The sequence below is a fragment of the Gastrolobium bilobum genome, unplaced genomic scaffold, assembly GCF_033153095.1.
Source record: "Gastrolobium bilobum isolate Gb01-03AN ecotype WA unplaced genomic scaffold, APGP_CSIRO_Gbil_v1 utg9368, whole genome shotgun sequence".
Classification (NCBI taxonomy): domain Eukaryota; kingdom Viridiplantae; phylum Streptophyta; class Magnoliopsida; order Fabales; family Fabaceae; genus Gastrolobium; species Gastrolobium bilobum.
In genome coordinates, this window is record NW_026898673.1 from 435,864 (window position 1) to 507,952 (window position 72,089).

At 32.1% G+C, this 72,089-nt stretch overlaps 6 protein-coding genes and 1 non-coding gene across 8 annotated transcripts; 6 read left to right on the forward strand and 1 right to left on the reverse strand.

The window, feature by feature from the left end:
* Positions 1-3,094: 3,094 nt before the first annotated feature.
* LOC133318189 (FCS-Like Zinc finger 8-like) lies at positions 3,095-5,111 on the forward strand. The gene is given in 3 exon segments (XM_061520173.1): positions 3,095-3,125; positions 3,128-3,947; positions 4,603-5,111. Coding segments are annotated over 3 exon segments (951 nt in total). The 3' UTR covers positions 4,703-5,111.
* A 1,510-nt stretch (positions 5,112-6,621) lies between these two features.
* Positions 6,622-6,740, reverse strand: LOC133318230 (5S ribosomal RNA). The gene has a single exon (XR_009752443.1). It is a non-coding gene; the product is annotated as a 5S ribosomal RNA (ribosomal RNA).
* A 6,763-nt stretch (positions 6,741-13,503) lies between these two features.
* On the forward strand, positions 13,504-22,543 carry LOC133318192 (folate-biopterin transporter 1, chloroplastic). Its single transcript, XM_061520176.1, has 9 exons — positions 13,504-13,851; positions 14,256-14,491; positions 14,737-14,801; positions 14,913-15,075; positions 19,783-19,931; positions 20,023-20,277; positions 20,402-20,570; positions 20,659-20,751; positions 21,664-22,543. The coding sequence occupies exons 1-9, from the start codon at positions 13,623-13,625 to the stop codon at positions 21,961-21,963; spliced, it is 1,659 nt and encodes a 552-aa protein (XP_061376160.1). The 5' UTR covers positions 13,504-13,622; the 3' UTR covers positions 21,964-22,543.
* A 14,405-nt stretch (positions 22,544-36,948) lies between these two features.
* On the forward strand, positions 36,949-37,884 carry LOC133318225 (uncharacterized). Its single transcript, XM_061520217.1, has one exon. It carries the CDS (start codon positions 37,327-37,329, stop codon positions 37,684-37,686), a length of 360 nt encoding a protein of 119 aa, XP_061376201.1. The 5' UTR covers positions 36,949-37,326; the 3' UTR covers positions 37,687-37,884.
* A 6,115-nt stretch (positions 37,885-43,999) lies between these two features.
* On the forward strand, positions 44,000-45,330 carry LOC133318220 (uncharacterized). The gene is made up of 3 exons (XM_061520212.1): positions 44,000-44,656; positions 44,801-44,950; positions 45,040-45,330. Exons 1-3 carry the CDS (start codon positions 44,000-44,002, stop codon positions 45,328-45,330), a joined length of 1,098 nt encoding a protein of 365 aa, XP_061376196.1.
* Positions 45,331-59,754: 14,424 nt separating this feature from the next.
* LOC133318221 (uncharacterized) lies at positions 59,755-62,281 on the forward strand. Its single transcript, XM_061520213.1, has 8 exons — positions 59,755-59,904; positions 60,007-60,455; positions 60,979-61,224; positions 61,360-61,483; positions 61,579-61,704; positions 61,844-61,909; positions 61,993-62,066; positions 62,233-62,281. Exons 1-8 carry the CDS (start codon positions 59,755-59,757, stop codon positions 62,279-62,281), a joined length of 1,284 nt encoding a protein of 427 aa, XP_061376197.1.
* A 4,782-nt stretch (positions 62,282-67,063) lies between these two features.
* LOC133318200 (uncharacterized) lies at positions 67,064-69,537 on the forward strand. Of its 2 annotated transcripts, none has more exons than XM_061520192.1 (2): positions 67,064-69,002; positions 69,095-69,537. In XM_061520192.1, exon 1 carries the CDS (start codon positions 67,267-67,269, stop codon positions 67,840-67,842), a length of 576 nt encoding a protein of 191 aa, XP_061376176.1. In that variant the 5' UTR covers positions 67,064-67,266; the 3' UTR covers positions 67,843-69,002; positions 69,095-69,537. The 2 variants fall into 2 exon arrangements, with proteins under 2 accessions (XP_061376176.1, XP_061376175.1); XM_061520191.1 differs by having other exon boundaries at positions 69,106-69,537.
* The last annotated feature ends 2,552 nt before the right edge of the window (positions 69,538-72,089 follow it).

Genomic DNA, 72,089 nt, shown 5'->3' on the forward strand with positions numbered 1-72,089 from the left:
CAAAATTTAAAATAATCATATTATGCATAAAATACTTATTAGTAAAGGAAAAATCAAAGGATTACTAAAAAAGAAGAAGAAGGAAAAACCAAAGGAATTAAATAAAAAGAATGTACTTAATAATAACAATACTGAATTAAGAAAAAAAATCGCATTTCCGGACAGATGCAACATGCAAGTCCTTCTGCATAAATATTGACAGAGGTTATTTCATTTTTATTTATATAAAGATTAAATGGTTTATTTTTTTTACAATATTTTTTGGTAACAACATAATTAATTGAGTGAATTTAATTACGAATATTGTCTACTAATATAATATTTAAGCAAAAGTGAAAAGTATGTGTCGAGGCTTCTACAATATTAAAAACTTAACGGAACAATTTCATTAGGACCTCAAATGTATAAAGAGTATGTGAATATCTCGTAATATAAAAAAAAACATTAGCATTAAATTTTTAACTTTGTTAAAAAAAAATAATTCGTCGATAGTATAATTTTTTTATACTTTTGATATAACAAAATTAAATGTAAATTTATTTTTTAATAAAAAATTATAATCTAAAATTAATTACTATATATATACATGCAATAAAATAAGAGAAAAATATTTGTCATTTTAAATGACATAAAGTTATGTCATTTTAACAGAGAGATAGACACAAAATAAATTTTTTTATTTAAATTTTAAATTAAAAAAACCACTCACTTTATCTCTCCTATTATTTTTATTTTTTGTGTCTATCTCTCTTCTAAAATGACATAATTTATGTCATTTAAAATGACAAACACCAAGCTCATAAAATAATATAATATATATGAAAATATCGCACTATGTAATCATTTATATTGTTTTAGGTGTAAATAAAATATCATAAATATTCAAAAAAATAAAATTCAAATATCTTGTCTGAATAACCATAATATATTGATGAAATAAGTAGAATATTTTTATTAATATAACTCAGTTGCAAGTTTCTATAAAAAAAAAATTTAAATTTTTTGTCAATAGTAAATCTCCTTTTTTTTATAAGAAAATTTTTACCCTGATATACGTATCATTTGTTTATAAACTGTTTGTATTAAATAAAGATGTGACAGGGGCATCTTCTAATTTAAAGTCTCGTGAGTGCCTCTATTTATGATGTGAGCCTGCTATTATAATTATGCGAGTAATGTTTGTTGTTTTAAAAGATGTATAATTATGTTATTTTAATTAAAATTATAATATTTTATAGTAAGCAAAAGAATTATATAATATAAATTATGATAAAAGAAAGTAATAATTTATTTTAATTTAAATATTAAATAAAAAGTAATCATTTTAACTAAAATAACTGTAGAGAATAATTTCTCCCCCTAATTATATACTCCCCTAACATCCATTGTTGCTGAGTGAGTTGAGAGTGAGAGACAACGATAGCCGATCGGAAATTCCACTCACATAACGCCATCTTACCTTTGTTTTGTGACACAAACAAGCCAGAAAGAGACACTAATATAATATAGCACTTGACTACCATAAACTGCTATTACTTAGACCATAGTGTGGTTTTATTTTTAATTTTTTTTGGAAAAAATATGTATCATTTTGAAGAATATAAAATTGTGTCATTTTAAGTTAGAGAAAAAAATAAATCGTGGGTGAGAGAATGGGTGAATCCTACATCTTTGTGTAAGAACGAAAGGATATAAAGTGTGTCATTTAAAATGACACACTTTTTTCTCTTATTTTTTTATATTTCTATCAATTCATCGTTTTATGATTAATCCGATATGCTTAAGAATTTAAACTCTTTATCAAAAATAATATTTAAAAGCATGAATCACATATTTTCTGACGCTCAGTTGCTCAATTTCCATCAACCGAATTACAATCCTTTAGTACATTAAAACCACTGATTTCTCCTCAACTAACACAAAATAATTTGATTTTAAAAAAAAAAAAACTACCGATTCTAAAGCACACAGATCTTTATAAGAATCCACCAACCGGTTATTCCCACGACAAACCGCTTTCTCTCTTATGTTGTTTGTGTCCTTTGCTTCTTCTCCCTTTCTCTGTCCTCCTCTCTTCAACTTCATGCCAATTTTTCAGGGGCTCATGATGGAAGGCTGAATTAGTGGGCAAATAAAGAGCAAGAAAGAGTACAGTGAAAAAAGATAACCCCACTAGTCATAAAAGGGAGAAGATAGAAAAAGAGAGGGACTTTATGAATTATCATCACCGTTTCTTTTAATTTAATTTTATTTCAATTTGTTTTTTAAATTTTTTTTTTTTTTATGTTTTTGGTGCTGAAGTGGGATTATAGGGACCAGTTTTTTGGTTTTACTCTTGTTGGTCTTTGGCTTTTTATTTGTTACACATTAATAATTTATGCTTAAATAGAAGTCCAAGACACAAATGTAAAGGATTGAAAGGGAGAAATAAAGGTAGCCAAAAGAAGGAACAAAAATACAAACTCTTCTTTGTTCTGCTGTCTGATGCATGCACGTCTGGTCCTTTGATCATGACCAGTGAGAGTCTCTGCATGTCGTTTTTGAGCCCCATCGTGATTCTATTCTGAGAAACAGGAGAAGGAAGGGCGAGATAGCCGGGGAAAAGGCCACCCTTCTTTTTTTTTTTCCCTTCTTTTTTCTATATTTGTTTTCCCAATTTCTCTCAGTGGTTTAGGAATGGAAGTCACAGAGGTTTAAGATCAGGGAGAGAGATAGAGAGAGAGAAGTTTCAATTCATGGGAACTTGTTTCGTAATTCCTGGTTTCTGTCTTTCCTTAGAATGGTGGATTTGATTGCAGTTTTTCCCTTTACTTCCAAAAATTGTATCACAGCTTCAAGCCTTCAAAATTTCATAGCCTGTAATACTTCTGCAGTGAAGCTTCAAGATAGTTTTGATATTGTCTCCTTAAATTCATTGCAGTGTCTCTGTGACAACCTTGTCCTTTCAGGTGATTCCTATAATCTCTTTGTCTCAAACACACACACACACAAACAAGCATGTAAAAATAAGCACTACAACTTAACAAGGTTCTAAATTTCTGGGATATTCTGTGTGTCTTGGTTCCACAGTGGGAAGCATCAAACAAAGCAAGCTATGCTGAGGAAGAGATCTAGAGCAACAGCTAGTGACAAGCTCTAATGGCAGATTCTAGTTCCTCAACATCTCCCGCAGAAAAGTACAAGAAATCGGCTTCATCTTTCTTCGGTTCTCCAAGATTGTTCACCAATTTCACATCAAAAGGTTTCCATGAAACTGAAACTATGATGAGCCCTACCTCCATACTAGACAGCAAGCCGAGTGGCTTCAAGAACCCCTTCTGGTCTGAAACAAACAGCCCCAGAACCCCAGGGGTTGAACACAAGCGTTACTGGGATAAATTGGATTCAAAAGGCGTTGGTCTTGGCCTAGTTGATGCTCTTGTTGATGAAAAACATGGTGAAGTAACATCAAAACCAGAGAGCCGAATGGTTCTGTTTGGTTCCCAGCTTAAGATTCAGATTCCTCTCTTGCCACCAGCAAACCTTTCTCCATCCGAATCACCCAAATCCAGAGCTGATTTTGGCATCAAGATAAGAACTTCTCAATTGGGTTCTTCCTCTGGAAGCTTTTCTCCATCTCCTGTGGATAAATCTGCATCTGGGTGTGCCAATCCTGCCCTTGAAACCTCCAATTCTCATCGAGTTTTCGCAGGGTGTCTCTCTGCAAGCGAAATGGAGCTCTCTGAAGACTACACTCGCGTGATTTGCCACGGGCCCAATCCAAGAACTACTCATATATTTGATAACTGCATCATAGAGAGTAGCTCCTTTGATTTTGGGTACTCTGCTTTTGCCAAGGAAAATGGTTGCTTTCCTGATCACACCACCTATCCCTCTGAGAGCTTTCTGAGCATATGTTTTTACTGCAAAAAGAATCTTGGGCAGGGTAAAGACATCTACATGTACAGGTAATTGCTTAATATTTTTATCCCCATGGATGATAAATTCTTTGGTGTTGATATGATATTTGTCACGTTTTCAATTTTTTTTTAAATGCAAATTTGGTTGGCATGTGGAATTTGAGACTTGAATTAACAGAAAATTTGGCTCATTTACGTGGTGCAAACTTAATTTAATCTGTGAGCATCAAAGGGTACAGTTTTAATATGTTTCAGCAGGAAAATAAATTTGATATCATAATGAATAAGGCTAATCTTATCTGGCTATTTTTTTCTAAGTAATTCAGTATCATTTTGTCTTCTTTGGATCTTTGGGTTTTAGTCCTATCTCTCATTGGTCAATAACCATTCTCACCCCTTCTCTCAAAACAACAAAAATTGGGAATTTGTGAATTAAGTATTGCAAGCTAATTAAACTCTATTCATTTACTATTTTAGTCAACTCAGAAGATGGTTGTTATTTTGTTATAAAATATGTTTCTTCAATGGTATTTAATGATGACTACAAATTCTTCTAGTTTGGATTAAAAAAAAAAAAAAAAACTGGTTATGAATCAAAGTGAAAGTATGCTTTGCTAATTTGTGTATGATTAGAATCATCCCTGAAAAGAATGGTAATAAATCCAACAGATCTTAAATCTAGTTGCATGATGTTGTATTGCAGGGGTGAGAGGGCATTTTGCAGCCATGAATGCCGTTATGAGGGGATGCTGTTGGAGGAGGGGGTAAGCAAATTGGAAGCCGATGATGTTTATGGGACTTAGTTCCATTCCTTTTGCCCCTCACCAATCCAAAACCATTCCCATCTTTGCTTCAAAGGGCTTAGAATAACACCCTCTTCATTTTGAGTTACATAGGTTAATTTCTAGGACACAAAACAGTCCTTGGAAATCCTGGATCACTGTACCTGGTTTTGCTCTTTCTGCTTCTCACCCTCTCTGGGATAACTGCGCAGAAGATAGAGAGGAATTGAAAGGATGAGATACTGTAGAGGTTATTTTTGTTGAAATAATGGATTAGGGGATTGTTGTTGGGATATCCACAGTTTTTGTGTTTCAACTCATAGTAATGATAATGTTGTATTACTTGAGCTTACATTATCTTTGTTTATTGTTTATAAAATATTCCACAGTAATGATACTATAATCACCCACATAGGACCAATGACATCATCTCAAGCTGATTCTTTTCTTTTCATATTGTTTGATTGTTTGTCCTTTTAGCATATTTAGTTATTTACAGTTCATGCTTATAGGGGAGAGCCATTGTGCAGAGCGGTTTTTTTAAGATAATCTGTACAATTGTGTATCGTTTTGAGGGACTGATGCACATGTTGTTAGTTCTACAAGGGAACAGCTTTCTGACTTGTTCAGGGGAATGATTCTGTGACATTTCTAAAGGGAGAATTAGAATAAGTGGACCAATTTGTGCTAATGTGGTTAGTGGTTGCCCTTATTTAGTTGAATTTTATTTTTGGAGGTAAAGTAAAACACATCTTTATGTTCACCAAAAAAAAAAAAAAACATCTTTATCGTTTTTTATATTTCTTATATTTAGAAACTTGCAATTTATTTTAAGCATGATTCGGCAAGCCATACAAATATTTCTGCTTCCAGTACACACAACACAAACTTTTTTCTTTTAATTTAATAATCAATTATCGTATGATGAATTCATTTTTTTTTTTTGGTAAAAGTATAATGAATTCATTTTAAAATTAATCACGATTGAATTAGTTTTATTGATGTATTACAATTGAAAAGTGATTTTAATATAATTTTTTTCTTTAAATTTTTACACATTATATTTATGCAATAAATTAATAAAATAACTACAAAATGATTTATAAAGAAGGGTAAAAAAAGGTTGTGAAATAATAAAAAATAAAAAATAAAAGAATATTATAACATTTAGAAGATAAAAAATTGTTTGAATTTTTTTTTTAATCAATAGCTTTTAATTTTAAACATATTACTTTTCGAACAAATAGCTTTTTATTTAATAAAAAGTTGTTATGCTTTTTACCAACAAAAAAAAAAAGTTGTTATGCTGAGTAATTAATATTTATCAAACATGTACCTAAGGGTGTAAATAGGCTAGGCTGGGTTAAGTTTTGACTTAAATAGACTAGATTTGTGTAAAAAATATTGGGAATGGCTAGGCCTGTGTAAAAAATATTGGGAATGACCTGACCTGTTAGTTTGTGTAGGCCTTAAAATTATAAGTCTGTCATTACTTGTATTTAAAAAATAAAAATCTTGGCCTAAGCCTGTTAACCTATTAAACATTCAACAATTAAAAGAATAATTAAAATAATATTACTTTATTATTCAAAATTATTAAAATAATAATTTTATTTGTTTGATTTAAAATAAATAATATGATATAGGCCGGCCTGTAGGCTTATAGACCCGACATGTATAAAAAAAGCTTATAGACTGTTTTCTAAATAGGTTTTTTTAAAAGTCTAAGTCTGTTTTATTTTACTATTTATAATAAATCAAGTTTGACCTAATATAGACTAAGCCATAGAGTCCTGTAGACCAACTTAACCCATTTATACCCCTACATGTACTCGTACCTATGAGATTTTGCTTATGATTTTTTTAAAAGTACTTTTGTTTTTGGAAAAAATTTGAATGACCTTCCTTGTGGATTTTTTTTTTTTGGTATACTTTTCTAGGAAGTGCAACACGAGAATTTTCCAAGAGGTCACCCATCCTAGTACTACTCTTGTCCAAACACACTTAACTGCGGAGTTCTAATGGAATCCGGTGCATTAGTGCTGATATGATCGCACCTCCTTCCTTGTGGATTTTATTACGTGGTAATTCAATTTTATTGATTGAAGGAAAAATAGAAAGATTTCAATATTTTTTTGTCCTGTGAGGAGAGAAAGGTAAGACTAAAGACGATGATAGTTAAAATCTCGATTTAAATATGTGATTTTATGATTTTACAAATTTTTTTAATCAAAATGATTACATCAAAATTTTAAATGCTTTTACGTTTTTACGATTTTTTTACGTTAGAATTTTACGTTGTACGATTTTTTATCTTCCTTTCGATTTTAGGTAAAATTCCGATTTTAACTACCATGCTAAAGACAAATAAAAAATTATATATATATTTTTTATACCATCCAATACAAATTGTTTTTTTTTTTTTTTTGGAATTGGTATATGTGAAAAAGAAATTATAAAAGTAACATCAGTTTTCGCATGTGATCCGCAGGGACCTGACTCAAATCATGACAAACTTGTTAATTGATTATTAAGTTATAATAATAATAATAATAATAAGCTGAGAGATGAAGTCTAATTTTATGAAGTATGGGTAACAATTTTGTTAAAGTCTAGGTCTGAAAATGTTTTCATTTTGAGTTAATCTTTAATGTACATTTGTTTGGATGAATATTTTTTCTTCCAATTTTTTTTTAAAAAAATTCTTCTCCCTATATATGGATATGATTTACAAATTTTTTATTTACAAACTACACTAAATATGTCCGGTCACACTTCAATCAAGAGTGTATGACTGACATACTTAGTGTAATTTGTAAAAAAAATTTGTAAACGGATCTTTTCCCTATGAATATTTACATGTCTGTTTTTTTAAAAAGTAAAAATTTAAAAAAAAGTCAAAAACTTAATTTTTTTTTCTCAACTTAATTTTTCACTTAAAAAAAAAACATTAAAAGTTAACTTTTTTTTTTCGAAATTTAGATTTGTCCTAACCTTAACCTAATCAGTCTCATCTCTATCGCCGTTACCACCATCATTGCTACTGTTGTTGTTGCCACCATCACTACCTAGTTTTTGTTGCCATGCCATTATCGCTGCCATCAACATCACTCCACCTCTCTATTATTGCAACCACCACCATACTATGGCCATCTCCATTGCCTCTGCCACTACCAAATCTCGTTCCCATGATTTATTTTCACATATCTTGTATAGTAATTTAATTTATACATAAAAATGCTTTTATATGTTATCAAAAAAAAAAAAATGCTTTTATAATGTTAACATCTAAATAATATGTTTAATTCAAAGTGTTTTTCACGTATTACATCCAAACATAAAATAATTTTAACTTTTAAAACAATCATTCTAAAATAAGTAATACATATAACTATTTTTCCAAAATACCATCCAAACGGGCGTGTAAAAAAACAGTTGTCTTCTGTTCATATTTTTCTTTTTATGAAATTGAATTTGTTAATAATTATATATAAGATATTAAATACAATTAAATAAATATAAATTTAAAAATATTAATAATACGAGAATAAATCTTTTCATGTAACACGAGATTATGTGAAAAGATTTAAAATACCTACACAAAAATTAATTTGATAGGAGAGTGCATTATGATAAATGATAAAAAAAATAAAAATTGTTTGTTGAATACATACAGCGATTCGTAACTATTATTATTATTTTATACTCTCATTCAATTTTACTCTTTAATATTTATATTAATGCTCATAACAAGAGTCGATTCAGCTGATAAGACCAAACAACGTTGGTAAAAAAAAGGCTTGAGTTTAATTATTCATTCTCCCGTCGTCCTAAAAACTCAATATAAAAATCAATTTCAATTTGTATTAAAAAAAAATCAATTTCAATGATGATTTTTTATTAATTTTGTTTTTAAATATTTATCTATTTATTATTATTTTTCTTTCACTAGATTAACTTTGTTGATTTTTGAATATATATTAAGGATGGAATTATTGTAATTCACAATTTTTTATTGTAATTTCTCAAATTATTGTTAAAGATAATTTTTTTATTCTTTATTTTCATTTAATTAAAGATGATTTAAGAAATTAAAGTAATTAATAAATAGTGTAAATAAATAAATTCGTACTTAAAACAAAATTGTCATTGTCTCAGATTAATTAATGTGGCGGTTGCATCACCCCTCTCCAATTTTAGGCTTCCTGCCCCCTCTTTTCTTTCATTAAAAAAGAAAAAAAAAACTTATTATTTTGAAAAATATTAAATGAATAAAAATGTAGTTGCAAATTCTTGTTAGTTTCTCAATTATTGTTGTTAGATGCATAATAAAAGGTTTTACAAACTTTATTTATTACTATTTATTTTATTAAAAAAAATTCTCTGTACATAAATTTTCTGTAGCTGCATCATTTCCTAGGGGAGTGGTAAGTTATTGCTTGTGATGATAGTACGAAAGACAACTAAAAGTGATAGATTTAAGCATTACTCTCTCTCTCTCTTAATTTTTTTTTTAGCATTAAAGAGATGTTTGGTTGAAAAGAAATTTTTTTTATCATGATAATATGATGAAAAAATAAGTTTTTCGAGAATGTTACCAAAAAGTTATTTGGTTGACCAAAATATTTTTGAAAATATTGGGTTAATTTTCTTGATACTATGTTTAGTTATTTTTCTCTGAAAAATTAATTCCTATTTTTCCATCGTCTGAGATTCCTGAAATACCATCGTATGGGTTAATTGTCCGTCGTCTGGATAATATTTTTTGGTGGTATTTTGGTTTTGAAAATACACATAAAATGAAATTCAGTAAAAATAATTTTCCTGGGAATTTGTTTCTCAAATATGCTACCAAACATGAGATTTTAGGAAACTCACCCTCACTTTTGTAGATATCTAAAAATAATCCTCCTACCAAACATCTCCCAAAAGTATTTAAAGTTTGGGCAAATTTTGCTTAAATGTTAAAATTTAACCAATTAAATTTAGTTAGTTGAGTTAGTTGAGAAATATATTTTTATCAACTCAAATCAATCCAATTTAATTATAGTTGGGCTAGTTTGAGTTAGATTGATTTTGGTATTTTTTTTTATCAACTTTAATCAATCTAAAAATGCTGTTTATATTGAAATTTATTAAAAATAATCATAATAATTTTATTTTACATTAAAATATTTCTAAAAAAATTGTATTAATGGATTTATATTCAATCTAAGAGTATCCTAGTTAATATGGGATTTGTGAGCTGGCATGTCTATGAAAATAGACCATTATGTATAATGAAAAGGCTTAAGTTAATGTAAGTGGTGTGTATGTATAATGATAATAAGAAAGATCAAGATTTTAGAAGAATTATGCAAGACAATGAATAAATGTCATAGTCTCCAAGAGCTAATAGACCCCTTATGTGGATCTAGAATACTTTGAAGTTAGATTAATTCAAGTTGAACAAAAATCAATTCGATTCCTTAATTCAACACATAATTTATAAACTGATTTATGTCCAGTTAGTTGAATCATTTAAGTCATATCAAGCCAATAATCACTTTTAATTGCTTTGTTTTGTACACACTTATATTCAGATTTTGTTAGTTCAAATATTCCCAAGAAAATGTGATTGTCATTTTGTTGTGTACATTTTTATAATCGGTGGTGGAGCCATGCTGTGTATGGAGGAGAGCCTTGATTCCAACTTGTTTTTGAAAATTAGCTATGTTTTAATATAGTTAAATAATTGTGATTAAGTTTTTAGATAAAATTTAATATTAAATCTCACCTAAATTTTTGTTGACTCTAGCTGAATGAGCCCGCCCGCCACTGTTTATAATGTTATTGTTACTTATATCCCTAGGTAGCTAAGTAATACTCTTAGGGGTGTTTGGTTGGGAGCTTTTCAGCGGATATCTATCTTTCTCAAGTATGGCTTTTAAAAATACCATGTTTGTTTCAACGTTTTTCACCAAAAATCCATCTATCCAATTTGTCTGAATTTATAAGAAACATAGATATCCACACTGTTTAGAAACCCAATTTGAAGGTGAGATTTTTCGGAAAACCGGTTATCTGGCTTTTAATGCACTGTTGATTTCATAAAGTTACCTAATTTTTTCCTAGTAAAATTTTTTCCCACCTAGCTGAATGAGCCCGCCCGCCACTGTTTATAATGTTATTGTTACTTATATCCCTAGGTACCTAAGTAATACTCTTAGGGGGTGTTTGGTTGGGAGCTTTTCAGCGGATATCTATCTTTCTCAATTATGGCTTTTAAAAATACCATGTTTGTTTCAACGTTTTTCACCAAAAACCCATCTATCCAATTTGTCTGGATTTATGAGAAACATAGATATCCACACTGTTTAGAAACCCAATTTGAAGGTGAGATTTTTCGGAAAACCGGTTATCTGGCTTTTAATGCACTGTTGATTTCATAAAGTTACCTAATTTTTTTCCACTAAATTTTTTTCCCACCAAACAACTTTTTTTTACATTTTTTCTACCTATCTCACTTTATCTATCTTTCCAATCATTTCTCTATCTATCTAATTTCCCTACTATTCCAAAAAAAATTCCTGAACCAAACGCCCCTTTAGGGTTGTTTGGCAGGAAGCAAAAAAAATTTTGCCCTGGAAATAGTAGTATGGAAAATAAGTTTGCGATATTTGGTAGGGGAAAGATCTAAATTGAATACCGAAAAAAAGGTCTCCCGTCCAAATATTTTTCACATGAAAACGTTATGATGTTTTGCCATTCATAACATGGAATAAAAATTTGACCACACGGGAGGAAAGTAAATAAAATTTTATGAGACAAAAACACCCTTATCAAGTTTGGATATGCATCTTGTAGCATCCACCCTATGTTCTCAGCAAACCAACAAGCGTTGAGGGTTGGGGTTGGGGTTGGTGGGTGTCCATAGCTTCGCTATACAGGAGGTGCAGATGGTGTGTCTGGTGGACGGAAAGGTCTGGCACAAGGACAAATTGGCAGTGTTCAGGAGATCTCCGGCAACCCTAATGCCAGATCCACGAAGAGATGTGACAGAAATTGAACGCAAAGAAGCAAACGAACGTGGAGAGAGGGAGAGAGAGACAGAGAGCGAAAGAGATTTTGTTCTGCAGAAATAAATTATGAACGTTTGATGACAGGATAAATTCAACAAATTTTCAAATTTGTGGGCACTTTATTAATTTTGGATAAGATTCTCACTATTTTTTTATCATCAACCAAACATAGTCACTAAAAATTAGCACAAGATTCTCGGAAAAAATTTTGGTCTATCAAACATCTTTTCCTAACTTACCGGTAAAAAAAACTTCCAACCATTTTACAGGTAAAGAATAGTTTCTAGTACTTTTTTTTTTCCTATACCAAACATTCCCTTATTGTTTTTGATTAATAGTTTGTTGGCTGAAAGTAGGGGTGTAAATGGGCCAGACTAGCCTACGTCGAGCCTGGCCTAGCTCGGCGTTTCAGAGAAAGTAGAGTATACTTAGGCTTATAAGAAAGCTTTTTTAACAAATAGGTCATAGGCCAATTTTGTCAAGCTTGGCCAAGTTTGTAGGCTGACCTATTTAATTTAATAAAATAAAATAAAATAATAATATTTATTTTATATGGCAAAATACCAATACCAACCCTAATTTTTATGTGCACCGCCGCTTTTCACTCTCGGCGTCGTCTTTTCTTTCCCTTGTCTTGATGATGGTTTAAAGATTTTTAGATAAATGACATTCCTTTGTAGACTTTATTTCAGCATCCAATAATTGTATTTTTCTTATTTTTCCCATTTTTTTGACTCTATTCCTCTATAATATACATTCTAGAGCTGGGGTATTATGTTGACTCTTTCTTGTTTGTCAGACCTTTTTTTGAGAAGTACTAGTGCATGCATGAATGAAACTTTCTTTACTCTATACAATTATTTTGTTTGCTTAGTATCTATAGTGGGAGGCTTACAAGGTCTGTAGGCCATGCCAAACTTTCTTATTTTTAAAAATAGGTCGTGTTTGGCCTACAAATAAAGTTTTTAATAGACCAGTAGGCCAGATAGGCTGAATTTTTTTTTACGTAACCTTGAGTCAAAAAGGTCAAAGTTCAGCCTAACTCAACCCATTTACACTCGTAGTAAAAGGTTGAGTGGGCGACAAGCGTGAATAAATCTGTAGGTTGGGCATTAATCAGCAAAAATATCCCCTCAATGGTCATAGAATGAGAGAAACATCGTCCAACCACACACACACGCAGGCTAGTTACCTCAATTGATTCCACGTCCATTGTCTTGTTCTGTTTTAGCTTCCACTATTCACAACTTTTGCGTCCAATCCTGATTTGGCCCTAGACAATGATATCAAACCAATCTCATTATCAATTATTGTTGGCATCAAATTGTGGATATAAACCAAAGTTTAGAAACAGTTGGCAGTTTCGCATGTGCGTAACGGAAATATTTCAGATGCTCCAGTATCACTCAGCATTGAGTGCTCATTTTATCAAATATAATAAAAAATAATATTTTTATATTATCCTTATTTTTATATTTATTTTCACTTATATTCCAATTTTGTTGTTGTTGGGGCAAGCATCATGTGCGCTTCGTGTGTAGCCCAAAACACCTTTCTAAAAAGGCCTTTGAGCTGAAGTGTAGAATGCCACTAACTCGAATGTAGCACTAGAAGGCCCTAGATAAGAGACACCTGATTGATTGATTGATTAAATTTCAAAGTCCAACTCGAACTACCACCATCCACCACCACCCATTCTTACATGATATTATCATAAAGGTTCACTTCTTTCATTGAAAACCAAATTAATTAGAAAATAAAACAAACACAATAGCTGCAGCCTACAGGGTGTGGGTGACTGACTGACTCTGATTGTGAACAACAATAACATAGTTTGAATATTGAATTGTTTAGCTCCTTAATTTAATAATAAAATAAAAATGGCCTGCGTATATATTTTGTCGTCAATGCCATTCTTACCCTTCAATTTCCCCATTTTTTACCCCTCAAACATACGCCTCGCGCCGATTGTCGCTCATCATCTGCGATTCCACCGGAGAACGCTTCGGAACCCGCCGGTAACGGAAATGTCCGGCACCGTTCCGAGGTCGGGGTCCTCTTTTCGGCTCAACAACGATGATGCCGAACCTTTATTGGGTTCTCGAATCGGTAAGTAAAAATTGAAAAATTATCCTCCGTCGAACTTGTAATGATTCGCGTCTCTCGTAGTGCTTCTTCTGTTTCATTTATCGATTCATTTGTTGGAAGCCATTTTGAATCTTTGATTGCTGATAGCATAGCTGAAAGAGGGAAATTGAGACTCTATAAGAAGGTTCTACGTGGTTGATGAATATAGTTCTTAGTACAACCGATTTTGCTAAGTAATATACTATTTAGACTCAGATTGAGTAAATTTTTTATTTTTTGAAATTCATAAATGCGTATATAAATATGTTAAAATCTTTATGATATGAACACATTGAATTGACACTATAGTTTGTTTTAGTTATTGTTCCCAATTAAGAAATTTATTTTAAAGGAAATTATTGGCAGAGTGTTGTATTTTGTGGCAGGTGCAGGAAAAGGTGATACATTAGCAACTGAGACAGATCTAGAGGCTTCCTCCGTTAATAGAACTGCTCCTAGAAAGAGTAGATATCGTATTAGCACTATCACATTGTACGGGGTAGAGTTGTCCCCAGATAATGTTGCTGTTGCAATGGTATATTTTGTTCAAGGTGTTTTAGGACTTGCAAGGTTGGCTGTCAGTTTTTACTTAAAAGATGATTTACATCTGGACCCTGCTGAGGTATGTCCTCTTAACAGTCATGATTTCATATGTAATTCACACCTTTTGATTATTTTCATTTGAATTTTATTACTTTTGCTCATTTACCTAATCCAAGGCGCAACCAATTAAGCGTGAGCTTTTGCTTGGGTCAAATGTAGAAACCAAAAAAGTGATCGCATTTCTTGAAATTCTGCTTCCTTTTTGTTTTTGGATTGAACCAATTATACACTTTGATGGACTGACACGTTACATATATTGACTAGGCAGCTTTGATTTCTGGTTTTTCTGCATTACCGTGGCTTGTCAAACCTCTATACGGGTTTATTAGGTTAGTCTAAACTGCATCACTTTTCCCAAGTGGGAGGTTCATTATTTTCCCATCGTTTATCTTTCCTGTGGACTAAAGTTGCATTATTGAGGTTATTAATATGGCATGCAGTGATTCTGTCCCCCTTTTTGGTTATCGAAGAAGGTCATACCTAGTTCTATCAGGGCTGCTTGGTGCACTCTCATGGAGTTTGTTGGCTACTTTTGTTGACAGCAAATATAGTGCTGGTTTTTGCATACTTCTTGGATCTCTTTCTGTTGCCTTCTCGGATGTTGTGAGTGTCTCCTACTTAGTAATTTACATATGCTTGTTTTCTGGAATCATTTAATTATGAACAATGCTTGGTGGTCATCAACGCCAAGCACACCACCTCACATCTGCGTGAGGTCACTGAATTAGAGTGTGGGCTTGCAGAAGATGAAGTGGGACAATTTGTGATCAAATGGCGAAAATTATCTAGATGTGAAATGACGATGTGTGTGTGTGTGGGGTTAGCATTATTCTTTAACTAAGTAGGTGTACTTCCTATCTTCTGTGTTTTTTATACTTGTTGGTATGTTTATGTACCAGTAGATATCTTAGGGCACACAACAGTCATGAATGAGATTTTTTTAGATTTTTTTCCTTTTAAATAGAAGTTACTGATTGTTCTATGTGTGGAAATGACTGATAAAATATGCCTTTTTGCTCGATGTTTTGTTTATCATCAGTGTTTTTTCATCAATTTATGTCAAAATACTGGATGAGTTAAAAATTCCTGTGTTCAAAATTCAGTTACCAGATCTCCATTCATGAGTTAATCCCACCAACTCAAATTTGCGTTTAAATTATCCAGTGAATCTAAGATAAGAGAACAAAGAACCACAAAGTAGAAATTTCACCTGGAAATCTCTTTCCATAACTCTCCCCAAACCACCCAAGTCACTCTGATTCAACATTAACTGTCAAAGGAACCTTAATTTCTTTGTAGACTTCTATCCTGGTTCGGACTCCCCAAGTCACCGATTACTCAATATTGAACGAAATATATTAAAAATGATTTAAAAATTAAGAAAAAACAAAACAAAATCAATGCCTTGAACTGCTGCATTTACTCTCTCGTAATCACTTAATTAATTAAAAAAAATAGCTAATGCGGATCGAGTGAACATTGACATCATGTCTTAGGCAGCTGTTTTGGTTTTTTAACCTAAGGGGAAAAAATCAGTATGAACTTTGTTATAAAGGCTTTCTAATATAAATCTGAGATGATGGGAGAAACGAGAATGTGACCTTGAGACTGAGAATCAATAGGTATAAGTGTATAACATGGTAATGGAGTTTGGAGTGGAAGCAAACAGCATGAAAATTGTTGAGTGAAATGGTATTGCTTTATATGACTTAACAAGCCAACTTAACTCTTAAAATTTTATTATTGATCAGGATTTTAAAAGGATAACGTTTTAAGTACTATGAAGGGTGGAGGGTTAGACCCGTTGTTATTCCTATGTTCCAGATGGTTCCTTTTTAGTCCTTTTCCCCTTCGTTTCCCCTCTTCTTCTTTTTCCTTTCTTTTTTACTTTTACTTTTACTTTTATATTTATATATATATATATATTATTACTATTCTATTTATTTATTTTTATTTTTACTTTTATGTTTCTTTTTTCAACCTTTTTGTATCTTTCATTTGGGTTCATCTACCACCGATCCCAATTAATTTGGGATAAAGGTGTTGTTGATGTTGATGTGGAACGTTTTAAGTACTATCCACGAAAAAATCTTTCAAGGTGGAATAAAATAAGGAAAGTGGAGAAGGAAATTGGAGTTAAACATTTTCAGAAATAATAATATATGTCCTTGAATTTTTTTTTTTTAACTTTTATATTCTAATTTTTTTTTTCTGGTCTATCATTTTCTTTTGAATGAGATAATGACTATTTTGGGACTTTTTGTACAAATATGGAAAAAATTTCTTTGTTCTCTTTATTAATAATAGATATATTTCTGTAGATTTTATGTATGCATGCATGCAATCATTTTTTTCTACTTTTTAGCATCATTTTATGTTTTATATAATTTGGTTATTTCGTAATGTGCTATTAACATCAACATCAACAACACATTTTCCCCAAACTAGTTGGGGCCGGCGATTTTGCAATGTGCTATACTTCAAATAATTATACTCTTTCTACAACACATCAGGTAAGTATTAAGGTATGAATATAGCACTAAGTAATGGACTTTTTTAATGTGACTAGGGATTAAGGTAGTTATAGCATGGCCTTTTGGACTAAATTAATCCGAAACAAGTACTGGAAAAATTAACAATTATAAATTTCATATATCCCAGCAACAGCCTGCATGCTAAATGGATCTCTCAAGGATTTTCCGCTATTAGTAAGGAAAAACCCAATTGACTATGCTTTCTTGTTTCCTACTGATTTACTGCAATATTGTTATACATTGTAAAGCTTGACTTTGACTTGAAAAAGTGGATGCTGAATATCAACCAGGATATAGACTTCAAAGCGTGTATAAATTCTTTCACAAAAAATGTGTATAAATTGCTTGAGATGCTGTATCTTGAATGATTATGCCCAGATGAATTCTACCGAGTCTGCTTCTGACAAGTGAATTGACTTGTACAGCACATTATCTGTTTGTTGGCATTTTCAGTAATGGTTATTCTATATTTTCCCCCTATAAATACTAGGGATGGCAAAGTGGGCGGCCCGCCCCGCCCCGCCATCAACCCGCCAAAAAATGAGTCAGCCCGCCCCGCTCCACTTTTGAAAGTGGGTTGAAAAGGTCAGCCCGCCTCGCCTCGTTTGGCGGGTTGGTCCGCCAGTCCGAGCCTATTTTACACTGACCCGCCTCGGCCCGCCTATGCCCGCCATCAACTCGCCAAAAAATGAGCCCGTCCCGCCCCGCCCCGCTTTTGAGATGGGTTGAAAAATTGAGCCCGCCCCGCCCCGTTTAGCTAGTGGGGCGGGTTGGCCCGCCGAGCCGAGCCCGTTTTGCCATCTCTAATAAATACTTTTCCTTTAAGGGAAAGAAAATTACAGAAGGATTCCTAAATTTATGAATGAATTCTTGGTCCATTCTTAATTTGATGTGAATATATGTATTGTTGTACATTTGAAGTACCTTTGTGGCGCTACCATCACTCTGCTTCTGGCACAAATAGAATCTCACATTTCATAGGATTTCAATTTCTTCTTTCATGCTTTTAGAAGGCGTATGATATGGTTCTAAAAAAATACTATCAAAATATGTAAAGGCAATAAAAAATACGTACGATGGTGTTACTACATGCGTGAAAGCTTGTAATGAAACATTAAGTTATTTTCCTATCACGTTAGGTGTATACCAAAGTTTTGCTTTGAGTCTTTATCTTTTTGCTCTAGTAATGGACGAAATAACAAAAGATATCCAAAATGAAGTGCCATGGTGTATACTATTTGCATATGATATTGTGCTTATTGATTAGACAAAAGTTGGTGTTAATAAAAAAACTAGAATTGTGGAGAAGTACATTGAAGTCTAAAGGAGTGATACTAAGTTAGAGTAAGATTGAGTATTTGAAGTGTGAGTTTGCTTCGATAAGAGATTGAGGTCAAGATTCCATGCAATTGTTTGGACATGAGGTACTCAACAAAGATGTTTTTTGATTTTTGGTATCTATTTTGCAAAAAGGTGGAGAGATTGATGGGGATATAAGCCATAGAATCAAAGCAGGTTGAATGATATGATGCAGTGCACCGAGGTTTTTGTGTGATAAATTCCTATGAGGATAAAAGGAAAGTTTTATATAACATTAGTAAGGCATGTAATGTTATACGAAGCTGAATGTTGATTAGCATACATATAGAGAACCAATTCAACTCAAGAGCATAAGCTATTGGGTGAGGGCCTTTTTAATGGTTTATACTATTTCTAACATGCCCCTTCACACGAGAGCCCATAGTGCTTGAAGGGTGGACAATGCACAGACCCACCTACCTGTGCTAAGAAACTTCACAGGACTTAATTAATTATTAATTAAAATGGGGGGCGGTGAGGATCAAACTCGTGATACCGATACTCTGATACCATAAAAAGAACCAATTCAACCCAAAAGCTTAAGCTTTTAGGTGAGGGCCTTTTTAATGGTTTATACTATTTTCTAACAATATATGCAACATTAGCATAAAATAAAAGTAGCATAAATGAGGATGTTAAGGTGGATGTGTGGTCATACAAGGATTGATAAGATAAGAAATGAAGATATTTGACGAAAGGTAAGAGTAGCATCGGTGGCTGAAAAGATGAGAGAACATAGATGAGATGGTTTGGGCATATAATGCGAAGACCTCTTGATGCCCCCACGAGAACAAAAAATTATTACCAATAACTTAATACGAAGAGATGAAGAAGTCAGACAAAAATTACTTGGGGGAAAATAGTAAAACAAGACTTAATAGAGTGAGAATTAGATTGATGAATTATTTGTCTTAGGATGGATTGAAGGAAAGCAAGCTATTAGCATTACAGAGGGGTAAACCCATTTTTTTTCCTATGTTCCAAACGTTCCCTGTATAGTCCTTTTTCCCTATATTTCCCTTCATCTATCTATTTATTTATTTTCCTCTTTTAATTTATCTTTCCCTTTTATTGATCTATTTTTTTTCTATTTATTTTATTTTCTTTCCTTTAATTTATTTTCCTCTCTTATCTATCTTTTTTTTCACTTCAATTTTTTTTTTCATTATAAAAAAAAAATATATATTTAAAATTAAAATTTATTTATTTATTTATTTTCCCTTCCTTTCCTTCAATCTTTTAATTTGGATTCATTGACCACCGACCTCATCTAATTTGGGATAAAAATGTTGTTGACATTGATGTTGCTTTAAGAAGCATTTTAATCTGTCTCTGATATTATGGCTTTAGTGTTTTATCATCTTCTATAGATTGAAATTGTTCAGTGAACTATGACAGACACTGAGCCGTGTTTTAGGTAGTAGATTCAATGGTTGTGGAGAGGGCACGTGGTGAGTCACAAAGCACCTCAGGATCTCTTCAGTCTTTATGTTGGGGTTCTTCAGCTTTTGGTGGAATTGTGAGCTCCTACTTCAGTGGGTCTTTGCTGGATAAATATGGAGTAAGGTACTGAAGTAAATTTGTAAGTTAAGAAACTTCCGATTACTTATAGCAGAGTTTTTTTCAATGTTTTTCTAATAAGTGTTTACTGTTCCAGGTTTGTTTTTGGTGTCACAGCATTGCTTCCACTGATAACATCTGCAGTTGCTGTTCTTGTAAAAGAACAACCTATGCTTGGTACAGCAAGAGGGCAGAATCTTCCTTTTGCCAGGCCTGAGTTTTTGGAAAGTTCAAAACAAAACATTATTCAGCTGTGGGGTTCTGTTCGACAGCCCAATGTTTTTCTTCCCACTTTGTTTATTTTCTTGTGGCAAGCAACTCCACATTCTGACTCTGCTATGTTCTACTTTAAGTATGTCCATTCTGTGAATATGATGATTATCGTTTACTATCTGCAATGAGTTTCATGTCCTCTTGGGATTCTCTTATCAGCACAAAGCATTTACTTCAATCTTAAATACTTTTATCCATTTCAGTACAAATTCTCTTGGTTTTACTCCGGAGTTTTTAGGACGTGTCAAGCTTGTTACTTCAATTGCATCTCTGCTTGGTGTTGGAATTTATAATGGATTTCTGAAGAATGTACCTTTGCGGAAAATATTTCTTGCAACCACCATTTTAGGTTCAGCTCTTGGGATGACTCAGGTTAGTTGTATGCTTGAAGTAAGTTTATATGTTTTTAATTTGAGCACACTGTTCTAAATATCTTTGTTGTTTTTACCTCTTTTGTCAGGTTGTGCTGGTTACTGGACTAAACCGGAAGTTTGGCATAAGTGATGAGTGGTTTGCAATTGGTGATTCATTAATTCTCACAGTTTTGAGCCAGGTTATCGTTAGCTTCTTTCACTCGTTAGTTATATACTACTGGCTCTGGAAAACATACCACCTCTGATATAGTTGTTATTAATCAGGTTTCTTGTGTTCACAAAAAAAAAAGAGGTTTTATGTATTTCATTTATCTTTCTCTATTTGAGCTAAAAATCCACTCATGTTTCTGTCACTGTGGTTAAAGTCTAATATTTCCTCACGGCAATGTTAAATAGTCAGTCTAAATTTGGTGTTGTTGGTACTTTTTGAAGCTGCTTTTCTATGCTAATGTTAGAAGTTACTACAAAACCATAGAGAAAATTTCAGTATTGTAACTTTGAACACTTACAAAATCGTAAGGTATTTTCTATGTCATAAAAAAAGCAGTAGTTTTTTTTCTTAAAGCAGTTAAAGGGCATTTCAAAAAGCACCAGGCCACCGGCAGTCTTTTAAAAGTAGCTTGTGAGGGATTTAACAGAATTAAATTCATATATGTGTATTAAACACTTAAATTGAACATTCGTAGTTGTAATGTTTACAAACCACCCACAAAAATGGGACCTTTAAGTATACTGCTTGTTTGTAGGGATACATTGTTTCCATGGATTTTTCGGGCATTCCATCCTGAAATATATTTTTTACTTTTTTTTTTATGTGATAAAAAGGAATCCTTCAGCCAGTTTTTTGAGGGTTTACCTCTTTCTTAGGGAAAAGTAAATTTAAAGGAGAAATAAATTTAAAGTAAATTTAAGTCAATACTGATCCTTTTTATGATTTAGGACATAATTAATGCTAGTGCACGCCATGAAATAAGCAAATATCAGGATGCACCACGTGAATAACCTCCTTGTACTTTGATTCTACTATTCAACTACTATGTTATTTTTTTTTTGCAAAATTTGTCTTGCATCTGATTACTAGTGCATTTCAGGCCTCTTTCATGCCCGTTCTTGTGCTAGCAGCAAGATTATGTCCTGAGGGAATGGAGGCAACTCTTTTTGCAACTCTCATGTCCGTATCTAACGGAGGGAGCGTTCTTGGGGGATTGTTTGGTGCAGGCCTGACACAACTATTTGGAATTACCAAGGACAAATTTGATAACTTAGCAGCTTTGATAATCCTTTGCAATCTTAGCTCATTATTGCCTCTGCCTCTTCTTGGCCTGCTCCCTGGGGACAATCCTGATGCGAATCTGAAGGAAAATTCCGATGTTGTGATAAAGTCTAATTGATTCTTGTTTTTTGGAACTGAGCTTCCCTGGGGTTGTCTGTCTTTGCCAAGCTGTACCCAAGTTTTGCTCTCAATGCTTGCAAATTCAGCAGACATCACTTACACACACATGCAGATGGACAGAAGTTTGTGTATAGTACGATGCTAAAGTTGTTACCATGGCCCTGTTTTAAACCTTTTTGATTATCAGGTGTTAATATCGCGACATCAAAGTTAACTTGGAACCAAAACTGACTGATTCTGAGGAAAAGGTACCATTTTAAGGACCTGTAGACAGTGCTACTTAATAGGCTCCGCGTGATTCAAGACAGTGCTAGCCATCAACGACAATGTATCGGTCCCGTCAGAACTATCATTCACGGGGTTCCTTTGCCGCTTACTTTCTCCTTTTTTTTTAGTTTTGTATCTTTTTTCTTTTTGTTTTTTTTGGTAGGGAATACTGTAGCTTTTTACTTCTTTGTAAGAACTGGCTTTGTATCAATAAGCCAATGATCGTCATTTGTCAATGGAAACTGGGGTTTAGGCTTCTCTGCCGTGTTTTTTATAGTTATTGCAATTGGCAGTTACCTAGAGTAGACAACAGCCCATTTTTTTCTTACTTCTAGTGTAGGGTAGGTTTATTGAGCCAGGTAATGTATAAAGTTAAGTAATATTCTCGGGTGCTTTTACTTAACGTTCTTAAAACTGTTAAAAGAGGAGGATTTATGCCATACTTAGTCTTAATTTAATAATGGTATTAGAACTTCTATTATCAACTAGTTGTGAGTTTCATCTTTGCAATTTTCATTTTTTAATAAAAGGTTAAATTTCAAAATAAGTTAGAAGGAGTTCGTGTATTATATAATCATAAGCCTAAATAGTTCATAGTTTGTGCTAAGATTGGAAATGAAAAGGGAGGGGAGGAGGGAATGAAAATGTACTCCGTAAGTGAAGGTGATAACTTGTGCTCGGGTATCTTATCTTTCATATAATGACAGCGACAGTTTCGTCTTTTTGGGAAAAATTAATCAAGGAATCTAAATTCAATGAACTTTGTATGGTTTTCCCCTCACATTCCCGTTCCCTCTGCACAAATATCTAAACTCTCAAATAAGGGGAATTGTTTCCTTCCCAACCCCGTCCTTGTATTCCATCGTTATCCTTTGTCCAAACAAATTAAGAGGACATGTTTTAAAGTTTAGGAAAGAATAGGATGAAATAAAATAGAGAGTGAAGGAATGGAATGGAATGGAAAAGTGTTTTGGAGTAAAAGAACAATTCATCTCAAATTTTCTTTCTACAAATATGTTCAAACTCACAAATAAAGGAATTTATTTCCTAGTCAACTTTTCCACCTCCATCCCCTGATTACTCTTCATCCAAAGCTCTCATTGTATTCAAATGCAATGCATAATGAATGAACTCTTAGACGTGATCCTAGTGTAGTGGCTATGTTTTTTCGTTTAGAAAAACAATAAAGCGCCGAACTTGGTCATGAAACTATAACATAATATAGGATTAATAAAGGCAGTGGAATATCTAAAATAATAATAACACAATCTCAATCCACAAGCAAGAAAGGGAGATTAACCCAATGTTGCTTCGGAAATGGCGGCTTCTCATGTGGCGGGTGGTGGATTCAGTCAGTGTGCACGTGGTGGGTCATAACATATTATGCTTTTGTCATTGCCCACAGTTTCTTAGTCTTACACCTGATAGCAGTATCTTGACAAGTGGGGTCATACATCAAACCTTTGGAACCACCATGGTCTGGTCCAAGACAGTGGCACACAATCACCGAAAAATTTATTGTGCTGCAGGCGGAGATATATCGTGCTAATGGAAATGCGCCACGTCAACATGTATTATATTAGAAAGAAAAAAATAAAAATGACTTTTATACTTTATATTAAATTTTATTAGTAAGACATTATGCGATATACTCTACATGATCTTCACAATTACGAATAAATCTTTGCTGTACTTAGATTCAGTGTATCTCATCAATGAGAACATTACACATCAGAGAAGAAAAAAAAAATTTGACACAAAAAATAGAATTTTAACTGACATGTAATATCTTCATTGATAAAAAACACTGAATTTTTGGTAGTACTAAATATTTATTCCACGGTCACACACATATATGTGGAGAGAAATTTGGGCGTTCCCAAAACTCGATTCTCTCTTTTCACAAACGATAGAATAAAAAGGGAAAAAGAAAAAGAAAACAACGGATAAAAAGAGAAGGAAAAAATTCTCCTTGTGAGGAATACCATCCAACTTTTTAGTGGGACTGAACCACTTTAAATTTTTTCAATATATATGACTGACCAGTGAATTGAGCCCCTTTTAAAACATTAATCAGATAATATGAGGACAGGGTTCCCCCGTTATATCTCAGCTAGGACTTGCCAAGTTGGGATGTTCTGCTTACTAATGCAACTATAATTGGTCCAAATCATTCTGCATTATCAAATCAGAAGAAAGAATATTATTACCAACACAGAATAATATATTTTTGAGAAAAAGAAGTATCCTTTTGAATGACACAAGTTTGTGTCATTTTAGGTGTTTTACACAAAGTACGACCGGTCGTATTTTGTGTAAAACTAAAAAGTTTTTTTTTTTTCTCTCCTCAGTCACATCGCTGACGTGCAAAGTGAAAAAAAAAAGTAATTTTTCAGAATTACACAGAGTACGACCGGTCTCTGTGTAAATCACTAAAATGACACAATTTGTGTCCTTTTGAATGACATACACTAAACCCTATATTTTTTGATCCATCAATTGTCTTGCACTTGTTTTTTATTTTTCCACCTTATATGTCAATAACTAATGAACCATTCAGTTTGAACCTGCTTGCATTTATATATATATATATATATATATATATATATATATATGCACTCTTTTCCTCCACCATATAATTAAGTTAAGTAGTTTGTTTTCTTTCAGATTTTTTTTTTCCTCTTTCTTTTGTTACTGTTTTTTCTTTTTCTATTTTTTTTTATTTGGTACTGTCAGTTGAGATTCTTCGCATATCCTTCTTTTGAGAAGAGTTGTGATGCTCCGGGAGCATCAAATTTTAAGTGGTCCAAATCAATAAAAATAAACAACTAATATTTCCCCTGATCACTAAAAATATTTCTCAACGGAAGAAGCACATGGGTCAGCACCACTAAAAATATTTCCCCTCCTTCTAGGACAGAGTGGCTGTCAACATCAGAAAAGCTTTCAGATAGGGAGGACTCAAGTTGAAATCTAGCTGTTTGAGGCCAAATGATAAAAGCTGATATAATAACAAAATCTCGCGAATGCCACAATATTGAAGTACTCGTGAGTATAAAGACAGATGTCCCACTGACAATTAAGAAAAGGAAAATGTACAGACTTCAAAGTTTCATCACCAATACAAGATCCTGGTTTTTTTTTTTATTGTGATTTACTTATTGGCTATATATAAGAAGCCCCACATGATTAAATATAGCAGAGATACACAGTTATAGAACCAATAATGTCTAAATGATCTTTGGATTATGTTCTGAATTCGACGAAGCTATTGGTTCAATAAATGTATTTGTCAGGGAAAATATGATAGCCAGTTTTTTAAAGCTTTATCTTAATGTCAGGGATCAGGGTTGTGTTCTACAAAATTCTGTGGGAAAAATCAAACCTATGGATCTTCAAAACTTGCGGACCAATAAAAAAAAAGTAGAAGAAAGAACTTCAAAACTTCACTTTCAAAGTGGTGTTTGACAATTGAAAAACATAAAAAATATATTTCTTACATACATGCACCGTTGCGCTTTTATAATTGATGATAGTTGAGGCCTTCATTATTTTTGAAAGACAATAAGACTGCTAATGATGTGGACAGAGATTAAAGTATCAATGATGATTGATTTGGAGTTTTGTGGTTATAACTTATCTGTTTGAAATCTTTATCAATTTTCTTGGCCTTCAAATAGAGTGTCTTGAGATAAGGTTAAGGTCTTAAGATTGAAAAGTAGGTCAGAAGTGCTAAATGATTGATTACAGAAATGGAATTGAGGAGTGGTTGGGTATGAAAAGGAAAAAGAATCTATATTAGGAAGGTAAGTGCCATGTGGCCTGCCATGTGACCAGCATTAAATTTTAGGACACGGGCTATAACTCTCAACATATACTTAAACATACCTCCAAACAAGGCCTGCATGTGAGAAATCATTGACTGATGAAGTCTGAAAGAATATAGAGCTACAGCATACCTAGGGAAAATTATGCATAAGAAAATCAGAGAGAATAATCTGCATATAAATTGGTAATCTAAATTCTATTTAAGATAATTTCACTTTCTCTGCATAGTTTCTAAATGACTTACCTCCCCTTTATCAAATTTGCATCACAATATAAGCCAATAACATAGCTTATTAGCTTTGCTATACTTTGCACCTGTAGACAAACAGAAAATTAAAATTGCACTATTGAGAACTTAAATTGTCATTATGGATTTTAAACTCTGCAATGGGTTAGTTTATTCTTGCTCTAAATTTTATGTGAACACATCACTCCATATTAAAATATCAATACAACCCCAATGTAGTGTCCCTTAAAAGGGTTTAAGGGTTGGCTTCTTTCCCTTTTTCACTTTTCCTTTTTGATGAAGGATTAGATTCGCATTATAGTTTTAATATTATATAGGACAACGAAAAAAGTAACAGCAGCGCAAACAAACAAAAAGCACAATAAAAAAATCTGCTTGGATTTTAGAAAGGATTAATACTATTTCGATAAAAGTGGCAATACTAGCGTAGCCGCGGAAAGTTTAAATGAAATTACATGGCAAAAAAATTAAAATAATGTATTTAAATTAAATAATTACGTATTTAATGCTGTTTTGTAAAAAATTACACATCTGCTGCACAATGTGACGCCACTTTTGGGCGTCAATGGGGCGTCACATGTGACGCCCAAAAGTGGCGTCACATGTGTGCTCTATATATTCCTCTCTATATATTCCCCCACCCCCTCCATTCAATTCACACCTCTTCTCTCACTCTTCATATCTCTTTTCTCCACCAACATTCCTTTATCTTTAATTTAGTATTTGAATTTTATTTCTTATTCTATTTAAAAATGAGCTCAAATCCTGATTCTATCCGTGTTGTGTTATATTAAAATGGTAGGAAGGTAGAAGGTCGACGAGGTGTCATCTTCGAAGGTGAAAAAAGGCCGACACGTATCCAACGCAACACAACCATTGGCGAACTGCATCAGAGAATTCGGCAGAAGTTAAGTCTTCCAGACAACCAATATATCACTGAGATCACAACAAGGGTGTGGCAAGGTGATAAATACATTAGTTTGAAAGTGCTTGACGATGAAGACTTGGAGATGACAATGAAAGAATTTTGCAACCAGTCAAGGACAGATTTTCTAGAGTTGTATGTCGACATCGCCGCAACCGAGAATGCTCCCTTACCGATGATGTCAGTTTATTTAAATTCTCTCCGTCTTCCAACTTCTCCTGCCACTCATGCGTCTCCAGTTGGTAACTTTTCTGAGGGAGATGAAAATGATCCGACTTGGGAAATGCACGACGAAGATGACGATGACGACGATGAAAATATGGCAATGGAAGAACATCTTCTGGCGGAGGATGCTAGTGCTTTAGAAGGAGATGAATCACGTGAGATGGGTGCGTCTCAAATCCCAATATTCCATCAACCAGTCGTCGCGCAAATGCCGCAGTTGAATGACATTGCGTCTGCCCCGTTCGGTATTCACCATGAAGGTAATTGATCCCATTTGTATATAGCTGAATAGATAACTGATTTAATACCTGAATTAGTAAGTTTGTATTAAAAAATTATAATCCGCAATTGCAGGTGACACAGATGTTATTCCTTTTTGGGAAGGAATTCCGCATTATTCCTACATTGATTGGAGTTATCAGAGCGAACAAGAATCATGTACTGATGGTTCGGTCTCTGGATCGGCTTCAATACAAGGTCCGTGGCAACTGGGTGACATGTTATTTGTCAATCAAGAATTTGCGACAAAAAAATATGTCCAAATGGCACTTAAGCACAACCTCATTAGGGTGCATCAAGAAGCCATTGTAATTGAGAGCTTGCCTGCAAAGCTAACGCATGAAATGTTGTGCGTAATGTATGAATCCCGCCTGTCTGAGGTACTCTTCGACAACCTGTGGAATAGCACCGGTAGCCCCCTTGTGGCTTCCCACGCCTGGTCTTAATTTTCCTTACATGCTCTGTATTCCACACTCGCTGTGAAATATGAGCTTTCTGCGTCCTCTTACGAAGGACCTCCCATCTGTACGACCCAGGTATGATCCACATGCTGGGATCAGTAGGCTCTACATCCGACTCAGATCCCGATGAAGATGATGACTCATCCATTATCCTCAACTATATAATATAAAACAACATTTAAATTAATCACATGTAATGCCCCATTTTATTTACAATTTAATTAAGCAGTGACATAATTGATTATCACAAAAATTAAGCATATGCGTCATTTATTTAACTAGAATCGAAATTTATGAAGTCCCGCCAAAACGTAGACCAATTATTTATTTGCAATTAAATAATAATAATACATCGGACAAAAATAATATAATACTAACTGAATACTTAACCCTAGGTCACTACCAACTTGTCCAATACGTACTAATCATCACACCTAACTAACTACAAAGTTATGCACTCCCGCATTAATAACATCATACATATGAAATTTATGAAGTCCCTAACACTATTTATAAATCACTAATTAATATGCTAAACCCTAATGCATAATTAAAAATTAATAATAATAACTACGTAATAATAAAATTACTATATCATTACAACATTCATAGCATGCCACAAAATTTCTAAGTGACTATCCTAATGTTCCAAGTCTCTAATATACAATCAATCATAACATGTATTACTAACTAGCACTGTAATTTAAATGTATACCTATGAGGTATTATGACCTTACCTACGTTGGCAGAGCTTCACTACGAACCGCGGTTAGAGAGAGGTTAGAGAGGTGAATGAGTAAGGAGTGAAAAAAGGAAAGTGGGGTATATATAGGTTGCATATGAGACGCCCCATTTGGGCGTCACATGTTACACCCCAATGGGGCGTCTTCCCCAAGGGAGAGAAGCCTCACTGGGGCGTCACATGTGATGCTCAAAGGGGCGTCTCATTGTGCAACAGATGTGTAATTTTTTACAAAACAGCATTAAATGCGTAATTATTTAATTTAAATGCATTATTTTAATTTTTTTGCCGAAATTACATAAATGAAGGAGTTGTATAAATAAAATGTTTAAATAATATGACATTAACTTTGATTTACTATGAATGCATTTTTTTTATACTATTAATAAGTGAAAAGCAGTACATTACTGTTATAGGAGTAATGACAGTTTCTCGTTTCATTTGCAGTGAAACTGTTCTGATTTTTTTTTTAATATATAACATTAGAGATTTATCCTTTTAAATGACACAACTTGTGTTATTTCACTCTCACAAAGAGATGTGACAAACACCTTTATCTTTTTTTGTCTTTTCCCATAACATTATATGATAATATAACATTTTCTCATATTTTTATTATCGAAATTAAAGTCAAATGTTAATAATTAATACACTTCCAGTTGACCTATTGCATATGACTCAACCATTGATTCAGAAAGTCCAAAGGCAACCAGAATTGCGGTTTAATAAGTATGACTCAATTGTTAAAAGAAACAGTAATTTGAAATATAACAAAGGAGTTTGCATTTGTCATTTAACATGACACAACAAACTTTCCTACACACACAACATTTTGTGGCCACACTTTTTGAAGAAAAAAAATTACGGCTCACAAAACGAATCTTTATAACATTACGCAATCACTTTTCCTACAACATACCTCTTATAAAACCCTATAACAAATTACGATCAAATCAAAGTCCAAATGGAGTAACAAATATTATTGTGATTTGTTTGGCAAGAAAAAGAAAGCAACACATCTGACATGATTTGAGATATAAGATTTGAGACATATTTTAAATGATTTAATTATAATTAGTTATTTATTTTTAGAAGTTAATTACCATTATATTTATTTTAAGAAATTTCCTTATTTTCAGGATTTTAAATTTTAAATTTTGTATCAATTTGTAATTAGTCTATAAAAGGGTGCTAAAAACCCTTATTGTAGGAGTTGAATTTTATTATTTTGATAATTATAATTGAGAATCGGAGGGTTACTCTTTTAGGAAATCCCAACTTTCTATTTAGCCATATTTTTTATGCGCTTTCGACATCATTTAGTATCAAAGCTTGGATGCTTTCAACCAATGGTTGAATAGAGTCATAGATGACATTGATGGTAGAGTCATGAAAGCAAGGGACATGGATTCGTTCCTAAAGAAGACAGACAACCGCATCAAATAGACCTATGTGACATAGAAATTAAATGAAAAGCTCAGAAGACAAATCCATGATTTGAAACGACAACTTGAGTAGACGTTGGACAAGAAAATCTAAGTTTTGGAGCGACTACTTGTGCGGGCGTAGAGTAAGAAAATTCAAGATTTGGAGCGATAACTCGTGCGAGCGAATAGCAAGAAAATTCAAGATTTGGAGCGACAACTCGTGCGGGCGCATAGCTAAGAAAATCCAAATTTTGAAACGACAACTTTTGATGGCGCAGAGCATGAAAATCCAAGATTTGGAGCGGCGACTTGCGCTAACAAAGTTGGCCATTCAATCAGAAGAAAAGGAGGACGTCAATCCTTTGGGGATTCTAAACCACAGACGAAATTGGAGAATACGACCTGGAGATTAGTCCACCATTCAAGATATCAAGATGCAACTCAACATTCCTGACTTTGAATCCTATGATCATAATCCAGTTTATGATAATTATATTATCTACGATGATTATCCAATTTATAATGATTATTTAGTTTATGATAAATCTAATAGTGAATTAGATGATGGAGATTTATTCGAGGAAGAACTGTCATTTCAATTTCTACCTAAAGAGATTGAGATCAGTGAAGATAAAGAAGATTCAAGGATAAATATTTTTCTAGTAGGGGAGAATGATGCATTTACAGTTGACCCATTGCACATAACCTAACCATTGATTCAGGAAGCCTAGAGTCAACCAGAATTGTGGTTCAATAAGTACCACTCAATTGTTAAAAGAAGCAATAATTTGAAATATAACAAATTACAATCAGATCAAATTCCAAATGAAGCAACAAATTTATTGTGATTTGTTTGGCAAGAAAAGGAAAGCAACACACTTGACATGATTTGAGATGTAAAATTTGGAGCATGTTTTAAATGATTTAATTGTAATTAGTTATTTATTTTTAGAAGTTAATTACCATTATATTTACTTTAGGAATTTTTCTTATTTTTAGGATTTTAGATTTTGAATTTTGAATCAATTTGTAATTAATCTATAAAAGGGTACTAAAAATCTTTAGTGTAGGAGTTGAGTTTTATTATTTTGATAATTATAATTGAGAAATAGAGAGCTATTCTTTTTCTTTTTTGAAATCTCAATTTTTTGTTTAGCCACATTTTCTATATGCTTTCGGCATCAATAATATTTAGCAATAAATACCATTGTGAATTCACATAATAAACCTACAAATTCTGAAAACCGAGCCTTTTCCAATATAGGATAAACTCTCTATAAAAATAGGATTGAGCCTCACATGTACGATATCTTAAAACCCTAATTCTATGCCATTGCACACACACACCTCTTTTGCTTCTCTGCCCATTGCTTATATATTTGAGATCACATGTGACTCTCTTCTCCATAAATACCGCTAGTTTACAGATTTTATTTTAACTGCGATCCACCGGATCAAACAAGTAGTAAACTTTAAACTTACTTTCTCGATCAATATACTATCAAAAAAAAAAAAAAAATTTGAAAAATTGGACCCAATTAAAGCTTTGAATATAATCTGACATACAAGAGTACACTGGTTCCCCATTACCTTATCTATTTGGTCAATTAAAGCTGATATAGAAGAGTACACTGTGGTCATTGTAATTGCACTACACCTAACAGACAAGCTACCCCGTGTTTGGAACGAATGAAAATGGTACTGTGGCTTTTCATTGATCTTGGCTTGTCTGTGGACCTATAGTTAATGAGGAATGTACAGTTCCTATCTCCTGGAAGGACAATGCTTCCTTCTTCAACAAAGAAAACCAAACTCTCCCATCACATGACTCGTATAAGCAAACCGTTTATTCTTATGCATTTCCCATGTGTTATGTGTCTGTTTTCAGCTTTAAACAGAGGGCATCCGTATACAGGTTTGATTGTAACAACATTTCTAAGATTTTTCTTTTTTTAATTACCAGTTATCCTAAAATCTTAAGTTGTTAACTGAAGGCTTACCAATGATTTTACATTTAATACTCTTTTCGTAAAACTACTAATTATTTGATTAGAGAGGCTTTGATATCTTGTTAATTAATTAATGAATACGAATGATTTTATATTACATTGATTGCAAACTTCCAATAGCCTTTTCTTCACAAAATTCTTTGTTTATCTTGGATGCAAATTCAAATTTGGAAGTTTTGATAGCTTTCTATTTTCAAGTTATCTGGATGTGTAAATAACCAACTGTTTGTTTGAAAACAAAATGACGAGAGAAAGAAAATGAGAGCAGCAAAGTTATGCACACATATATTAGTTAAGGATTGGGTGTGCAAAAAGGATAGCACGCACGCGAGTTGCAAGTGCTTTGTTATTGAAGATAGATCATCGTATGTATTATACTTTTATAAGGATAATAATGAGATAATAATAATGGCTAAAGTTTCCCATGGAATTTTATTTTACAATTTTCTAGACTTGTATGAGTTTATTTTGAAGCCACCTTAATTTTGTGTGTCCTATGTTTATAATTTTTACTCGCAGCGATTTTTCTCAATAGTGTCAATCAAAGTTAATAGTCATACCAAGTGGAGATTATTTTGATCGAAAAATAAATGTGATTACATTTTAGGCTTTGGTCGCTAACATATATAAGTGGTCCTTAAATTATTACCTAATGTATCAAATTATTGTTGTGAAGTTAGCCCCCTCAATTATGATTCTTCTGATGTCACGAACCTAACATACTTTATTTTGAGTGGCTTAGTAATGATCCGGGCCTTCTAATTCAGATCACTCGTCCCTACCAGAAGAGGACCGACCCCCCCATTGCCATTCACTATCAGTTTCATTTCAATGTCAAGGTGATCAAATTAAAGCCTGAAAGGTACCTTTTTAGATTGGTTGAACTGAGATAAGCATATAGGACAATAAATCTTCTTAAGATTTAGAAATTAAAAGCAAGTTACCAATATCAAATCCTAAAGGGATGATTTGGGGGAGGGGGTTTAAGAACATGCATGTTCCGTTACCTTAAGTGAATCCTCCTCCAATATATATATTTAAACAACTCCGACTATGACTTGCTTTTTCTTTGGGGCAAAATCATGTCAAGGTTTGAGCTTGATGCGTCCGGTTTAGTGGGATACGGTAAGGTGATGTTTATGTTGGGTCACAAGGAAAACCCATGGCAGGGGAGATTTACCATCATATTAGTTAAGCTACGGATTCAAATATAAGAGAGCTCAAATATCATATTTCAATCCAAAATATTAAGATATTAGGATACAATCTTTACTGAGCATTTTTCTAACCAATGTGGAAGTTCACTTCTTATAAATGAATTCTCATCCCAAACAATATATATATATATATATATATATATATATATATATATATATATATATATAGGGTCAGGATCATTTTACACCAGTGTAAGTTACACTCTCAATCTTATCCGTTGATTTCATTTATATCTAACGGTTCAAATTTTTTAGTAATGTGAGCCATTGGATATAAGTGGTTCAATGGTCAAGATTGAGTGTAAGACTTCTAACTCTTACACCGGTGTAAGAATATCCTGCCCCATATATATATATATATATATATATATATATATATGAGTTTAATGAGTGTTCAGTGACTGGATACAAAATTTGGTCCAGTGCACCAAGTTCTCCCGCGAGAACACAGTTATAGTAAATATTATAATTATGTTCTCCCGGAAGAACACCTGGAGAACATCATTATAATATTTATTGCACTAAGTTCTCGCGGAAAAACTTAGTGCACTGGACGGTCCAGTGACTGAATTTTCATTTTTTCATATATATATATATATATATATATATATATATATATATATATATATATATATATATGAATTACACGCTCAACATATCATTTCAATAACATAAAATATGCTAGTATAGTGAATGTGTGTAACTGAGGGTTGACCCTTTACATGTTAGGGTTTAGAGTTTGTGGATTGGTAGTTGAGTCGTGTTATGGTACTTCTAATACAAAAGTCCAGAAAAGAGCTCATGAAGAATGATAGATCAATTTTTATTTTTCCATGCGCCTAAATTTGAGAAGTCCATATCTATTTGCTTGTGAAATTGAGTCAACATTATTATTAGATACAACATTGTAGGTGAAAGCAACGACTTTGAAGGTGGAAGGCAGGCAGTCCTAGATCACAAACAAATTAAAATTTTGGGAAAACAATACTTAATAATTGATACTTCCTTTTCAATGACGCAAGCATATGGTCAGTCTAGCGTCACAAAAATGGAGATCAATGAAAGAGAGATCCAAATAAAATGAAAAGAAGTGAAAAATAGTGCAGTGGGTTTGAATTGTGTTCATGAGTGATGAGTCCATGCAGATCAATTTTACAACTTTTACAACTTGGTAACAGTTTTGACCCGCTTGAGTAAGCGAAAAAATCATAATAAATGAATTCGATATCAAATCTTAATCCAAAGAGGAGAGTTCAAATAGGGCAGAACACATTCAATATTGGGTTAAAGTAAGAATCCAACTCACAATACTTCATCTCGACACCACAATTAAACCAAAACTTAAAGTACTGAGTTTATAAATCTTTTCATTTATACGCGCTTACTTAATCCATCTCTTCACTCGTCACGCACGTTTATATTTCTATCAGTAACCAAATAGCAGTTGCTAAAAGCCTAAAATCATTGCATGCTATCATAGCAATTTACTAGCCAAGACAAACCGGGTAACATTATTATCCCTAAGGTGGTGTTTGGTTGGGAGCTTTTCAGCGGATGTTTATCTTTCTCAAATATGGCTTTTAGAAACACCATGTTTGTTTCAACGTTTTTCACCAAAAACCCATCTATCCAATTTGTCTGGATTTATGAGAAACATAGATATCCGCACTGTTAAGAAACCCAATTTGAATGTGAGATTTTTCGGAAAACTGATTATCTGGCTTTTAATGCACTGTTGATTTCATAAAGTTACCTAATTTTCCCAGTAAAATTTTTCCCCACCAAACAACTTTTTTTTACATTTTTCTACCTATCTCACTTTATCTATCTTTTCAATCATTTATCTATCTATCTCATTTCCCTACTATTACAAAAAAATTTCCTGAACCAAACGCCCCCTAAAAGATCATTTCAATCCAAAATTTTAACATGTTAGGTAAAGATTTTTTTTTTTAATAATTTATATTATTTTTTTAACACACCTTCCTTCATGCAAGATCTTTAGACTTGAAGCGTGAATATTACACAGGCCAAATTTTATTTTATTGTTTATTTTTCTTTATGCTAATTTAATTCCATAAGTGAGGGTAATGATAATTGAACTCATGACTTTATGGTCACTTAATCTGTGTGGTAACATGTAAAAAATTATTTTAACACAAAACCTTAATAGGTTGGATATGACATTTTTTTAATAATTTATATTATTTTGTTAACACTGTGTAATTGCCTTGCTCACTTTCTTCGGGGAAAAACAGCATTGCTTATATTATACGTTTTTTACTAGAATCACATGAAGATACCTTAGTCGTTGCGAAAAAGAAAAAGGAGAAAAGGTAATTTAAAAAAAAAAAAAATCAAGTCAGAGAATGGTTGTATTATTTCAACTTCCAACACCATGCACGAAAAAATCTAGCATTGTGTAGTCAAGTCGTCAATTTATTTTTGTCACATTCATCTGTCAAATAAATTTAAAATGATTAAGTGATAAAAATAGTTTTGTAAAAAACAAACTTTTATATGCGCACATATAAAGTACTTTTCATCCTTGTATTATATTGCAATACTTTTTGGTGAGAGATTAAAAGAAAAAGTGCGAGTTCAGGTTGTCGATCAGTGGACAACTTTTAAGAGCACAGTTAACTTGAGAATTCATATTGATGTTAATTCTCTTCTTTATGGCTTTTTTTTTTATATATTAAAATTACCTTTTTCCATCATGAAGGTCGGTCGGGGACATTTGATCTTAGATTAAGATTGCTTTATCATCTAAATTAATTTTCACATTGCTTATTTAGCTAGTTTAAAATATGAGTAGACACTCATTTTGGTCATTCACGTATGCCCTTCTTTCCTAATTTGGTTTTCATCAAATTAATTTTTAAATAAAAGACCCTTTAATTGAAGAGTTTTTAAATTTTGGTCTTATATTTAGAATTATGAAAAATTATACATGTGCTTCTGTCATAATTTGATAAAGTAGAATTGTTGATGACTTTAGCAGTATTATATACTGCCATCTAACTCATTTTCATATATTCTCTTACCAAAGCTTTGGATAATAATAAGAAGAAGCAGAAGTAAAAAAATCACTTATAAGATGAAATTATGTATGCAATAATGTAAAATTGTGAATATGAGTTTGTACAAGTGAAACTACAAAGACAACGGGACAAACAACCAAAAGTGACAAGAAAGACTTGAAAATTAGTAAAATTGCAATAAAAGACTCTAGTACACACCTACTATTAAACGGTCCACACGCCTTTGCCCAAATTATTTTATTTTCTGGTAGTTTGATTTATGGGGCTAGGATTAAAGAAATAAATGCTAGAAAAGGCCAAAGCAAAGGTCCCTCCGACCATCCTTGTCACATTTTCCACTGCCCATGTCCCTTAGAACATGGAGGAAATTATGGCATTTCCCCCTTCTTAAACTCTCATTCTCTCTCTCTCATCTCAAACACCATAAAAGCCCTCATTGAACAACAGACACTTCCTAGTTCTTGAAGCAACAAAACCATAAATCCCAAGTGAGAAAACACGGCAACATAAAAAGAAACAAAGACCACCTCAATCATTGTGGTCGAATCCAACCAAAGGAAATCTATCCATTATTTACAATACTTTGCCTCTCTTGGTCATCACCCTTTTACATGTTTTAAGGAGAAAAGATTCTCATCCTTAAAAAAGCTTTTCCTTGAAGCTGAAAGTTGAGGTAAGAGTTATAAAGAGATGGAGATTGAATCAGTCAAGTGTGAATGTTGTGGCTTGAAAGAGGATTGCACCCAAGACTATATCAGTGATGTGAAGGCCAAGTTTGATGGAAAATGGTTATGTGGCTTGTGCTCAGAAGCAGTTAGAGATGAAGTAAGTGGAGGGAAAAAGCCATCAGCCATGGATGAAGCTGTGAAAGCTCACATGTCATTCTGTCGCAAGTTCAAATCAAACCCTGCAGTTCGAGTCGCAGATGGTATGAGACAGATGCTAAGGAGAAGATCAGGTGATTTGTCAACATCTCCATCTTCATCAAAGAAGTATACAAGGTCAACCAGCACTTGTCAAGTTGGGGATTCTTCTAGTTTCTCATTCTAAACAGAGGAATTTGCAAGGTGGGAACAAGGCAGGGGAGACTCTGCTTTGGTTGGAATAAAAGTTCATAGTTTTTAGCTTTTTTGGTTAAGCTTTTTCATCTTGTCATGTACAGGGAGTGTTATTTCAGATAAAGGGTCTTTTCTTCTGCTTTTTTTTCTTTTTTTTCTTCCTAAACTGATCCCTAGTTTGGTATCTCTAACCCCCTTTATCATCTCTGTGTTTTCTAAAGACGAAGAAGATCCCAGCTTTTATTGTGCATGAAAAAGATCAAAGAACCGTTCTCCACCAAAACTTATAGAGTAATTTGACTCATTTCTGCTTAAAATGGACAAAGCAAAAACCAGATTTAATGCTTCTAGTTCTAAGCAAAATGAGTATTTCCTTTTCTCTCATCTATTAAAATGGTATTTTCGGGTGCTAAAAACTTCTTTGTTTAATTGACACAAGTATTTTTAAGGACTGGAGTATGATGATAAAGTTGAAGGTTGGTTCTTTCTTAAGCCAACCCATCTTGCGCTCTAATTGGTGTTTGCATACCTAATATGTGTTTGTATATATTTGGTTATTTTCTGTTGTCGTGTTCTATCTCCTCAAAGAATGGGCATCATCTTACGCAGCGACGAACCTAGAAAATTATATAACGGGGACAAAAATTTATATTACTATTATGAAAAAGTAATGCTAATTTTGGTTGGATGATCACGCTAAGAATACAAAAATACTTATTAAGAAGAACCTAATAAAATTACAGAATTTTTTGTCAATTTTTTGATTGGAGTGTCAATTTTTTGTTTCTGGTGATAGTAATCCAATGCACCCTCTATTTCAATGAGGAATTAGCCTTAAGACCCTATATTTTGTTTGTACGATCAATTTTTTATTGTTTATCTTCATGCCTTCTGGTGTTGTAATTGCACTTTTTTTGATTTTTTTGTTTGTAATCTTATTTTCTCCCTTAGCTGTTATTCAATAGAAGACACGGTAAATTAATTAATGTGTTATTTATTTTTAGCATTTGGTCCCAACTAATAATTGATACATATTATTGACCTTTTTACTTTGCCAACAAAATCAAAACTTAAATACTCTTCTCCTGAGTTCTGACATGACAATCTGTACAAATTTTTAATGATTATAAAAAGAAAATTAGATAATCAATTAATATAAAATCAAATTCTAGAAAATTTGACAGGTAGAGTGAATATGCATTACTAACTGAACTCTTCTTTGTATATAACGGAAAATGCAACTTTCCACATTGATTGAAGTGGGTAGCAGACCAAGAACAAAATCTGCCATATATGTTAGCAGATTGAATCTGGTAAATAATAGTTATCTCTAATTGGGTGCAATGAACAGGTGGAACACTTTTCTTATGAATAAGATTGTTTGTCTTTCACTTTTTAAAAACACTTTTAAAATTTTGCTTTTTTTGACCATGTTGCATATCATGTAGTAGAACATATTTTTATAGTTTAGAGGGGGGCGCGCATGTAGGTCCGCCCTTGATCTTAGACTAGTAACCTTGGAATGATTCAAAGAAGGGAAAAAATCTTTGCATACGTTGTTCTTTTCAGAAAATCCATAACCTACTTTGCCAACATTTGGTGCATTACTCGGAAGTAAATTTTCAGTTTTAAGGTGCAGGTTTGAGCACTCTATTCTCCCTAGTGCCTAGATATTTTTCATACTTTACATAGACAAACGGTTTATAATTACCGAAATAAAATAAAAAAAATCCAGAAACGTATCTGAGAATGTGATTAATCTATTCATAAAGCAACACCTATTGTCAATTTCCTACTCCGTCCTACGGGGTTAGATTATGGCACAACCCTCAACTTCCAAATATAAAACGTGAAGAGTGACTATTTTATGGGCAGTGACTTCATCACATATTGACCGCTTATATGATGATATATTTTTTTTTCCCTCTTATATTATTAATAATAGAAGATAATTTTATCTCTTACGCATACATAAAAGTATGTATAACTTATTTTTTTTCATTTGATTTCAGATGAGCCCTACACATTTTTATGTATGTAAGTGATAATATCTCATACAATATAAAAAAACATTAGTTCCTAGTTTTAAACCATTTTTTTAACTACTTTTAGCGGTAGATGATAGTTTTCTTGAGATTGAGTTATACAAAGCTATAAAGTTCCATTAAATGAAGAAACATGAAGTGGCTGAGACACTACTTTGGTTGTAGTTAAAGATTTTTGCTAGTTAAGGTACTTGATTACAATCAACTGAGGTTTGATTGAATTACAAAATCATCAATAGTTTGCTGCCATTTGCCAGTGCCAAGTTGAATTCTGGCCGTCACTAGCTCACATGATCACATCCCATGGAATCCGATTCTTCTACTTTTTTTAATAAATGATTCTTCAATCTATAAAATCGTCTTTAATGTGATATTCATTTAACAATTTAAATTTTTAGGTTGAATTGATTGTTACATGTTCTAGATTTTTATCACCCTTATTTTATTAATAAATAATTAAAAAAATTGGAGTTTTTTAGTACATGTAAATGAATACGTGCATTGACCACACTTCAAATCTATTATATAAGAGATATGTTAGAAAAATATAAAATTATTAATATAGCTTTTATCTAATAACTTAAGTTTTTGAATTGAATTAATTATTTACAATAAAATTATTTTATTTTTATTTTTTTGGAAAGGAATAAGAGTTATAATGTTAACCACAAATCCTAATAAACATGTTCTTATGAGGAAATCCAAACATTTAGGGCTGTTTGGTAGAAGGGAAAGTTTTGGATTACTAGGAAACTGATATTGGTAATATTAAGGGGGTGTTTGGTTCAAGTTTTTGGAGAGGATTACCGGTAATCCTTCTTTGGTAAATGTAATTACCACGTTTGGTAGAAGGAATAAATTACGATTCCCGGATATCCAAGGATTACCGGTAATTTGATTTATAAAGAAAAGTCACTATTCGGATTACCAAAAATAATATGGTAATTCGGAATACCAATCAGAATATCAAGTAAAGGGAAAGCACAACAATAAATTTTGAGACAAAAATACCCCAATACACATAAAAATCTAGACACAATCTATCAATTACAAAAGTAAAAATAGTTTGGGGTTATTTTTGTGAAATAACCTCATATTCCAAGTCATATTTCGTTCTAAACCAAATATGGAATCAGTAATTTTTACCCAATATTCCCGGTAATATTTTGGCGAACCAAACACATCTTTCGTAAGATTCCAAGTAAACTCAATTTCTACTGAATTCCCATTAATCATGATTTCTGATCACCAAAAAATTTCTCTTGTACCAAATACACCCTAAAGAAAATAATTGCCGAGCTATCATGGGAAAAATTCAAGAACAAGAAATATAATAATGTGCCTTGCCAATTGCCATAGATAATGCTGATGCTGCCCTACAATGTTGGGGAGTTGGGTTTGCTTTGCCTAGACTTTTGTTCAGCGAAAACAACGTGCCAACAAGGACTTGCACATTTAATGAACTTGGCGTGGCTTCCCAAAATCTGTTTGGCACTAACTAACATGTTTCCATCAAACTCTTTTCCCTTGTTGTATTTTTACGGGAATGGATTATTAAGTTATTTGATCACAATTATTTATTGATAATAAAATAAGAGAGAGAAAAATGTACAATTTTTTTTAATAAACAAGTATATAATTTTTAAATGAGTAGTTATTATCAAATAATATAATCACATGATATTTTTTTAAATGATAGAATTCAAATCCTATTTTCATACTTCCTGTCTCAGATAGGCTACAGTAAAAAAAAAGGGTTTTCAATGATCCCTCCCTCGAAGGTAATCCTTGGAGCTTAATGTTCCAATCAATATGTAACCTTATTTGAACAGACAAAACGATAGGATCATTCAAGAACCATGACCAACTTATTTTGTAGATGGAAAACAGGTCACGTAAAATGCTGATGATGTTTGCTTCTTTTTAGGGTAACCTGGTTAAAAGGTCAAGCATCAATTTCATGTCTTTCATGGTCATTAAGTTATCTAAGAATATTTTCATAACAGATTTGGTAAGTCGACTGTTTTTCTTAGCTTTGAACTTGGAACTATGTGGTGGAATATAAATTTATTCACTTTCTTACCAACAAATCTGCTACCCGCTAAGTTTTAGAATTTAAACTTCGATTGATTTTGGCGACAATAGATTGTTGGAAATTTAAATAGGAGTTATGAAGTTATACATTGGTTATGAAGTTAGTATCATATAATTTATGAAGTTTTAGATTGAGATGTGATATTAAGTCTTAACCGATTAATAAAAAGTATCGGCTCTTTGACCAATTTGGTATTTTTTCTGTTTAAATGTACTAATTTGGTATCTGGTTGAAAAAAATTACGATTTGGGGTCTTTAAGTGCCACGAGGGAGCCAGCGTATCTAAATGACGGACATGGATCCCCGCAGCACTAGTGTGATGATTTTTATTTTTATTTTTATTTTTGCTTATAGTGCCGCACCCACCTCCCATCGGCACTCATTAAAGAATATTTTTATATTTAAATGAGTGCCACCCCCTACCCCCATCGGTACTGATTCTGTCTTTTATTTTTATTTTTATTACAAGTGTCGCCCATTCCCCTCCTCCCCCCAAACAGCACTCATATCATATTGTATGAGATCAAAATCTGGGATATCATATCAATTTTTGCACACTGCACAGAGATATAACAGAAGATTCTTATATATTCAAAGAAATATGCAACCTAGCGGTCATGATATCAGATATTGAGCAGTATTTCATGGTTTGGAGATGAGAGGATTCTTATATGTTGAGCACTAGAAATTTCCTTGTTGGGTTTTCTCAATCTTCCATTAATTTTATTTTTGTTAACATCACCACATACCTGGAATCCATTAACGACAGCAAGAAGAATAAGGAAGAAAGACATTTCAAAATTGCAGATCTACGTTTTAATTTCTCCGTCAGTTTCTTTTATGTTATAAACAACTGTTACTGAAGACACATTGCTTATTTTATAATATAAAAATTCACCATGAAACAGGGAAGGGAAACAAACCAAAAAAGCATCACAACCTCGTCGCTCTTTAGAGGTTGATTCCATTAGAGACACCATTCATAAGGTCCTCTCCGACTTGGTCATGCATCTGATCCACTCTGTCTCCAGCTGTTTTATTTTATTTTCATTCGCAGAAGTTAATCAAAACGGAGGTTCACAAAAAAAAAATTAGATTAGTGCCAAATTGGGGGTAGGGCGACACTGATTTAAATAAAAAAATTTATTTATTGATTGTCGTGCGGGGTAGTCTGCGGCACTGGTTAGGAAAAAAAATTAAAGAGTGCCGCGGGAGCCTGGGGCGTCATTTAGATACGTTGAGTTTCTCTCGCGGTACTCAAAAACCTCAAATCATAATTTATTTCAACGAGATACCAAATTGATATATTTAAACTGAAAAAATACCAAATTGATCAAAGAGCCAAAAAGTATCCCTTATTTTAACTTTAGCTCCCTAGTCAAGACTTCACATACATAACAATTATTTGAGTCAATTCATTCTGAAAGTGAGGTAAATTAAATGATGTTGAATTTGAGCTGATTATGGTTGAAGTTGCACCGATTCATAATTTGGTTAAAAAAAAATTAAATTAATTCTTATTGATTCTATTTTTAAATTTGTTTAAATTAAAAAGATTAACATACTTATTGCCTTTTAATTAATGTGTAATTCTTAAAATTATATATTTTATTCAATAATTACATTTAGATCCAACTAATGAAAGAGTAAGGAAGGATGAAAAGGAAAAAAAAAAAGATAATATAAAAAAAATTAAACTTTATAATCGTTATGTACCCAACATTCACATTTTAAAAGGCCCAAAAAAAATGTTTACCAAAAAAAAAAAATAACTAAGAGAAAAATTAAAAAAAATTTATTAATTATAGTAATTCTAGTAATAATAATAAATCAAGAACTGATTTTCAATAATTTTTTTTTTTTTAAATGATTTTCAATAACTTTTAAGAGACCCAAACATCCAGTCTTGTCAGGTGACTCATCTATCTACGAATGAAAGGGTTAACAAAATCAAATACACACGCTTCAACTCTCTCTCTCTCCTCCTAAGAAAGTAACAGGGCTATGTATGTCATTTCAGTATTACAAAAACGAGTATCGCGTATATATGACCGTTAGGATTCAAATTTCGAAGTTGAAAGCTTCACACACACATTCATAGGAAACAAAAAAAGATTGCATTGCAATTTGCAAAGTCATTGTCAGCCACAAGTAAAAAAACAAAAATGAAAAATCGACAATCTTTGGAGAAGCAAGAAGCTGTGAGAACCATCCTCGTGCAATCAAAATCCAGCAATGACAGCTCCATGGAAGAAGAAAATTGTGACAACAGCTGCTACTACCCAGGTTGCAAGAAAGATGCCAATTGTAACTGTGAAATTTGCTTGGACAGCATCAATGCCACCCTTGACCTCATGCCCTTCAGCATCCACAAAAGCACCCTCACTAAGCTCTCTGCTTCCAAACCCAGTGTTGAATGCACTCCAATCTCCTTTGATGCTTCCATTCTCTCCACACCCACATCCAGTGCTTGCCACATACCATCCACTCCTGTCCTCAAATCCAGTGCTAGATCAGATTTAAACCAGAAAATGGAAAACCAGAATAAGGGACAAGAGTGGTGTTTCTCTGGTGTCAATCTCTTCAGATTGCTACTGGGTTTGGGATTTCTTTTATCTGCAGATGTTGTTTTCCCCTGGGTAGTTTCTGGGATTTTTCAACCTTCTTTGTCACCGGATGTAGTGAGAAAGGTTGGTGAGAAATGTTTCCAAGTGCAAGATTTGAATGGAAAGTTGAGGTTTTTGCAGAAAGAGTTGGCAAGTGTTGTTGTTGGGGATGTTTCAAGTTGCAGCTTTGCTGATACCTTATGGGAAATCAAACAGGTATTGTATTACTCATTAAAAAAAAAAAAAAGTTTATTGGATTTGTTAAAGAACTGTGAGTTTGGAAAAGATTATATTTTTATTGATTATTCGATTGGCAATTAGAAAGTGTGGCTGACCAGCAACAACTAAAATTGCATATAGGATGGTTTGCTATTGAATTCAAGGTGCACATTGTACAAATCAGCAATAGAGGAAGTAACAATCTGGGGATGGCCTCTTCAAACGGCAGGATTACTCTCAACTGAGTTCTCTTTTCGAACATTCACTGTCTTATCAGGAAGAGTCACTGAGGTAAATTCTCCGCAATACCTTCCTTTTTCATCTGCCATTTATTGAAGTTGTTGACTAACTTCGAGTCATTGTGACTCTCTCTTCGAAAGTGGAATGGTGGACAAGTTGGCTATTTGATTCGAAAGGCCAATACTTCATGGGTACAACCAAAATGGGGTGCCTCCGTTGTGCAATTAGACCCTAATACGTGGGTGCTTGAATATCGAAGGAGTTCTATTTTTGATGGTACAAGCTTGTATTCAGCAGCATTGGAGTTCCTCAAACATAGGATTTCAAAAATTATTGGCAGGGTGAAGAAAGATTTCTGGTTCCTTGCTGCATTTGAAGATAACCAGCACAAATGGTTCACAGCAAACAATAGGCATAAAATCCCAACTTGAAGGGAATGGTAGATTTTGGAGTTAAGTCATCCTCAATCAGCGTAAATCCAGCCCTCATTTCTTGTGAGGAGCTCCATTTTCTTCTGTTAAGGTTCTTTAGATTGGATTTCTCTTTTAATTCTGGATATTCATTAGTGTATGATTTGACTATCCTAATTCATTAGTGGTGTTGAAATTCGAATATTATAACTTCTCCTTCATAAGAAGAATATAAAACTAGTTGGATTTGTTTTTCTTTTCTTTCTTTTTTTCTTTTATTCATTACTATAAATGACAAACTTGATCTATCACAGTAGCGCCTAACATAGCTCTTTCGCTTAAACCTTAATAATATCTTTTCTGCAACAATACCTGCAGAACCAGAAATTTTATGAACACTATTTCAAAGAATCTTTCAATTTATAAACTCCTACGAATCCAAATGATCCTAGATTCGCATGGTATTTGATGAACAAATTTTTGGTGCACCGTCGCACAGTGTGACAACAATAGTGCATTTTTGCCGGGATATATAGAAAGATCCTACACAAATTTTTAAACCCAAAATCCACCTACATATTCTAATAAAGAATTCAGTGCGACTGTTCACCTTGAATTTTTTCGTTTTTGATTATCGATGAAATCATGCGGTCAACCTCCAACGGCTACCTATTGTTTTGGAGCTCCAGTACTAAATACTATTTGGGGATTAGTCTCGTCCAATATCAAAATTAATTTACAAAATTAAAAATTCTTAGCTTTTCTTATAGTTAAAAAAATTCGTAAAATTTTTAGGAACATATTTGCCTTTTAAATATAACGTTTACAAATATAAAATAATATTTTTAGTATCAATTCTTTCAATTTGAAACCTAATCTCATTCAATCGCACCCTAATTCCCTAAGTAATAATCTATGGCTAAATAGTTTTAAAACAAACAAACGGAATTCAGTAGAACCAGCCTGCAATTGTTGCAAACGGATGAAATCAGCGTTCATCTATAGACAAGGAAATCAAGCTAACCGCGGAGGCGTTTTTCTTAACTTGAACAAGTTTTCCGACCCAAAAATGTAACTTTTTTATTTGACCCTTTACCCCTGCAGCTTTCCCCCCCTTCGATCACTACATTAACATCTTTTCTTTTCATTGCCGTATATTAATTCTTGTGAAGTTAGTGTCAACGGGGGCTCCTGATCATTCTGCATCAGAGTTTTTTACTGTTACGATGGTTAGTTATAACTATTGGTATTTTGACCAGCATTTCTTGATCATGACTTCTAAGGGCAAAAAAAATTGATTTAATGATTTTTAATAAAATAATTACGTATTTATTACAATTTTACAAATAATTACACATTTATTACACAATATGACGCTCAATTTGGGTGTCACTAAATACGCCTAAATTGAGAGTCACTCAAGAGGCAATCACGTCTAATTTAGGCGTCACTCATTAGTTGTTGACACATGTCATATTTTTTTTTCCAAAAAAATAAATAATTTAATCATAAAACTTCTAAACGCCATAACTTTTAACTCGGGTATCCAAATCAGGTAATTCTTTTTTTGATTTCACATAACTTTTTGAGATCTATGCAATGACATCTCATTTGACATATTTTATTTTTCACAAACACATTTTAAATTTGCAAGAATGGTATTATAAGAACGGTTAAACCCAGAAGCCTCTGAGTTCTGGATTTGTGATTTAATATAAAAAATAAAATAAAATTTTGATTTGTGATTTAATTTTTTTTATAATAATTTTTTTTATTATAACAAAAATTTGGTTTGTGATTTAAATTAAAAATAAAAATAAAAATTATTATTAATAAGGAAAATAAAATAAAGATTTGATTTGTGATTTAAACTAAAAAATCAATTTGAAAAATCTGTAGAAATAATTAAATAAATATTCTAAATCACTAAGAAAGAAAGATATTATTTTTGAAATTAATGATTAATGCTATAAGCTTCTGGGTTATTATTTGTGGTATGAAATTAATTATGGTTTATGAATGTTTTTCAAAAATAAAATTACCTAAATTAGGCGTGATTGCCTCTTGATCGAAACCCAATTTATACGTCATTGGTGACGTGTCAGGTGTTGACACGTGTCACATTTTTAAACTCAGAAGTCTCTAAATTCTGGGTTTGTGATTTAATATAAAAATAAATCAAGATTTGATGTGTGATTTAAATTAAAAAATAACAATTATTATTAATAAGAAAAACAAAATAAAGATTTGATTTGTGATTTAAATTCAAAAATTAATTTGAAAAATCAATTTAAAAAATCTGTATTATTAAAGGAAATAATTATATAAATATTCTAAATCTCTAAGGAAGAAGCATATTATTTTTGAAATTAATGATTAATGTTATAAGCTTTTGAATTATTATTTGTGGTCTGAAATTAATTATGACTTATGAATGTTTTTCAAAAATAAAATTACGTAAATTAGGCGTGATTGCCTCGTGATTGAAACCTAGTTTAGACGTCATTGGTGACGTGCCAGGTGTTGACACGTGTCCCATTTTTAACTCAGAAGCCTCTGAGTTCTGAGTTTGTGATTTAATATAAAAAATAAATCAAGATTTGATATGTGATTTAAATTAAAAAAATAACAATTATTATTAATGAGGAAAATAAAATAAAGATTTGATTTGTGATTTAAACTCAAAATTCAATTTGAAAAATCTTTATTAATAAAGGAAATAATTAAATAAATATTCTAAATCTCTAAGGAAGAAGGATTACCTGATTTAAATTTAAATTATGTTTGTGAGAAATAAAATATATCAAATGAGATGTCATTGCTTAGATCTCGAAAAGTTATGTGGAATCAAAAAAATAATTACCTGATTTGGATACCCGAGTCAAAAGTTATGGCATTCAGAAGTTTTATGATTAACTTATTATTATTTTTTTTAAATGACACGTGTCAACATCTGATAAGTGACGCCTAAATTTAGGCGTGATTGCCTCTTGACTGACGCTCGATTTAGGCGTCTTTAGTGACGCCCAAATTGTACGTCATATTGTGCAATAAATATGTAATTATTTCCAAAAATATAATAAATGAGTACTTAATTTATTAAAAAACATTAAATTAATTTTTTTCCCCATGCACATACTAGTTGTTTCTTGACTCAGTTTCAATTGTTATTGATAATTCTGACATAAAATCTTTTACATTTTGGCAATTGTCGAGTTAAAATTTTCACCTCCTCTTTTAATTGTAGGGTTGGTTTGTAAGCATGGAAGGGTATGTGCTTTCAAAATGCTTAGAAAAGGGTTATTTACGATGAATATTACTTTTATACATGAAATTTATTGTCCCGGGCATATGATATCGGTAAAGAACTAATTCAACCCAAAAGCTTAAGCTATTAGATGAGGCTATATTAATGGTTTTATATATTTCAACACGCCCTTTCACGCGAAAGCCCATTGGACTTGAAGGGCGGACAATGCACAGGTCCACCTACATGTGCGAACAAAGATATTCCACTTAAGAGAAAGTGGGGGCGACGAAAATCGAACTCGGGACACGAGGTTCTAATAATATCATGTAAAGAACCAATTCAACCCAAAAACTTAAACTATTGGGTGATGCTATATTAATAATTTATATATATCAACAGTATGTTTTATGTTTTAAAGTAAATCTAGCTGGCTGTAGAGTTCTTTGTATTTAAATTCTTATGCATTGATATCCTCACCAATTATTGCTGTTGTGTTTTAACATTCTGTAATCTGTTTCTAATAATGGTATAGCGCTTTGAAAGGAAATAATAGTGTATGATAATTGGATGGCTTCCAAATATGTGAATCCCAATTATGCTAACTTCAATAAATAGCAAAACTGAATATTGTTCAATTGACGGAAGATATCATTATCGCTGACTCCAGGGCTGGTTGAAGATTGTTTCTTTTAATACAAGAATTGCCTTATAACCTAGCAATCGTTAGTCAGGATTTAACTGGGAATGATTGTGAAATCGTAATTTCTTTATGATGGCAAGTCAGCAACTTGGAAATTCAGTATTTTGAATCGACCTTTCAGTACCTAAGATAAATCATACGTCTGTCTCCATTTTACAGTAAATCACCGGTTGTATCTTTATTGATACTAAGGCGTTTCTCCTAAATCCTTTTACAGTAACTGGTATTTATTTGGAATTTAGAGAGGTGGCACATCCATTGATTCTTGTGAAGATCACATTGCTACACTGGATGGAGTAGGTTACAGAAGGAGTTAGCAATTATGTTGGTCACCCTATCTCCGTTGCTAATTTTATCTTGTTTGTGCAATAAGCTTCAATTAGTAACACACTCTTGTAGGCTGGTAGTAGGGTTGGCAAAAATGAGTCAACTCATCATACATGAGTCAGGTTGGGTTGGTCTAAATAAGCTGTTAACTCAATTCAACCCGACTCGATACAACCTTTACCAAAATGAACCAGCCCGCGAGTCAAACAGGCCAACTCGCGGGTTGGGTAATTTTCTTTTTTTTTCTTAATTAAAAAAAATAATATCAAAACTACCAAATTTTCATACGCATCTCAGTCGCTCATTTCATCTCAGCCCTAAGATTCTGCCCCCTTTATCATTTCATGTCACTACGCATCACAGTCGCTCATTTCATCTCAGCTGAATTTTTTTTTCATTTCATCTCAGTCGCTGATTCACTTCTCTTCCAAGGTTGCTTTTGTTCTGGTGTTGTCGAACCCAAGAAGTACCCTTTGCAATCGAATAACCCTTGTTCACAGTAAGGTCTTCTCACTTTGCTTTTTATTTAGTTTACCTTTTTGTTTTCTAAATTATTTTCTAAACTATAAAGAACCCTTGTTCAATACTTCAATCGAAGAACCGATAGCATAATTCATCTTTGCTGATTTCCCCCAAAAGTATGTATATAGCTTTTTTGGAATTATAAGGAGAGAGTACGAAGAACTTGATGGTTTTAAACTAAGGAGGAAGGAAGTATTCAGGTTTAGATGAAAGTATGAAATAGTTTAAGTTACTTCTATGTGTTTAAGCAACAGATTTAAAATTTACATAAATATAATAATGTATGAAATAGTTTTTGTTTGATTGCTCACTTGAGGAGGACATTATAGCTTCTGTTTCTCAGCCCCTCAAAAAGGTAAGAACATGAAGTTTCTCTTCTTCGTTTTTTATGGACAACAGAATATGAAGTTTCTAACACGCACAGAACAGAAACATTTAGCTGAGTTTGTGTAGTCAGGCTCAAATTTTGATCAAGTGAGAAATAGTTATTTGACAACAGGTAAAGGTGCTTGAATAGCTCCAAAATTCTTAACACTACAATATAAGGCTCTAGTTTTCTTGAGTTCAACCTCATCTGAGTATACAAGAGAGTGAAAAAAATGTAGGATGTTGCATAGTAACATGAGGTAAAACAAGAGAGTGAAAAAGGTTTTACAGAAGAGCTTGGTGAATCTATTATTAAAGGTTGTTTCTTAAATCATGTATTTTTCTTCACCAATGTAATGTTCTTGAGGAATCATTTTTAGAGGTGGGAGGATTTAAAGAAAAAAATAAAAATGATGATGGAGATGATGAAGAAGCAAGAATTTCAATAAAGTATTGAAATTTAATTTCTGTAGATTTGACACCATTCATTCAGTAAACTCAAGCACATATAGTTTTCTCTGAGGGATGTAAGCCCCTATTTACCTTGGTTTGAATCTAAAAATTAAGGTTTGAAATGTCATAATCAGATCTACAGATACTTAAGATTAATGGACTTTCAAGCTTCTAATAGTGATAGAATGTTTGTTGTATTCATGATTCACCCTCACATTTATGATATCCCTTTTGTTTTATGATTTCCTCTGGAAAAGTAATGTGGGTATTGTGCAGCTTTTAGTAGGTCTAGTATGCTCCTACAGGTATGACAAAGTGGCTGTAAATTCTAAATTACATAGAAGTAACTGGTTTAATTTTAAATTACATAAATAGTTTAAGAATGAAACTGGTTTCCTAGTCGGTAATAACAAATTGATTTTTTTTTTTTCCTTTTTGAATTTAAGAAAGATCACCAACATGTAAAATATTTAAGCAACAGGTTTGTTGTATTAATGCTTTTTGCACTTCTCAAATATGATAGGATTATAGGAATTGAGATTGCACAATCAACACCTTGCAATAAATGCTGGAAAATCTGAACTTGATGTTTATTTAGAGGAGCCTATATTGGTTATTGACAACTGAAATAGTTTAGATGCATTGCAATGGTGGAAGGATAATAGTTGTCGTTTTCCGAATCTATCATTAATGGCTCGTGACTTGTTAAGCATTCCTATTACCACTGTGGCATCTGAATCTGCTTTTAGCATTGGATCACGTGTGCTTAACAAATATAAAAATAAGTTGTTGTCAAAGAATGTTGAAGCTTTGGTATGTACCCGCAATTGGTTGGCTGGTTTTGTTGCCAATGGTAATTTATTTATTTTCAATGCAATTAAAATTTCATTTTCATTTGTCATTGTAACCTTAATTGATTATTTGCATTTTATGGTTTGTGTTTTGTAGATGATGATGATGATGGTATTTCCCATATATTAGGTTCTTCACGGGGATCTAATGGTCATGAAACTTTGAAGATGATCTAATTGATTATTTACAATTTATTGGTTATGTTTTATTAGTTACTGTCTTTACACCATTATCCATTAGGCAATCAATAGCTTTGGCAATGTTGATAATTTTGTGCAGTGTTGGAGAATAAATAAGACTAGTTCCACAAAAATCAATTTTTTTGAGCCAACCCACGAGCCAATATTTCGAGCTAACCAACCCGCGACCCAACCCACTGGCATCATTTCGAGCTAACCCGTGAGCTTTTTTTGAGCCAACCCACGAGCTTTTTTCCGAGCCAACGCGCGAGCTGATTATCGAGCCAACCCGCGAGCCAACCCTAACCCGGCTCGGATCGGGCTGAGTTGGGTTTTCTGGCTCATTTATTTTTTCGGGCCAACCCTAACCCGACCCGTTTTTTACGGGTTGAATGCGGGTCGGGCCGGGTTGACCCATTTTGCCAACCCTAACTGGTAGTAGTAGTATTCATAAACTGGCATTAAGCAAATGCTTATGTTGTATGTCAGATATATGGGCCCATTTCAGGCTGGCTTTGGTTCACTATATATTAGGTGTGGGCCGAGAACTAAAATTACAAAGATCTTGTGACAAGATCAATGTCAAGTGTCACCTATTCTGTCTAAACAGATGTGGCACTTTGATACCACCCCACCTTTCAAGCAAGAGAATCATGCTGAGTCAGCAAGTTTGTTAACAAAGAATATTCTAGAGAAAGCTAAACAGAAAACAATTAAGGGACTTGGTATCTGGAATCTTTGAAGAATATTGGGATCCTTTTGTATATTGGGAGAGATCAACACCTCTCGAATGTGTTGAGCTTAATTTTTCTCTTTTATCGTAACTGTAGTCAATAGTAGAATTTGCCTTGTAATGGAGTTGATTATTTGTTGTTCTTCTTCTTCTTTCATTTTTGGATTGTAATTTCCTTTCCATATAATACAGAAAATCCAAAAAGTGTTCTTTCTGGGTCAAAATCACTGTTCTTCTTTTTTGTTATTGTTTTTCTCTGATCCTGTTCCTATCACACTTATTCTGTCTGAATAAGAAATAGAGAAGGAAACAAGGATGTTTTATGTATGACATCATTGTTTCATGGATTAATTTTAAAATTTCTAATCAATAATTATATACATTTAACACATATAATTTGATTATCTTGTCAAAACGTTAGTTATTCATAATCAGATTTAATGTTATACGATTTATTTGTGGATTATGAGGTATATTTATATAACCCACTTATATTGAGAGAGAGTTTGGCCCATCTGAAATTTGTTTATGGCTCCACCACAGGGCACAGAAATTATTGCTTTTTCAGCCATATTCTCTGCAGCAATTGCTTTATTGGGTATTTTGTAATAGGCTTTAATATTTCTTATATTATTGCAGATGAAATTTTTTATAGCAATATATAGAAAGTCAGGATACATATGCAAATCCTGATTTTTTTTTTTTTAAAATACTAAAATCTGCATGCAAATTTTAATGTAAATATGTTTGATGCAAAAAATTTCATCTACTATCACTACGGAAGTAGCAAACGTAACAAGTAATCAATTACTAATTCATTTGGTTTATACTTGGTTAGGTGAATATTAATGTTATGAAATTAGACATACCATTTCAACTCCATTTTTTTTTTAATGTGATCAAACGTAGTCTTTGTCTCTTTGATCAGTTTTTCAGTCAATGGGGGTAACTGTAAAATGATTAGTTGATATAAATGAGGCCATAGAATATATCACCTTAGGTGTCGGGTCCGTATTCATGAAGCAAAAAATATGCAACGGTTGACTTGTCAGCTAACATCGAGGAAAGTTTATAACTTTATCTTAAGATTATATAAATTTTAAGGTTTTGTTTTACAAGTAATGTTCTGTAATAATCCCTTTATTCAGTAAGTATTTCAGAAAGGAGGATTCTTATTTTCTAGTAACTTTTTATTAGAAAGATGTAACATATTACAACTTTATGATGTTGTTTGGATACATTATGCTTTTCTTGGTCTCGCGTCACATTTCATGAACCAGAAAGATTATTCGTTCAAGGTTTTTTTTTTTTTTTCTTTCAAAACCTTCATCGACCGAAAAAAAAGTTTCCATTTACTTGCATTGACCCTACAAAGCTAGGAACCACTGATTTGGGAATAGGGTTTATAGTTCATGGAGGAACGCTTTTTTTAGTACAACCGTACCACTCAATATTCAATGGAACTGTTTATTATAATTATGTATTATGAGTATTACATAGTTATAATAATAAATTATTTTTTTCTTTTCATTACGTCATTCGATAATATTTGAGAAGAAAAAAATAATTTTATTATTGTAATTATACACTACTCATAATATATTGTTTTATTATGAAGATTGGAGTTTTGACTTATGCCATGTAAGGATGGCAAGAACTAGGTGTATAGCGATGCCAAACATACGACAATATGGGTGGTATACCAGAATTCAGAAATGGCAGATACGAAGCAGACGTTTGTTTCATGCAATTGGACTTGGAGATTAGGCCTATAGACTTAGCAAAAGTGGACTAATGCATTATTTATATTTTAAGTCCAATTATCTTTTAAAGAAGAAACATTTTAAAATCATTTGGGGTTTCTAGTCTCCTCTTTCTTCCTAAACATTTATGAGAAAAGTAAAATTGCCCCACGAGGAAGGATCGGTTCTAAACTTGTTCTTAGAGGAATTTTTTAATATAATCCAGATCACCATGAGCCTTCTTGGTATAAAATTGACACGTGAATCAAATTTTTCTTTTCTTTTCTCCTCTCTTCAAATTTTTCTCTTTTTCTCTCGTCTCAATCCCACCAAATTTCTTTTACTCGTGGAGCACACTAACTTCGCTCCTAATCAGAGTGGTATTGTGGCCCCTCCGGTGATTCTGCTGGTAGCCCAATCTCCACATAAAATTGAGTTTTCGGAGTGACAAGGCCAACAACGATGAGGCCGTATTCTGGCCATGCATTGAACTTATTCAGTGATACTGACAATGACCACTCTGTAGGAATGAGTTCAAAAGCTCTGTTAATTGAGATGTTTGCACAACTTTTGTAATGTGACACACGCACCAGATTATGTGTCAATACGGATCAGTCTGGTCAATCAATTCGAATACTTAATACAAATGTATTATACTAAAATATGAAGATAAATGCCGAAAAGGATATTTAAACATGGGTTTTATACCTCTCCTGATATAGATAAATGCCTAAACATATATAACTTCAAAATAGAAGTTCATTTTGATTACAATATTCTCCCCAAAAATTGATAGCTACAATATATTCAGGTATTGAATTTCCAAGCGATTACCTTTACCTTTTTCATGAAAAAGGCGCGAGTGGCTTCAATTATTTAATAAAAAATAATAATAATAATTAAAGAAGGATGAATGAGGTATTGAGGAAAAAGAAGATTAAACAGTTTCTTAGCCAACGATCTCGTTCCTTCGTTTTTTTTTTTTTTTTTTTTTAATCCCCTTTGTATTATTGAGAAAAAGTTTATGCACGAGAGTCTCTGTCTGGCGCTTGCATCGCATGAGAATGGAAGGTAGGTTCTGTCTATTTCCCAATGACTATGATGAGGGTACCCTTACCCTACCACACGCTATAATGAACGTACTAACTGAAGGAGCAGCAAGACCAGACCACAGCACGAAAGAAAACGTCGTCTTCATTTTTATTTTTTCTGGGAAGGATCTGGTAATTTCTTTCTCCGTCTTTCTCAAGACCAGACCGAAGTACGTCACATAGTGCAGTAGATCTGTAATTATTTTTAAACTTATAATAAATACGTAATTATTTTATTAAAAAACATTAAATTAATTTTTTAGGCACCTTCTTTGAGTTTGATTTAATACGTATACCGACGACTCATACACACAAACGTGTTATTATCAACTTTTCGGAACTCTATCGCAAACTTTTCTTTTGGGGGGTGTTGTCAACTCAATCACAACTTTGATTAATGAAAATCCTTTTTTTTATTTACCATGTCAATCCTTCTTTTAATCATCTTTTCAGGTGCGAAATTTTTAATTTTTTTAATTAGAAAATATAATTTTTCATGTTATATAAGATAAAATTATATTATTCATATAAAGAAAAATAGATGAAACCTACTAAAGAAAAGAGAGAAATAAAATAAGTGAATTCTATCCAATTTTAAATGTGTACATAAAATAATTTTATCTAAAAATTATACTTCCTTTTAATTATCACATGATCAACTTTTTTATCATGAGATACTATCAACAATTGCCGTAAAGCAAATACTTTTTGGCATCATTAAAAATATTTATGTTACTCTATCTCTTTTGAATAAAATAGTATAATGATAAAAGATGCATATTTGAGGTTCCGTCATGGAGTTCTATACATGGTTTAGCCACTGGAGTAGAAGAATGATAAGAATAATATGAGTATAACTAACAGTGCAACCAATTTTGACATGTGAGATTGTCCCATTTTAGGTCTAATTATCTATAATTTCTATTGGCCGGTTAATATTTTTCTTTTTCCGAGATTACAAGATATTTTTTACCTTTGAAATTACAACAGATGATTTTCGGGAAATTATGTTGTATAAGACACTTATTTTCTTATCTAACCTTGTTTTAGAAAGAAGTAATTTTTATAATATGTGCTCGGGAACGAAGAAATTTAAAAAGTTATTTTTTCAATTTTTATTTTTAGCCTATGATTCATTTTTTGGAACATAAAAATAAATTAATTTTCACAAATATAATTTTTAATAATTTTTATTTTCCAAATTAAAATTAAAGAAAATATATTTTTTAAAAACATTATCATGTATTTTACACCCTTAAAAACATCTGTTGAATAAAAATTATCATATATTTTAAACTATATTTCAAAAAAATAAATATATTTTAGACTCTCATTGCATTATACAGAGTGATCTTTGTGGGTGGTTAGTTGATACTTTAACAAATAGTTAATACCTAAGCTCTAAATTTAGAAGGGTTAGAATCATTTTATATAAGGTATATTCTCAATTTGAATCGTTGATACTATTAATTATATAGTTGGTACGATTTTAATTTATTAAATTTGTTAGCCTTTATATATAAATAAAGGAAAAAATATTTCTGGAGTTAATGCAGATAAGTTATCTGCATTTATTCTCAAAATGACGTCGTTTTGGTATTGAAATCTTAGTAAATTATAAATATAAAAGACTATTATAACCCTGAAATAAATTAAAATTATAAAAACACCATGATTTTCACTCCAAAACGAAGGTTGTATTGACTTACTGCAAATAATTTATCTGCATTATCTAAAAAAAATAAAAGCGAACCCATAAATAAATCAATGACTAAGAATGAGTTTATCTAGCCCCACTTTAAAAGCATTTTATATTTAGTATTTCAACTTATTTATCAAATGAGACCTATAAATATTAGAAGCATTTAAAGCATTATTATATTATTATGAAAACAATAAATCAGATGTATCATATTGACAATAATAATTTTATTAAGAACATGGAAATCAATTATAAATTTAATTTTTTTTTGTTAACGTATTCTTTGAGGATATAGGTTGAAGAATAGTACTAATATATATAATTAATCTTAATTGCTTAAAAATAAAAATATTAAAAAAGCTAAATTTTTAGGATATTAATATTTTCGTTATTTATTTAATAATTTATATTTTTAATTCCTTAAAGATGCATGTTAACAAAATCTTAAATTTAATTATTATTTTGTAATTTCAGTTTGTTCAATTAAAATATTTTTTAAATAGTGTTAATTACTCAAGTTTCTCATAAAGGGATATAAGTTGTATTTAAATTTAATTATCTTCAAACTAAAATGCAATATGTAAACAAAAATATCATATCCTTCTAATTAATGAATCTTTTCGGTCGTTTATTATTATTATTTACAATAAAAAATAAGTTAAAACAAAGGGTAAAAGATTTCTCCGGTCACCGGAGATAAAGTTATCTCCAGTGAGCTCAAAACAACGTCGTTTTGGGGCAAAAATCAAGGTGTTTTTGTAATTATAATATATTGCAAAATTATATTAGTCTTTATCATTATAATCTTTTAATCTTATAATCTCAAAACGACGTCGTTTTGAGCTAACTGGAGATAAGTTTATCTCCGGTAACTGGAAAAATAATTTTCCTTAAAATAAAAATAGGAAATATCTTTAAAATAAATTATTTCTTTTAGCAAATAAGAAAATTATTAAGGTTGGTTAGAAAACTCAAAAAAAATTATGATATATCATTACCAATTGACCGAAAAGTAATGAGATATATCTTTACCAGCTTAACCTAGCGGTAAAGGATATGGGTAATTTTATAATAAGTTGTGTGTTCAACTCCTATGTATAAAAAAATAAAATAAATCCGTGTGAATGTTAATGTTCTAATTTTTATTTACACTTTATATTATTATGAGTAAAGACTCATATTGGTCCCTGACAAAAAATGCGGTGGCCAAATTAGTCCCTCACAAAAATAAACTCTTTGGATAGTCCCCAACAGTATGAAACAGGATCCACGTTAGTCCTTCTGTAAATTCAAAAGTGACTGTGTGAATGATCGTGATGATGTGTCACGTTAAGTGACATGCTGAAGGTCAGGAGGATATGAAGGACGACGTCGTGGATGGGTATCTCAAAACTAGGGTCTTTACTGAACCGAATTTGAAGGAAAATTTATTGTAATTATTCGAAGGAAAATTTGAAGTCTGATATGAGAAAAGCTGAACCAAATTTTTTCCAGCTGCACACTCTATTCCATCAGGATTATCCAGCCCCCCAGGAGAGACGAGGAAAGTAGAGGCTTGGTTGGCTTGAAGAATGGTCTCAGAAGTGGGTGTTCTTTTGTAAACAGAGTTTGAGATCCAAGAAAACTTCACCGCTTCTGGACCCTCAATTTGCTTTGTATTAAAGGAAGTTGTCACTCCTTCAACTTTGTTTTTTTCTCCAATGAAATTTCCCACATTAGAGATTACCCTTTCTGTATTAGGAATGACAGCCATGTCCCCTTTCGTGGCTCCACATCTTGTGCTCGCTTTTGAATCTGCCATAATTCCTATAGAAATTTTCCTTGACTGGCTAGACGGATGAATATTGCTGCCAAAACTCCGACTAATACTTGCTTGCTCCTGAAAATATAGCCCAAAGCCATGAACATCTCAATTTATGTTCACTCAATAATAGAAAAACAGTAGCTAAAATCATAATTGATTGTAGCCAATGGTAACGGAGAGAAGGGCACTGGAAAATAAGATCGTTTATTTCTTTCCCTGCTTCAGTTATAATAAATGCTCAAAGTTGCTTCAGTTATAATAAATGCTCGAAGGATTGAAGACATTTTTTCTCTTGAGATAAATTTCAAATGCTCATTAGATGACAAAGAATAGATATATTAGCTGAGGTGTCGCATTCTCCTTAAATCTCAGCTTTCTGTTCACACTAGAGGATGTCTTGAAAACTTACTTCTTTTCGATATAGTGAACAAAATATGTATGTTTGAATTTCTGTTCACACTAGAGTATTCTTTCTGTTTTAATGTAAAAATAGCTGAATCATTAAAACAGGTGAGTGATTTCATTTCAAAATTCAAAATTTTAAATCAGCTGACTCATTAGGTATTTTTGGGAGTTAATTAAGATCATAATCAGCTGACTCATTATGTATTCATTGCATGTATAAAGACGATATTTGGTGTTGTTTTGGCCTTTTGGTCTGCATCACTGCCACGAGCATTTTGTATCTTCTTTGGTCCATTTCTCTACTCCTCCAATGTATTCAATGTCCTCAAAATACGACTTCGTAAAGGATCTTAATCCGACGAAAGAAGAGTGGAGGATTAAAGTGCGTGTAGTTAGGTGTTGGAAGGTTCCCAGTTTTAATCAAAAAGATTTTGATGACAATGTGGATATGGTTTTGGTCGACGAACGGGTAATGTATTTTTTCTTTTTTTTCAATGTTTTTATCTTTTCAGTAGCTCATTGTCGGTTTTTTTTTTTTTTTTTTGCTTTGTTGCGTGTTTTCATTTTATAGGGTGGAAGGATCCATGCTACGGCCAAAGGTACTTTGCAGGTTCAGAAGAAAATTTGTGAGGGTGATGCTTATTTTATAAAATTTTTTGGAATTGGGTTGAATATGGGTAATTTTAGGCCAACACGGCATGAATATCGTCTGTCTTTCAACTTGAGGACGGGCGTGAAATCCATTGTTGATGCTACGATTCCTGAGCGTGGTTTTGATTTTGCTAAGTTTGACGTTATTGAGAAAGAATCCTCTGACTCTCCTTATTTAATAGGTGATGGGATTGGTGTATTGTGTTATTCGCTTTCAATTAAGATTTTGTATATAGGACGTAAGGCTGAAACCCATGTTATTTGTTGTGTAGACGTCTTTGGTTTGCTGTCTGGAATTGGGGAAGTACGTGAACATGTCATCTCTGGTAGGAATACAAAAATGGTTGTCGTGGAGCTTGACAACCTGAGGTATTTATGTTATCTATATTTCTGATAGTATTTTAATGTAATTTCTTATGTGTTTTTGAATTTAAAGAGAATGAGATTTTACATCATTTCTTTTGTGTCTTTTGTTTCTATATCATGATAGGGGTCAGAAACTTGAATGCACTTTGTGGGAGTCATACGTAGACGAGGTCCAAACTCTCTTAGCAAAGAATCAGAGTGCTCAAAATGTTATGATACTTCAGCTTGCAAGGATAAAGGGTTTTAGGGGTACTTTTTTTGTGATTAAAATTCTCATTTTTTATTTTTTTGTTTTGTTGTTTTACTTTTTCTTTTATTTACGTAGCATTTTTTTTCTTTTATTTACGTAGCATTTTTTTTTCCAAGAAAGATTGGAATAGCTAATACAAAGTATACGACGAAAATTATTTTTGATTCCAATATACCTGAGATCGTAGAGTTCAAAAAAAGGTGGGCTACCGTGAGAAATTATGAGGCATTTCTTTTGCTCTATTCACTCATTCTTTTATATATTTTTATATTCCAGGATTTCCGGTGATCTGATGGAAAGTAGTCAGATGTTGACTCAGTTGTCCAGCCCATCTTCATATTCTTATGAAAATGATTTTCTCAAGGATACAGAGAGGAAATTTCTTACTGATATTAAGAATTGCATAGATGCTACTACTTGCATTACTTATGGAACTATAAAATCCATCGAAAGTAAATACAACTGGTGGTACAAGTCCTGTAAGAAATGTCCATATTCAGTGTGCGAAGATTTTGAGAAATGGTATTGTAAGAACTGTCAGAAACATTAGAATGAATATACTTCGAAGTAAGCCATTTTTTGATTTGCCATTGTTATCGAAAAATTATTCATGCACACTGTGTGACTGATGTAAAATTCAATTTTTTATTTTTTTAGGTTCAGTGTTGAAGTCAGAGTTGTTGATAACACAGATTCTACTTCTTTCGTACTATTTGATAGAGACTGTCTTTCTTTATTAGGAGTGAGTGCTGCTGAATTGCGCGAGCAACATTTTAAGCGGGTTTGGTTCTCAAAACTTTGAATTTTTTTATTAGTGAGGTTCTCAAAACTTTTAACACCCTTAGTACTTCTTTTGTTGTGTTTCCTTTTTTGTAGGGTGCAGATTTAGAACATTATCCGGAAGAGTTGAACGTTCTTAAAGATAGATCTATGTTGTTTAAAGTGAATGTCAAAATTAGCAATTTGAACTCAAACAGTGAGCCAAAATATCATGTGGCCAAAGTTTGCATCAGTGAAAGTATTATCACATCATTTCTGAAGACCACGGTGGACCCAAATGTTTTTTTTTTATTATTATTATTCATAACCTATACTTTTCAAAGTTATGACTTTTTTGCATTTATGGAAAAAAACATTTCAGGATGATTCTGTATTTGACAGTCCTTCTGATGATAATATTATGTCGATAGGGTCAGGAAAAGCTGTGGTGAGTTGGTATTATTGACATAATTGGAAAATTTGATTGCCGTATCCTTATATTAATAGCGGTCAGAGTCATTTTGTTGACAGGATGTTCAAAGCCAAACCTGTGATAGTACTGATGATGCTAATATTTCTCTCACTTTTTTGTCACCGTCTGTGAAGTATGGTGATGTTGTTGAAGATAAAAATAATTGTTCAGTTGTCCGTCCTCTTAAAAAAATAAAGCTGGAGAAAGAGTTAAGTTCTGACTATAGATATTATAAAGTTTACTTGATTTATAATTTCATCCCTCCCACTCTGTGTGCCTTTTTATTTATTTTGGCACAGTTTTGATGCTGCAGCCGGTGACACTTTGGAGCAGAAAGAAAATTTGTAACTATGCTTTGGTTGATTTTTTGTAACGAGGAGCTATTGACATTTCCCTTATTCTGTTGCCTATTATAATGTGTTGAACTTTGACAGTGTACCAAGGCCTTAATATTTGTTTTTTAATATTTTGATATCAACTTCGCTTCTTCATTTTTAACAAAGTTTGCAAAAAATATTTCTTTTAATATTTTGTTATCAGCTTTAGTACGACGTGTTTCAATTTTAGGGATGTCATTTGAAATTTCCCATTATACCAATTGTTAACAATTAATTTCATTATTAGTAATTGCTTGACGTTTCGTTTGAAGTTATTTTTAATGCTCCCCTGAATTTCGAATTAGTGTGTTGGACTTTTAAATTTTTAAACAAATTAATAAATGCCAATAAAAGCGGTAGATTGGTCGATTTTTTGTAACGAGGAGCTATTGACATTTTTCTTATTCTGTGGCCTATTATCATGTTTTGAACTTTGACAGTGTACCAAGGCCTTAATATTTGTTTTTTAATATTTTGATATCAACTTCGCTTCTTCATTTTTACCAAAGTTTGCAAAAAAAAAAACATAAAAGTAATTGAATAAAAAATTAATTTATAATATTTAAAATATTTAATAATTCCAATGTAAAAACAGCTTAAACATTAAAACAGGTGAGTGTCAGCTGACTCATTAGATGAGATGACCAATTCCAATGTGAAGGTAAGTGGCTCATTAAATGTTTTGTCTACCACCTCATTTGTCTGAAATTATTAGAAATTTTAAATCAGCTGACTCATTAAATGAGATGACCAATTTCAATGTGAAGGTATGCGGCACATTAAATGATTTGTCTGCCACAACATTTGTTTTAAATTATTAGAAATTAAAATTGATTTCCGATTTTTAAAAGATAAATCGAAAAAATTAATTGAATAAAAATTAATTTTCATGTTATCAAAAAAAAAAAAATTACTTTTTCGTTTTTTTCCGTATTTTATAATATTTAAAATATTTAATAATTCCAATGTAAAAACAGCTGAGTCATTAAAACAGATGAGTCATTCCATTTCAAAATTCAAAATTTTACACCACAAGTTAATTGAATAAAAAATTAATTTTCCGTTTTTTTTCGTATTTTAAAATATTTAAAATATTTAATAATTCCAATGTAAAAACAGCTGAATCATTAAAACAGGTGAGTGATTCCATTTCAAAATTCAAAATTTTAAATCAGCTGACTCATTAGATGAGATGACAAATTCCAATGTGAATGTAAGTGGCGCATTAAATGTTTTGTCTGCCACCTCATTTGTTTTAAATTATTAGAAATTTTAAATCAGTTGACTCATTAAATGAGATGATCAATTTCAATGTGAAGGTAAGTGGCACATTACATGCTTTGTCTGCCACCACATTTATTTTAAATTATTAGAAATTAAAATTGATTTCCGATTTTTATAAGAAAAATCAAAAAAATTAATTGAATAAAAAATTAATTGTCCGTTTTTTTTTTGTATTTTAAAATATTTATAATTCCAATGTAAAAACAGCTGTCATTAAAACAGGTGAGTGATTTCCTTTCAAAATTCAAAAGTTTAAATCAGCTAACTCATTAGATGAGATGACCAATTCCATTGTGAAGGTAAGTGACACATTAAATGTTTTGTCTGTCACCTCATTTGTTTTAAATTATTAGAAATTTTAAATCAGCTGACTCATTAAATGAGATGACCAATTTCAATATGAAGGTAAGTGGCACATTAAATGTTTTGTCTGCCGCCACATTTGTTTTAAATTATTAGAAATTAAAATTGATTTTTGATTTTTTAAAAAAAATCGAAAAAATTAATTGAATAAAAAATTAATTGTCTTTTTATTTTTGTATTTTAAAATATTTAATAATTTCAATGTAAAAATAGCTGAGTCATTAAAACAAGTGAGTGATTCCATTTCAAAATTCAAAATTTAAAATCAGCTGACTCATTAGATGAGATGACCAATTCCAATGTGAAGGTAAGTGGCGCATTAAATGTTTTGTCTACCACCTCATTTGTTTTAAATTATTAGAAATTTTAAATCAGCTGACTCGTTAAATTAGATGAGCAATTCCAATGTGAAGGTATGCGGCGCATTAAATGATTTGTCTGCCACCACATTTGTTTTAAATTATTAGAAATTAAAATTGATTTTTGATTTTTAAAAGAAAAATCGAAAACATTAATTGAATAAAAAATTAATTTTTTCGTTTTTTTTGTATATTAAAATATTTAATAATTCCAATGTAAAAATAGCTAAGTCATTAAAATAGGTGAGTGATTAAAAATAGGTGAGTCATTAAAACAAGTGAGTGATTCCATTTCAAAATTCAAAATTTAAAATCAGCTGACTCATTAGATGAGATGACCAATTCCAATGTGAAGGTAAGTGGCGCATTAAATGTTTTGTCTACCACCTCATTTGTTTTAAATTATTAGAAATTTTAAATCAGCTGACTCGTTAAATTAGATGAGCAATTCCAATGTGAAGGTATGCGGCGCATTAAATGATTTGTCTGCCACCACATTTGTTTTAAATTATTAGAAATTAAAATTGATTTTTGATTTTTAAAAGAAAAATCGAAAACATTAATTGAATAAAAAATTAATTTTTTCGTTTTTTTTGTATATTAAAATATTTAATAATTCCAATGTAAAAATAGCTAAGTCATTAAAATAGGTGAGTGATTAAAAATAGGTGAGTGATTATATTTCAAAATTCAAAATTTTAAATCAGCTGACTCATTAGATGAGATGACCAATTCCAATGTGAAGGTAAGTGGCGCATTAAATGCTTTGTCTGTCATCTCATTTGTTTTAAATTATTAGAAATTTTGAATCAGCTGACTCATTAAATTAGATGACCAATTCCAATGTAAAGGTATGCGGCGCATTAAATGATTTGTCTGCCACCACATTTGTTTTAAATTATTAGAAATTAAAATTGATTTTCGATTTTTAAAAGAAAAATCGAAAACATTAATTGAATAAAAAATTAATTTTTCGTTTTTTTTTCGTATTTAAATATATTTAATAATTCCAATGTAAAAATAGCTGAGTGATTAAAATAGGTGAGTGATTATATTTCAAAATTCAAAATTTTAAATCAGCTGACTCATTAGATGAGATGACCAATTCCAATGTGAAGGTAAGTGGCGCATTAAATGCTTTGTCTGCCACCTCATTTGTTTTAAATTATTGGAAATTTTAAATCAGCTGACTCATTAAATGAGATGACCAATTCCAATGTGAAGGTATGCGGCGCGTTAAATGATTTGTTTGCCACCACATTTGTTTTAAATTATTAGAAATTAAAATTAATTTTCGATTTTTAAAAGAAAAATCGAAAAAATTAATTGAATAAAAAATTAATTTTCTGTTTTTTTTTTCGTATTTTAAAATATTTAATAATTTCAATGTAAAAATAACTGAGTCATTAAAATAGGTGAGTGATTATATTTCAAAATTTTAAATCAGCTCACTCATTAAATGAGATGACCAATTCCAATGTGAAGGTAAGTGGCGCATTAAATGTTTTGGCTGCCACCACATTTGTTTTAAATTATTAGAAATTTAAATTGAATTTCGATTTTTAAAAGAAAAATCAAAAAAATTAATTGAATAAAAAATTAATTTTCTATTTTTTTTCGTATTTTCAATTATCTAAAATATTTAATAATTCCAATATAAAAACAGCTGAGTCATTAAAACAGGTGAGTCATTCCATTTCAAAATTCAAAATTTTACACCACAACTTAATTGAATAAAAAATTAATTTTCCATTTTTTTCGTATTTTAAAATATTTAATAATTTCAATGTAAAAATAGCTGAATCATTAAAACAGGTGAGTGATTCCATTTCAAAATTCAAAATTTTAAATCAGCTGACTCATTAGATGAGATGACCAATTCCAATGTGAAGGTAAGTGACTCATTAAACGTTTCGTTTGAAGTTATTTTTAATGCTCCCCTGAATTTCGAATTAGTGCGTTGGACTTTTAAATTTTTAAACAAATTAATAAATGCCAATAAAAGCGGTATTTTTTCTTTTAAACTTTTGCAGTTGGACGTGAAGGTTACTCGATACAATTAAACGTTTCATCCTACAAAATTTTATTTTACTTTTTTATCTTTCTGAATGCTACCGCCTTTTCAAGTTAATACAATTATTTTTTATTATGATATTATTATTAAGAGGTTCATATCAAGATCAACGTGTGGATTTACCAGTAAGACGACACACCAACGACGGCGACAACAATTTTGTTCTTTTTCCCCCGGGCATCGCACGGGTAATTCACTAGTTTAACATAAGAGAAAACCAATCTCATATCCTCACAAATGAAAGAGAGAGGAGAGAAAATATTTAAAGTGACTCTCACATTTAATTTGTATCTTGTGCATAAGATAATAATATCGAGCAAAAATGAGATTATTTTTTCTTTATTAATATATATATTTTTCAAAAAACAATTAAACGAAACACATGATACGTCCATCGTTTAAAATTTAATTTAAAATTATAAATATAAGTCTTGGAAATTGGAATACAGTAAAGTAAAAAAATTCATTCCTCTTTTATTAATTCGCAATTATTGGTGATTTGAGATTTCCCATCAATGTTTTTGTTTCTTTTATTAAAAAAAAAGTTATTAATAATTGATGGAGACAGAATTAGTAAATTCCAAGAAGCACGAGGGCAACACAGTAACATCAAATCCAAATCACCCTCTTCTTATCTGCACCGCCACGCCCATTTCATCAATTACACTTCCAATTTCCCCAATCTCACCCAAATTTTCTCCCCAAAAGGAAAAATAATAATATCAAAATCTTTATCTTCTTCGGAAAACTCGACCGTCGCGGGCGCATATTGAAAATTAGGGTTATGATTTTCATTTTCTTGAACTAAGAAACCCCAAAGGGGAAAAGAAGAAGAAGAAGGGGGAAAACAAGAACAAGAAGAAAAACCGCTGCTTTATGATTGTTTCTTTGATCGCTCTGTTAATCTTGGTGGTGCAATCTTCCGCAGCGTTCCAAGACAACACGATGAAGGTTCATCCTGTTCCCAGAAAACGCAACATAAAAATCCAATTTGGCATGGATGGTCGGAACCCTATGTCCGAGGCTGAGGCTGAGGCCCTTCTGGGCATCGCCGGCAAGAAGTTACGGCGGCTCCCCCACGTCTTCAGCCGTGTTCTGGAGCTTCCCTTCCGCTCCGACGCTGACGTGGCTGTCGAGGAGGCTGCCGACTGCTTCCGCTTCGTTGCGGAGACCGACGGAATCGGCGATGTCAGGGCCCACACGGTGGAAATCCATCCCGGCGTGACCAAGATTGTGGTGAGGGACGGTGGCTCCGTTGAATTCAAGCTGGACCAGCTCGAGCTCGATATGTGGAGGTTTCGGCTGCCAGAATCGACGCGGCCGGAGCTCGCCAGTGCGGTATTTGCCGACGGTGAACTCATCGTCACGGTGCCCAAGGGCCACGATGAAGAACGGAGGGAGGATGGGGATGGTGATAGAGGTATGGGAGGTAGACTTGTGCTTGTACAGTGATGATGATGATTTCGATGATTCTTTTGTTAACATCTTGTTGCCTTCAAAATATGGCCTTAGTATGTGAGTTAGATTTCATGTTGTTGGAACTAGTTTCTTTATGAATTTGATTGTTGCTATCGTTGAATCAGGAAAAGAAATAGAAAAAAAAAAAAAAAAAGATGTTCTTTTTTCACATATTAAGAATGGTCTATATTCATGGCAATGGCAATTTATTAGTTATAACTGATTTTTTTCACTTTTTGCTATCTGCAGAATTCCATTCAATATGTGCCTGTACTTTTTGATTATCAATTAGTACATATCTGCTTCTTGGTAGATATCAATTTGGTTACTCTGATTGTGAGCTTAGTTAACTCCATTTCTGGGGATTGAATGCCTTTTTGGCTTTAAGTTGCACAAATTTTAGTGAGTTAACTACCATTATGCTCTCTGAAAGTTTATATTAACATTAATTTAGTCTCTGAAAAATAGAAGGTGACAACATTTTAGTCTCTGAAATCTGAATAATAGAAAGGGTAAATTACATAAAACCTCCTCCAACTTATATTTCTGTTCAAAAAGCCACCCGATACTCTCAATTGAACCAATTAACCCCCTTATACTTCAACATTAGATCAAGTAAACATATTTTATAACTTTAAGACAAAATACCCCTACCTTCAACCACGATGCCTCTCGCGGCTGCCTCCCGCAAATGACGCACAATAAAAACTAAACGAAACAAAAATTGATAGTCCTTAAAAAAAAATATAATCGGATACAAAGACTCACCCCTTATTTATCCCTTCAAAATGAATCCAAAGGATTTTGGCATGGTTGGTTCTATAATATATGCAGATGCACTCAAGAGCAAAACGAAAGAGAAATAAAATAAAATAACAGTGAGCTTCAAATATTTCACACGAATATGTTCAATTTTAGGTGCCTCTCAATAATAAAATTTTCTTCACGAATCTGGATCATAAACATTTATTGTAGTCCAGGCCATGGCATAAGGTGAAAGAAATTTTTACTTTCAGCTCAGAATTCAATTCAAACAGGGGAGGGAAGCTTTGCTTCTGACATTGATTTATGTTGAGAAAGCTGATGAGGTGGTTGTGGGTGACGGGTCATGGACTGAGGGTGATGGCTGGATTTGTAGCATCTACAATGATGAGGTGTGATGGGTCAGCTTTAAGCAACTATGTTTATATTTGCATAAGAGTTCTAACATTTGACTATAATGGGAAATAAGGAATGGTGATTCTAGGTAATGTGCAGGTGGCATAGCTACTTGTAGGTAAAATGAGAAAGGAACAACTGCGGCTATTGTAGATCAAGGGTGTTGTGTAGACAAGATCTGATTTGAAGCATCAGGGTATTGGTTGTTCAAGGTGAAGAATGACTACATTGAATGCAAAAAGCTACATATTTGGAGTGTGTTTTCTGCTTATTTTCTATTTGCAGTGCCAGATGGGGAGCGATATTGGTCGTCATGGGTATAGTAATGGAGTGAAGGTATGGGCATTTTTGTCTTGAAATTATTGAATATGTTTAATTGATTTAATGTTAAAGCGGAAGGGGGTTAATTGGTTCAATTGAGAGGAGGTTTTATGTAATTTGCCCTAATAGAAATATGGCATTTAGTTCTTCAATCATAGAAAATTGACATCAATTCAATCCTTTAATAATGATAAATGACAGTTATTTCGTTTCTCAACCATGCTGTTTATGCAATAAATAATTATCTTGACGTCACTTTCCATGATCATGGCAATGTTTGAATATTTAATGATGGGTGGAATTGAATAAAATTATCATATCATTTTTGGATTGGATATTTTATAGTGGAATGGAGTAAGTTTCTATTCCATTATTTGGGAAGTGGACTGATCACTGAAGTTAAAGAAGATTAGTGAATATGTTGGTTCCACCCCATGCTCCTCAAATTAGAGGAAGGAAAATGCATGTATTGGATGAAATGGAATTCTATCGTCTTGCATTCCATTTTAACCATTTTAAACAATTCAAACAATATAGCAACTAATTTGATTCTATTTCATTCCACTCCATTTCCATAATCTCAAACATAGGCTAAGGAACTATATTAATATTACCTATTTATGAGAAACTAAAATGATATCAAATCAACCTTTGACCAAAATGATTGTTTCTTCAATTTTAGCAAAACACTGATTTAATATTTGATGGAGGTATGCCAAACATATAAATGATCACCTCGTAAGACGGGAAATAGAGAAAGAAAAGGATGGAGGAAATTTTGTTGCTTTTCTGACTCCTAAATTTGGGTTGCTCTAGTCCACCTGCTCATAAAATAGTTAGTACTTAGTTCACGTATCAAGAGGTACCTCAAAATTGGGTTGCTTCATTTTGGTCAAAAGCATTAAGCATAATTCTTTGCATGACGTTTGAGACATCTTTGTGAAATAAAGTGTATCCGGGCATCATACTAGCGAAGAGTGTTTTCTTCTTCTCTTTTCTTTTTTCTTTTTTTCTTCCCTCAACAAAATTCAGTGGGGATGATTGTCTTCTCTCTGAATGGAGTGACTAGTGCAAGATTCTCTCAGTGATTTGCTTCTTGCATCGGCTATGTCCTCCCTGGGCAAACTCAAAATATATGCTTGGCCAGAGTTTGCTTATACACCTCGTGTTGTAGTTCATCAATAACTGGAAAATTATATTTGTAAACTATTTTCGTTTACAACTTCTTATAATTATTTTAATCGTTGATCTTTGCCAATGAATTGTTATTATTTTTGCAAATTAAATTCATTAATTAATTATTAATTTATAATAGATAATAACCGTTGATTGACGGAAATTAACGGTAATAGATTACTATACTATTTTTTGTTTCTTCGATGAATTTTTATAAGGGTTCTTCATTTCTGCTGTCATTGTTGATGAAAAAACTTGCAGCAAATATATTTACATAAGATACAGAGCCGGATCTTGAAATTCAAAAAAAATAAAAATTTTAAGATCCGAAACTGGATCCTGATGAAAGTAAATGTTACTGCAAATTTTCTGATCTGCAGCCACAATGAGAGCTATTAAAGCCTTTTTATAATATGTTATTAAATTTTAAAAGAATTCGATTTCTTCTATCGATTGATGAAAATTGTTATCAAAATTTTGAACTAATGATGGAGTAAAAACTCAAAAGCCATCTGGGGAGGGTAATAGAACAGGCACAGTACGGTGAGTGAGTAACTATTTTGCATGAAATGATCTGCGGTTGTCTTGTAAACCTTGTCCAGGAGTTAAGTAAATTGCAATTATTAATCTTTTATATTGCTAATTTTATCTACCCATTCCAGATTGAGATAAGGGAGGGATGAAAAGGTTTGTTAAGATAAAGGTTTTCAACTAATTCTTCAAAATTTTCTTATACTCACTATTTTCATTTTTCTGAAATTTAAGGATAATGCGATTTGAGAGAGAAAAATCAAATCGTTAAGTCATCTAGCAATTACCATAACGGAAGGATATATTTATAAAAAATAAATAATTTATTTTTATTTTGTCTTCAAATACCATTTCCTTTTCTTGCTCGGTTCTTCTTGTTTTTTTTTTTTCTTTCCTAAATCTGAAATATACTCAATGCAAGGGTAACCTCAAATTTATATTTCCCTAACATTAGCCATTGGACCAATCGAGAGAATCAGAACTTTTGCCTGCTTTGCATCAAATTTCAATTTCTATATGAAGAAGATAAGGTGGGAATAAATCTGTAAAACACTCTTGCGTAACCTCAGAAAGGGCAGATTTTTTTTTTTTTTTTTTTATGCTGCCATTTGAGCCGATTCGGGGCTATAGTTGTGGGATCTTCTCTGCGGCTGGTTAATTAAAATTCACATTATAGTAAGGACAACACATTTTAACTTATTAAATGCAGAAGCTAATTGAATAAATTTTATTTTTTTTCTTATATATTGTAAACTTTTTCACTTCCATGGTCAAAATAAAATAGACAGCATTTCATCTATATTTTGGATCATTGGGAAAAAATTTCACGATGATAATTTCAACCTGATGGACAGTTTAATATAATCCAGGCATAAACCATATTACTCAGCCATCCATGACATAGGCTATCCCATATATAACAGGTCTCAAAATAATATCCATAGAGTTACTTATATGATTACATCAACCAACCAAAAGAGATGTAGTTAAATAAGTGACTAGACATATGCAGACATAATTAACAAAATAGATTAATTATCAACATCGCATAGACA

What these genes read in the sequence shown, in the direction of transcription:
- LOC133318192 (XM_061520176.1), top strand. Translation starts at nt 13,623, where the DNA reads ATGGCCTGCGTATATATTTTGTCGTCAATGCCATTCTTACCCTTCAAT. An exon ending in TTTATTGGGTTCTCGAATCG is followed by an intron (nt 13,852 to 14,255) that starts GTAAGTAAAAAT and finishes ATTTTGTGGCAG; the next exon opens with GTGCAGGAAAAGGTGATACA. An exon ending in CAGCTCTTGGGATGACTCAG is followed by an intron (nt 20,571 to 20,658) that starts GTTAGTTGTATG and finishes CTCTTTTGTCAG; the next exon opens with GTTGTGCTGGTTACTGGACT.
- LOC133318225 (XM_061520217.1), top strand. Translation starts at nt 37,327, where the DNA reads ATGGAGATTGAATCAGTCAAGTGTGAATGTTGTGGCTTGAAAGAGGAT.
- LOC133318220 (XM_061520212.1), top strand. Translation starts at nt 44,000, where the DNA reads ATGAAAAATCGACAATCTTTGGAGAAGCAAGAAGCTGTGAGAACCATC. An exon ending in CCTTATGGGAAATCAAACAG is followed by an intron (nt 44,657 to 44,800) that starts GTATTGTATTAC and finishes AATTGCATATAG; the next exon opens with GATGGTTTGCTATTGAATTC. An exon ending in TATCAGGAAGAGTCACTGAG is followed by an intron (nt 44,951 to 45,039) that starts GTAAATTCTCCG and finishes TCTCTTCGAAAG; the next exon opens with TGGAATGGTGGACAAGTTGG.
- LOC133318221 (XM_061520213.1), top strand. Translation starts at nt 59,755, where the DNA reads ATGTCCTCAAAATACGACTTCGTAAAGGATCTTAATCCGACGAAAGAA. An exon ending in GCGAGCAACATTTTAAGCGG is followed by an intron (nt 61,484 to 61,578) that starts GTTTGGTTCTCA and finishes CCTTTTTTGTAG; the next exon opens with GGTGCAGATTTAGAACATTA. An exon ending in TTTTTGTCACCGTCTGTGAA is followed by an intron (nt 62,067 to 62,232) that starts GTATGGTGATGT and finishes ATTTTGGCACAG; the next exon opens with TTTTGATGCTGCAGCCGGTG.
- LOC133318200 (XM_061520192.1), top strand. Translation starts at nt 67,267, where the DNA reads ATGATTGTTTCTTTGATCGCTCTGTTAATCTTGGTGGTGCAATCTTCC.